The sequence below is a fragment of the Giraffa tippelskirchi genome, chromosome 3 (genome assembly GCF_054371585.1).
Source record: "Giraffa tippelskirchi isolate mGirTip1 chromosome 3, T2T-mGirTip1v1.2.pri, whole genome shotgun sequence".
In the NCBI taxonomy this organism is placed as follows: Eukaryota; Metazoa; Chordata; class Mammalia; order Artiodactyla; family Giraffidae; genus Giraffa; species Giraffa tippelskirchi.
In genome coordinates, this window is record NC_137277.1 from 55043405 (window position 1) to 55114604 (window position 71200).

Genomic DNA, 71200 nt, shown 5'->3' on the forward strand with positions numbered 1-71200 from the left:
GTGCGGGCTTTCTCCGGTTGTGCTGTGAGGGACCTTCTCTAGGTGTGGCGTGTGCGGGCTTTCTCTGGTTGTGCTGTGAGGGACCTTCTCTAGGTGTGGCGTGTGTGGGCTTTCTCTGGTTGTGGTGTGAGGGACCTACTCTAGGCGTGGCGTGTGTGGGCTTTCTCCAGTTGTGCTGTGAGGGACCTTCTCTAGGTGTGGTGTGTGTGGGCTTTCTCTGGTTGTGCTCTGAGGGACCTTCTCTAGTTGTGTGTGTGGGCTTTCTCTGGTTGTGCTGTGAGGGACCTTCTCTAGGTGTGGTGTGTGCAGGCTTTCTCTGGTTGTGCTGTGAGGGACCTTCTCTAGGTGTGGTGTGTGCAGGCTTTCTCTGGTTGTGCTGTGAGGGACCTTCTCTAGTTGTGTGTGCGGGCTTTATCTGGTTGTGTGAGGGACCTTCTCTAGGTGTGGTGTGTGTGGGCTTTCTCTGGTTGTGCTGTGAGGGACCTTCTCTAGTTGTGTGTGCGGGCTTTCTCTGGTTGTGGTGTGAGGGACCTTCTCTAGGCGTGGTGTGTGCGGGCTTTCTCTGGCTGTGCTGTGAGGGACCTTCTCTAGTTGTGTGTGCGGGCTTTCTCTGGTTGTGGTGTGAGGGACCTTCTCTAGGTGTGGCGTGTGCGGGCTTTCTCTGGTTGTGGTGTGAGGGACCTTCTCTAGGTGTGGCGCGTGCGGGCTTTCTCTGGTTGTGGTGTGAGGGACCTTCTCTAGGTGCGGCGCATGCAGGCTTTCTCTGATTTTGCTGTGAGGGACCTTCTCTAGTGGTGTGTGCCGGCTTTCTCTAGTTGTGCTGTGTATGGGAGCTTCTCTAGTTATGGTGCACTGGCCTCTTTAGTTGCAGTGTGCGGGCTTTGTTGCCCCTCAGCATGTGGAATCTTAGTTCCCCAACCAGGGATTGAACCAATGTTCCCTGCCTTGGAAGGCAGATTCTCACCCACTGGACCACAAGGGAAGTCCCCACTAACTTCTAAACTGCCTGAGCTCTCAGGTGTTCAACTCTGTATAAAAAGACCCTGACTTGATCCAGTTTCACACTGGATCTTTCCCCTCTACTTGTGAAAGCTTCAAGCTCTCCAGTTCCACTCACGTCACTGATATGATTGATCTCCTCTCTGCTGTCCTCATCATGAACACTGTGATGGTCAATTCATCACCTGTTGACTTCTTTTTTAGTTACTTTCAAACCTCAATTGGTTGGGTCATTCACTTCCTACTCTTAACTGTTTTGAAGGGATGACATCACGCTCTTCACAGGTGAAAAAAGTAGCCTGCTAGAGATGTAGATACTCTTTGGTTTAATTTTCAATTCTTATTTATATCTAAAAGCAGCTACTCCAAACTTTCTTCTTCAAACTGCTCCCCCTCCCCGTGGGGGCTCTTGCTGTTCACAAAGATGAGGACGGTGAATCGTGCCCCTCTCCTTGCTCCCTTCTCTTCTCAGCAGTGACTGTTATGGTTTGGTTTTCCTCCTTGGTGACTTGTTCTCAGCTTTTGCTTGCAAGGCCAACTGTATTAGTCTCGATCCAATCAGGAGAGAGAGAACACACAGTAATTCAACCAGAGAATTACTAACTATAGCAAGGGTTGAAGTCATGAGGGACTGGCTATTAGGAAATAGAACTCTTAAAAATACGGTAATAGCAGTTATGAGGGGCAGCCACAACCCTTGGGGCTGAGATAGAGCCCCCAACACCCCCACCCCTGGGGGTTGTGATCAGACCTTGTTGGGAGGGTTGCTGGAAATCCACCATCTTTCAAATCTTGACATATTTAATTATGCAGAATTTTAAAATTACATTTATTAATACTGCCAAATGTCTGATCTCACCAGAAAGGTCTTATAGTATTGGGAAGCTATCAGCTCACTACTACCAGATACAAGTTTTCCAAAATTGTAATTTTTGCTTGAAAGCTCAAATTTTTTTCATTGGCAATTAACACACACACACACACACACAATTATTCTTGAAGGAGAGGGTCACTTCATTCATTGTCAAGACAATGTCTGGCAATACCCATGTCTGCATGACCACTGGTTTTCTGTCAGTAATTATTTCAAGTAATACTGGTGTTCCATGAAAAATGGGGCAGTCCAGCTCACAATGCAACCAGTTGCACACGTGATTTTCCTTGGGATAACCCCGCTATACTATGGTCTGAAGCCTTTAAGGGTCATGATTTCATAATCAAGGACTGTTCTTAACTGTCTTCCTCCCCTCCCCCCGCCCCCCAACCAAGGACGCCGCTGGCTAGACTGGTGCTCAAGTGCAGCAGTTGGTGGCTTTTGCACCATCATTGCAAACATCAACATGGGAAAAGACAGATGACGTCTTAGGAGTTCTGACCTCACAGAACCCCTGAAAGTGTCTAAAGGACCTACCTACAGGGAGTTCACAGGCTGCACTTGGAGAACTGCTGAGGAAAGTTATAGTGGAAAGAAAACAGGTTTCGAAGTCTGAGCTGCGTGACAAAGGGTGAGTGCCTTCATTGGTAGAATGAGACCAACCCACCTTTAGATTTGTAATGAAAGGTCAAAGTAATGTTTGTAAAATGTGACATTCAGAAAGTATTGGTCCATCCTTAAGACTTTAATGTGACTCTACAGAAGCTAACTGATAAAGTAAACTCTGGGGAAATCCCTGGTGGCCCAGTGTTTAGGACTCGGTACCCTCAGTGTCCAGGACCCACGGCTTAGGTTGATCCCTGGTCAGAGAACTTAAATCCCACAAGTCACAGAGAGTGGCCAATAATAATAGTAATAAATTACAACTTCCTCGAGGGTCCAGTGGTTAAGACTCCATGCTTCCACTGCAGGGGTCATGGATTCGATCTCTGGTTGGGGAACTAAGATCCTTCATGCAGGTCCCCTAAAAATAAATACATAAAAATAAACTCCAACTCAACCTTCAGAAAGAAAACTCACTACTGAGTATTAGCATCGGATATTCTTCAACTGTGGTGTTGGAGAAGACTCTTGAGAGTCCCTTGGACTGCAAGGAGATCCAACCAGTCCATCCTAAAGGAGATCAGCCCTGGGTGTTCATTGGAAGGACTGATGTTGAAGCTGAAACTCCAATACTTTGGCCACCTCATGCGAAGAGTTGACTCATTGGTAAAGACCCTGATGCTGGGAAGGATTGGGGGCAGCAGGAGAAGGGGATGACAGAGGATGAGACTGTTGGATGGGGCCACTGACTCAGTCAAGTCAGTTCAGTCACTCAGTCATGTCTGACTCTGTGACCCTGTGGACTGCAGCACGCCAGGCTTCCCTGTCCATCACCAGCTCCCAGAGTTTACTCAAACTCATGTCATTGAGTTGGTGATGCCATCCAACCATCTCATCCTCTGGATACTCTCATATCCATACATGACTACTGGAAAAACCATAGCTTTGACTGGATAGACCTTTGTTGGCAAAGTAATGTCTCTGCTTTTTAATATGCTGTCTAGGTTGGTCATAGTTTTTTTTGTCCAAGGAGCAAGCGTCTTTTAATTTTATGGCTGCAGTCACCATCTGCAGTGATTTTGGAGCCCAAGAAAATAAAGTCTATGACTGTTTCCATTGTTTCCCCATCTATTTGCCATGAAGTGATGGGACCAGATGCCATGATCTTCGTTTTTTGAATGTTGACTTTTAAGCCAGCTTTTTCACTCTCCTCTTTCACTTTCATCAAGAGGCTCTTTAGTTCTTCTTCACTTTCTGCCATAAGGGTGGTGTCATCTGCATATCTGAGGTTATTGATATTTCTCCCGGCAATCTTGATTCCAGCTTGTGCTTCATCCAGCCTGGCATTTCACATGATGTACTCTCCATATAAGTTAAATAAGCAGGGTGACAATATACAGACTTGACATACTTCTTTCCCGATTTGGAATTGGTCCTTTTTTCCATGTCCAGTCCTAACTGTTCTTTCTTGACCTGCATACAGATTTCTCAGGAGGCAGATAAGGTGGTCTGGTATTACCATCTCTGGAAGAATTTTCCACAGTTTGTTGTGATCCACACAGTTAAAGGCTTTGGCATAGTCAATAAAGCAGAAATAGATGTTTCTCTGGTATTCTTTCTTTTTCTATGATCCAGTGGATGTTGGCAATCTGATCTCTGATTCCTCTGCCTTTTCTAAATCCAGCTTGAATATCTGGAAATTCACGGTTCATGTACTGTTGAAGCCTCGCTTGGAGAATTTTGAGCATTACTATGCTAGAGTGTGAGATGAGTGCAATTGTGCAGTAGTTTGAGCATTCTTTGGCATTGCCTTTCTTTGGGATTGGAATGAAAACTGACCTTTTCCAGTCCTGTGGCCACTACTGAGTTTTCCAAATTTGCTGGCATATTGAGTGCAGCACTTTGACAGCATCATCTTTTAGGATTTGAAATAGCTCAACTGGAATTCCATCCCCTCCACTAGCTTTGTTTATAGTGATGCTTCCAAGGGCTCACTTGACTTCACCTTCCAGGATGTCTGGCTCTAGGTAAGTGATCATACCATCGTGATTATCTGGGTCATGATGGTATTTTTTTGTATAGTTCTTCTGTGTATTCGTGCCATCTCTTCTTAATATCTTCTGCTTCTGTTAGGTCCATACCATTTGTGTCCTTTACTGTGTCCATCTTTGCATGAAATGTTCCCTTGGTATCTCTAATTTTCTTGAAGAGATCTCTAGTCTTTCCCACTCTATTGTTTGTTAGGTCCATCAATCAAGGTAAATTAGAAGTGGTCAAACAGGAGATGGCAATAGTGAACATTGACAAGTTAGGAATCAGTGAACTAAAATGGACTGGAATAGGTGAATTTAATTCAGATGACCATTATATCTACTACTGTGGGCAAGAATCCCTTAGAAGAAATGGAGTAGCCCTCATAGTCAACAAAAGAGTCTGAAATGTAGTACTTGGGTGCAGTCTCAAAAATGACAGAATGATCTCTGTTTGTTTCCAAGACAAGCCATTCAATATCACTTAATCCAAGTCTGTGCCCCAACCAGTAATGCTGAAGAAGCTGAAGTTGAACAGTTCTATGCAGACTTACAAGACCTTCTAGAACTAACACCCAAAAAAGATGTCTTTTTCATTGGAGGGGACTGGAATGCAAAAGTAAGAAGTCAAGAGATACCTGGAGTAACAGACAACTTTGGCCTTGGAGTACAGAATGAAGCAGGGTAAAGGCTAACAGAATTTTGCCAAGAGAACGCTCTGGTCACAGCAAACACCCTCTTCCAACAACACAAGAGAAAACTCTACACATGGACATCACCAGATGGTCAATACCAAAATCAGATTGATTATATTCTTTGCAGCCAAAGATGGAGAAGCTCTATACAGTCAGCAAAAACAAGACTGGGAGATGACTGTGGCTCAGATCATGAACTCCTTATTGCAAAATTTATACTTAAATTGAAGAAAGTAGGGAAAACCACTAGACCATTCAGGTATGACCTAAATCAAATCCCTTACAATTATACAGTGGAAGTGACAAATAGATTCAAGGGGTTAAATATGACAGACAGTGTGCCTGAAGAACTATGGACAGAGGTTCATGACATTGTACAGGAGGCAGTGATCAAGACCATCCCCAGGAAAAAAGTGCAAAAAAGGCAAAATGGTTGTCTGAGTAGGCCTTACAATAGCTGAGAAAAGAAAAGAAGCTACAGGCAAAGGGGAAAAGAAAAGATATACCCATTTGAATGCAGAGTTCCAAAGAATAGCAAGGAGAGATAAGAAAGCCTTCCTCAGTGATCAGTGCAAAGAAATAGAAGAAAACCAACTCAATGGACATGAGTTTGAGGAAGCTTTGGGAGATGTTGATGGACAGGGAAGACTGGCATGCTGCAGTCCATGGGGTTGCAAAGAGTTGGACATGAGTGACTGAACAATATTCTTCACGATTCATTGATTCATTTCACTTTTCAAGTTATATTTATATATCCTGCTTTAAAATGTTCATTCTAAAGATTCACTGCCTAAATGAGAGTGGGGTTGTAGCTAACACCCAGCTCTTTAAACAGTCTAGGCACCATGCTGGGAATGGATCAGCCAGGAGAATATCATCTCTTCCATGTCCCAGTGGACTCAAGGGAGAAATAAAGCTCTGGTCTGAATTGTGAAAGTGAGAGAGGAGAGTGAAAAAGTTGGCTTAAAGCTCAACGTTCAGAAAACTAAGATCATGGCATCTGGTCCCATCACTTCATGGGACATAGATGGGGAAACAATGGAAACAGTGTCAGACTTTATTTTTGGGGGCTCCAGAATCACTGATGATGGTGACTGCAGCCATGAAATTAAAAGACGTTTACTCCTTGGAAGGAAGGTTATGGCCAACCTAGATAGCATATATAAAAGCAGAGACATTACTTTGCTAACAAAAGTCCATCTAGTCAAGGCTATGGTTTTTCCAGTGGTCATGTATGGATGTGAGAGTTGGACGGTGAAGAAAGCTGAGCGCTGTAGAATTGATGCTTTTGAACTGTGGTGTTGGAGAAGACTCTTGAGAGTCCCTTGGAATGCAAGGAGATCCAATCAATCCATCCTAAAGGAGATCAATCCTGGGTGTTCATTGGAAGGACTGATATTGAAGCTGAAACTCCAATACTTTGGCCACCTCATGCGAAGAGTTGACTCATTGGAAAAGACCCTAATGCTGGGAAGGATTGGGGGCAGGAGGAGAAGGGGACAACAGAGGATGAGATGGTTGGATGGCATCACTGACTCGATGGACATGGGTTTGGGTAGACTCCGGGAGTTGGTAATGGACAGAGAGGCCTGGCGTGCTGCTATTCATGGGGTCACAAAGAGTCGAACACGACTGAGCGACTGAACTGAACTGAACTGAACTGAACTGTGAGTCTTTACTGGAATCTAAGCACCCAATCTTTGATCACTGTAGGGTCATAAAATGTTAAAGCCAGAAGCCACCTTTGGAATGATGAAGCCTAAACTCCATTTTACCCTAAAACAGCAGATTCAAAGGTGGTGAAATAACAGAGATGCTTGTGGTTAGAACATGGGCACTAGAGTCTGATGAACCAGGTACAGTTCTGTCTTGTTCTCTTTGTTGTCATTTTCCCATAAGACAAGTTATCTGACTTCTCTGAACCTCAGTTTCCTCATCACAGTAACCACCAATAGGAGTATGGTGAGGATTGAATGAGATAATAATGCATGTAAAGCATTTAGCACAAGCCCTGGCATATAGTAAATGCTTGATAAGACATTACTTGGCTAACAAAGGTCCGTCTAGTCAAAGCTATGGTTTTTCCAGTAGTCATGTATGGGTGTGAGAGTTGGACTATAAAGAAGGCTGAGTGCCAAAGAATTGATGCCTTTGAACTGTGGTGTTGGAGAAGACTCTTGAGAGTCCCTTGGGCTGCAAGGGGATCCAACCAGTCCATCCTAAAGGAAATCAGTCCTGAATATTCTTTGGAAGGACTGATGCTGAAGCTGAAACTCCAATCCTTTGGCCACCTGATGTGAAGAACTTACTCATCTGAAAAGACCCTGATGCTGGGAAAGATTTCAGGTGGGAGGAGAAGAGGACGACAGAGGATGAGATGGTTGGATGGCATCACTGACTCAATGGGCATGAGTTTGAGTAAACTCTGGGAGTTGCTGATGGACAGGGAAGCCTGGCGTGCTGCAGTCCATGGGCTCGCAAAGAGTTGGACACGACTGAGCTAATGAACTGAACTGATGAGACATTAGTTATCACTTATGTTTCCATTTTGTGACTTCCCCAAGGTCCTGCTCCAAATTTTTGGTAGAATTTTAATCCCCTTCTTTTTAATTTTTTTAATTTTATTTATTTTTATTTTTTTATTGTTATTTATTTATTTATTTTATTATTATTATTATTTTTTAGTTGGGGGCTAATTACTTTACAATATTGTAATAGTTTTTGCCATACATTGACATGAATCAGCCATGGGTTTACATGAGTTCCCCTTCCTGGACCCCCCACCCACCTCCCTCCCCATCCCATCCCTCTGGGTCATCCCATTGCCCTGGCCCTGAGCCCTTGTCTCATGCATGGAACATGGAATGGTGTTCTGTTTCACATATGATAATATACATGTTTCAATGCTAGTCTCCCAGAACGTCCCACCCTCACCTTCTCCCTCAGAGCCCATAAAATTGTTCTATGCATCTGTGTCTCTTATTCTGTCTCGCATATAGGGTTATCGTTACCATCTTTCAAATTCCATATATATGCATTAGTATACTGTATTGTTGTTTTTCTTTCTGGCTTACTTCACTCTGTATAATGGGCTCCAGTTTCATCCATCTCAGTAGAACCGATTCAAATGTATTTTTTTTTAATGGCTGAGTAATATTCCATTGTGTATATGTACCACAGCTTCCTTATCCATTCGTCTGCTGATGGACATCTAGGTTGCTTCCATGTCCTGGCTATTGTAAACAGTGCTGCGATGAACATTGGGGTACACGCGTCTCTTTCAATTCTGGTTTCCTCGGTGTATATGCCCAGCAGTGGGATTGCTGGGTCATATGGCAGTTCTATTCCCAGTTTTTTAAGGAATCTCCACACTGTTCTCCATAGTGGCTGTACTAGTTTGCATTCCCACCAACAGTGTAAGAGGGTTCCCTTTTCTCCACACCCTCTCCAGCATTTATTGCTTGTAGACTTTTGGATAGCAGCCATTCTGACTGGTGTGAAATGATACCTCATTGTGGTTTTGATTTGCATTTCTCTAATAATGAGTGATGTTGAGCATCTTTTCATGTGTTTGTTAGCCATCTGTATTTCTTCTTTGGAGAAATGTCTGTTTAGTTCTTTGGCCCATTTTTTGATTGGGTCGTTTATTTTTCTGGAATTCAGCTGCAGAAGTTGCTTGTATATTTTTGAGATTAATTGTTTGTTTGTTGCTTCGTTTGCTATTATTTTCTCCCATTCTGAAGGCTGTCTTTTCACCTTGCTTATAGTTTCCTTTGTTGTGCAAAAGCTTTTAATTTTAATTAGGTCCCATTTGTTTATTTTTGCTTTTATTTCCAACATTCTGGGAGGTGGGTCATGGAGGATCCTGCTGTGATTTATGTCGGAGAGTGTTTTGCCTATGTTTTCCTCTAGGAGTTTTATAGTTTGTAGTCTTACGTTTAGATCTTTAATCCATTTTGAGTTTATTTTTGTGTATGGTGTTAGGAAGTGTTCTAGTTTCATTCTTTTACAAGTGGTTGACCAGTTTTCCCAGCACCACTTGTTAAAGAGATTGTCTTTTCTCCATTGTATATTCTTGCCTCCTTTGTCGAAGATAAGGTGTCCATATGTGCGTGGGTTTATCTCTGGGCTTTCTATTTTGTTCCATTGATCTATATTTCTATCTTTGTGCCAGTACCATACTGTCTTGATGACTGTGGCTTTGTAGTAGAGCCTGAAGTCAGGCAGGTTGATTCCTCCAGTTCCATTCTTCTTCCTCAAGATTGCTTTGGCTATTCGAGGTTTCTTATATTTCCATACAAATTGTGAGATGATTTGTTCTAGTTCTGTGAAAAATACCATTGGTAGCTTGATAGGGATTGCATTGAATCTATAGATTGCTTTGGGTAGTATACTCATTTTCACTATATTAATTCTTCCAATCCATGAACATGGTATATTTCTCCATCTGTTTGTGTCCTCTTTGATTTCTTTCATCAGTGTTTTATAGTTTTCTATATATAGGTCTTTTGTTTCTTTAGGTAGATATATTCCTAAGTATTTTATTCTTTTTGTTGCAATGGTGAATGGTATTGTTTCCTTAATTTCTCTTTCTGTTTTCTCATTCTTGGAGTATAGGAATGCAAGGGATTTCTGTGTGTTAATTTTATATCCTGCAACTTTACTATATTCATTGATTAACTCTAGTAATTTTCTAGTAGAGTCTTTAGGGTTTTCTATGTAGAGGATCATGTCATCTGCAAACAGTGAGAGTTTTACTTCTTCTTTTCCTATCTGTATTCCTTTTATTTCTTTTTCAGCTCTGATTGCTGTGGCCAAAACTTCCAAAACTATGTTGAATAGTAGTGGTGAAAGTGGGCATCCTTGTCTTGTTCCTGACTTTAGGGGAAATGCTTTCAATTTTTCACCATTGAGGATAATGTTTGCTGTGGGTTTGTCATATATAGCTTTTATTATGTTGAGATATGTTCCTTCTATTCCTGCTTTCTGGAGGGTTTTTATCATAAATGGATGCTGAATTTTGTCAAAGGCTTTTTCTGCATCTATTGAGATAACCATATGGTTTTTTTCTTTCAATTTGTTAATGTGGTGTATTACATTGATTGATTTGCGGATGTTAAAAAAACCTTGCATTCCTGGGATAAAGCCCACTTGGTCATGATGTATGATCTTTTTAATATGATGTTGGATTCTGTTTGCTAGAATTTTATTAAGGATTTTTGCATCTATGTTCATCAGTGATATTGGCCTGTAGTTTTCCTTTTTTGTGACATCTTTGTCTGGTTTTGGAATTAGGGTGATGGTGGCCTCATAGAATGAGTTTGGAAGTTTACCATCTTCTGCAATTTTCTGGAAGAGTTTGAGTAGGATAGGTGTTAGCTCTTCTCTAAATTTTTGGTAGAATTCCGCTGTGAAGCCGTCTGGTCCTGGGCTTTTGTTTGCTGGAAGATTTCTGATTACAGTTTCGATTTCCGAGCTTGTGATGGGTCTGTTAAGATCTTCTATTTCTTCCTGGTTCAGTTTTGGAAAGTTATACTTTTCTAAGAATTTGTCCATTTCTTCCAAGTTGTCCATTTTATTGGCATATAGCTGTTGGTAGTAGTCTCTCATGATCCTTTGTATTTCTGTGGAGTCTGTTGTGATCTCTCCATTTTCATTTCTAATTTTGTTGATCTGATTCTTCTCCCGTTGTTTCTTGATGAGTCTGGCTAATGGCTTGTCACTTTTGTTTATCTTCTCGAAAAACCAGCTTTTAGTTTTGTTGATTTTTGCTATGGTCTCTTTTGTTTCTTTTGCATTTATTTCTTCCCTAATTTTTAAGATTTCTTTCCTTCTACTGACCCTGGGGTTTTTCATTTCTTCCTTCTCTAGTTGCTTTAGGTGTAGAGTTAGTTGATTTATTTGATTTTTTTCTTGTTTCTTGAGGTACGCCTGTATTGCTATGAACCTTCCCCTTAGTATTGCTTTTACAGTGTCCCATAGGTTTTGGGTTGTTGTGTTTCCATTTTCATTCGTTTCTATGCATAATTTGATTTCTTTTTTGATTTCTTCTGTGATTTGTTGGTTATTCAGAAGCGTGTTGTTTAGCCTCCATATGTTGGAATTTTGAATAGTTTTTTTCCTGTAATTGAGGTCTAATCTTACTGCATTGTGGTCAGAGAAGATGGCTGGGATGATTTCAATTTTTTTGAATTTACCAAGGCTAGATTTATGGCCCAGGATGTGATCTATCCTGGAGAAAGTTCCATGTGCACTTGAGAAAAAGGTAAAATTGATTGTTTGGGGGTGGAAAGTCCTGTAAATATCAATTAAATCTAATTTGTCTATTGTATCATTTAAAGTTTGTGTTTCCTTGTTAATTTTCTGTTTAGTTGATCTATCCATATGCGTGAGTGGAGTATTAAAGTCTCCCACTATTATTGTGTTATTGTTAATTTCCCCTTTCATACTTGTTAGTATTTGCCTTATATATTGTGGTGCTCCTATGTTGGGTGCATATATATTTATGATTGTTACGTCTTCTTCTTGGATTGATCCTTTGATCTTTATGTAGTGTCCTTCTTTGTCCCTTTTCACATCCTTTATTTTAAAGTCTATTTTATCTGAAATGAGTATTCCGACTCCTGCTTTCTTTTGGTCTCCGTTTGCATGAAATATGTTTTTCCATCCCTTCACTTTCAGCCTGTGTGTGTCCCTAGTTTTGAGGTGGGTCTCTTGTAGACAGCATATATAGGGGTCTTGTTTTTGTATCCATTCAGCAAGCTTTGTCTTTTGGTTGGGGCATTCAACCCATTTACATTTAAGGTAATTATTGATAAGTATGATCCCGTTGCCATTTACTTTGTTGTTTTGAGTTCGTGTTGAAACATCCTTTCTGTGTTTCCTGTTTAGAGAAGATCCTTTAGCATTTGCTGGAGAGCTGGTTTGGTGGTGCTGAATTCCCTCAGCTCTTGCTTGTCTGTAAAGCTTTTGAATTCTCCTTCATATCTGAATGAGATCCTTGCTGGGTACAGTAATCTGGGTTGTAGATTATTCTCTTTCATTACTTTAAGTATGTCCTGCCATTCCCTTCTAGCCTGAAGGGTTTCTATTGAAAGATCAGCTGTTATCCTTATGGGGATCCCCTTGTGTGTTATTTGTTGTTTTTCCCTTGCTGCTTTTAATATTTGTTCTTTGTGTTTGATCTTTGTTAATTTGATTAATATGTGTCTTGGGGTGTTTCACCTTGGGTTTATCCTGTTTGGAACTCTCTGGGTTTCTTGGACTTCGGTGACTATTTCTTTCCTCATTTCAGGGAAATTTTCAACTATTATCTCCTCGAGTATTTTTTCATGGCCTTTCCTTTTATCTTCTTCTTCTGGGACTCCTATGATTCGAATGTTGGGGCGTTTCATATTGTCCCAGAGGTCCCTGAGGTTTTCCTCATTTCTTTTGATTCTTTTTTCTTTTTTCCTCTCTGCTTCGTTTATTTCCATCATTCTATCTTCTACCTCACTTATCCTATCTTCTGCCTCCGTTATTCTACTGTTGGTTCCCTCCAGAGTGTCTTTTATCTCCTTTATTTCATTATTCATTCTATATTGACTCCTTTTTATTTCTTCTAAGTCCTTGATAAACATTTCTTGCATCTTCTCAATCCTTGTCTCCAGGCTATTTATCTGTAACTCCATTTTGCTTTCAAGATTTTGGATCATTTTTATTATCATTATGCTAAATTCTTTTTCAGATAGATTCCCTATCTCCTCCTCTTTTGTTTGGTTTGGTGGGCATTTCTCATTTTCCTTTACTTGCTGAGTATTTCTCTGCCTTTTCATCTTGTTTAGATTGCTGTGTTAGGCGTGGCCCTTCTGTATTCTGGTAGTATGAAGTTCCTCTTTATTGTGGAGGTTCCTCACTGTGGTTGGGGTTGGACAGGTGGCTTGTCAAGGCTTCCTGGTTGGGGGAGCTTGTGTCGGTGTTCTGGTGGGTGGAGCTGGATTTCTGCTCTCTAGAGTGCAATGGAGTGACCAGTATTAATTTTTGAGATGTCTATGGATTTGGTGTGCCTCTGGGCAGCCTGTATATTGATGCTCAGGGCTATGTTCCTGCGTTGCTGGAGAATTTGCGTGGTATGTCTTGCTCTGGAACTTATTGGCTCTTGGGTGGAGCTTGGTTTCAGTGTATATGTGGAGGCTATTGGATGGTCTCTTATTAATTAATGTTTCCCCTGGCTTTCAGTCTTATTCTTGCAGTAGCCTCAAGACTTCTCCTTCCATACAGCATCAATAATAAAACTTTTAGGTTAATGGTGAAAAGATTCTCCACAGTGAGGGATACCCAGAAAGGTTCACTGAGTTACATGGAGAGATGAGGTGGGGGGGGGGGCGTTGAGGTGACCAGGAGGGGAAGAGGGGAGTTCAAATGTGGAGAGAGCAATCTAGCCAGTAAGCACTTCCCTCTGTGCTTTCCACAGTTTGGAACCCTCAGAGTGGTTCACAGAGATACATAGAGAGGGGGGAGGACGGTAATAGAGGTGAGCATGAGTAGAAAGGGAGGAATCAAGAGGGGAAAGAGAGATCTTGGCAGTATCCTGTTCCTGAAGTGTTCTCCGGTACCCAGATCACCCTCAGAGATTCACAGAATTGGGTTGAGAAGAGAAGGAGGAGGGTGGGAGATAGAGGTTCCCTGGGGGAGAAGAAAGAGCATCAATAGGGGGAGAGAGTAATCAGGCCAGTGATCACACTCCTGAGTAAAAATGGGTCCTAAAGATTGGGTTCTTAAATGTACAAAATTGATATCAAATATGTAAAACAAAGATTAAAAATCTAGAGTAGAGGTTAGACTCTTATAAAACTTACAATATAAAAAAAAAGAAGAAAACAAACAGTGTAAAAAGAAAAAAAAACAGTAAAACAGTAAAAAAAGAAACATTAAAAAAAAGTAAAACAGGAAAAAAACAGTAAAAAAAGAAAACACAAAAGGTATAAGATATATGTATGTAGTTTGCTTCAAAAATAGTTTTTTTTTTTTGCAAGTTAATAGTGGGTTATGAAAATGAAAGTTAAAGGTGTAATAGAGGACTTGAAAAAGGAAAGAAGAGAAAAAAAATTTTTTTAATTAAAAAAAATTAAAAAAAAATAATAATAGTAAAAAAATATATATCCCGGACTTTCTCTGCAGCTGTTGTGAGCAGTGTGGGGTCTGCTCAGTTTCAGATAGATCCTTATTCCTGCTTATACTTTTCAAGATCTATAGGTCCTTTTCAATGCAGTCGGTATTAACTACAGGGATTTTAATCTGTTGGCCTGTCCCTTCCAAAGCGCTTCCCTCTGTTTATTTGGCTTCTGTTTGGAGATCTCTTCAGTATCTAATTTCCGCCCTGCAACAAAGCGGTGGAGGTGATCTCTTTAGGTTCGCTTGTTCAATCGTGCTGTGGGGAGGAAGGAACACTGCAAATCTGGCGTGTGTGTGGTGATCTCGCAGTGTCTCGGCCGCACTGGGTTCGCCCCCGCTCAGGGCATGTGTGCTTTCCCCGTCTACCCTGCTCAGGCTTCAGGTTACTCCGCCGGGGAGTGGGCAGGGGAGTGGGCCCTGAGATGCGTGCACTTCCCAGGTCTAAGCCGCTCAGGTTCAGGCTCCCGGTTACTCCACAAAGGCGCAGACTCGGTTTCACCCGCGGCTTGTGCCGTTCCCGGTCGGAGCTGCTCAGGCGGCCAGGAGTTTGGCGAGCGCGCTCCCCCCTGTTGGAGCGGTGCGGCTTATCACCTCCCTGGTCACCGCCTCAGTTTATGGGCGCGCCCGGCTCCGGTGTGCTTTGTGTCGGTTCTGGGGAGCTGGTCTCTGGCTGCGACCCTCCCGGCGGCTGTCGACCCTCCGGGATCTCGGGCAGTCTTTGCTTAGAAACTGGGAGGGAGCCTGTTTGCAGTTTGGTAGGGGGTGCCCTCTCTGGGGCCGAGTTTGCCCCTTTCCGGCTCTGGCTGGCCCTGCCTGCCTGCTGTGTCCGGCGGGGTGTGGGGCAGTCCGCAGCCGGCTAGCTTTCCTCTGGTATCGCTCAGTCCTTTGTTCTGTGAGCGGGCCGGCAGTGCCTTAGAGTTGGGCTTTTCGCGGGATAGTTCTCTCTCTCTGGCTGTCCCACAGTTTAGGTTACTATCTCACGTTAGCTCCCTCAGATTGCCCTCGGGGCACTCGGGCCCGGTCCTTACCCTAGGCAGTGCCGCCCGCTCCTCTCCGTTCAGCCCCCACTTGTTGGTGGCGGATGATGCGAGCGTCTGGGGTTCTTTGCTGGGAGTTGCTTTAGGCACGTAATCTGTGGATTTTATTTATTTTTTCCTCCCAGTTACGTTGCCCTCCGAGATAAGAAATCTTCCCCCACACCCGCCGGTGAGAGGGTTTCCTGGTACTTGGAAATTCCTCCTCTTTTACGACTCCCTCCCCGGGACGGGTCTCCGTCCCTAACTCTTTTGTCTCTCTTTTTATCTTTTATAATTTCTCCTACCTCTTTTGAAGATAATGCGCTGTCTTTGTGGAAGCCTGACGTCCTCTGCCAGCCTTAAGAAGTAGTTTTGTGAAGTTTGGTCAGCGTTCAGATGTTCTTTCGATAAATTTGTGGAGGAGAGAGTGGTCTCCCCGTCCTATTCCTCCGCCATCTTAGCCCCGCCTCCCCTTCTTTTTAATTTATTTTGACTTGTTAGAAACAGCTTGTGTCATATCTCATATCATGGTTGTCATTTTTAGATTTTCTTTAATTTCCTCCTTCAGGTAGGAGGAAGTCAGTCACTTAATTCTCATCAATGCTGTTTTTTTGAATAGAAGGCTTGGCAATGTCTATGATGAAATACAGAAGTACAGATTTGGTTCAAATTTCACAAACTTTTATGCTAGTGTCCATTATTTGTTTTCATACCTTATCAAGACTCTACATTGTATTTAATGGCACTGAGTAGCTTTAGCTGCATGCAACAAATTCTGGTAAATTCTCTTTTCTTTTTTATTCTATTAAAAATATTTTCTAATTTTCCTTGTTATGGTTTCTTAGATACGCCCATTATTTAAAAGTGGACATTTAATTTCCAAATACATGGGATTTTATTTAAAGTATCTTTAATATTAATTCCTCATGTTGATACTAACTTCTCATTTAAATGCTTTCTTTTCTGCAATCACCTTCTGGGGTTTTTTTTTTAGTCTAACTTCACTGAGGCTTTTGACAGTTAAGTCGAAGCTCTTTCTTGGTAAATGCCATAGTGGACTTGAAAATATGTGGGTTATTTTCAAATATCTTTTAATATAGATTTCTAACATAATTCCACAGTGCTAACAGACTCTGTATGATTTCAATACCTTTAGGCCATGACATTTTTGCCCTTTTTTGTGTGTCCCTGGATATGTTCTAGTGTCTCCTAGTTTACAGTCTATGGAAACTTGAATGGAATTTGTATCCTGCTATTGTGTGAAAATTTTCACTGTTTTACATCCTTCCTCTCTGCAAATGTTTTGCCACAAGCATGCCATACCTGTATAATTTTGTAGTATGTTTTTTGGTTTGTTTGTTTTTTATGTATAACCCATTCTTTTTATTGTGGTAAAATATACTTTACATAAAAGTTACAATCGTAACCATTTTAAAGTGTCAACAAAGGTCCGTCTAGTCAAGGCTATGGTTTTTCCAGTAGTCATGTATGGATGTGAGAGTTGGACGGTGAAGAAAGCTGAGCGCCAAAGAATTGATGCTTTTGAACTGTGGTGTTGGAGAAGACTCTTGAGAGTCCCTTGGACTGCAAGGAGATCCAACCAGTCCATCCTAAAGGAGATCAGTCCTGGGTGTTCATTGGAAGGACTGATGTTGAAGCTTAAACTCTAATACTTAGGCCACCTCATGTGAAGAGTTGAGTCATTGGAAAAGACCCCGATGCTGGGAAGGATTGGGGGCAGGAGGAGAAGGGGATGACAGAGGATAAGATGGCTAGATGGCATCACCGACTCAATGGACATGGGTTTGGGTAGACTCCGGGAGTTGGTAATGGACAGGGAGGCCTGGCGTGCTGAGATTCATGGGGTTGCAAAGAGTCGGACACGACTGAGTGACTGAACTGAACTGAACTGAACAGTTCAGATATTAAATATATTAAGAAGGCTGTGCAGCCATTGCCATCATCCATTTTCACAATTCTTTTCATCTAGTAAAACTGAAGCCAACTGAATCTGACTCTGTGCTCATTAAATAATAATTCCCCTGTTCCTAGTCCCTGGCAAACACCATTTTACTTTCTGTCTCTATGATTCTGACTACTCTTAAGTACTTTATACAAGGGGAATTATACAGAATTGGTCTTTTTGTGACTGGTTTATTTCACTTAGCATAATATCCTCAAGGTTCATTCCTGTTGTAGCATATATCAGAATTTCTTTCCTTTCCTTACCCTTAAGGTGTTAAGTAATTTTTCTGATCCTGAAAATAATATATAAAACTCAGAGTTCTTGGTCTTATTTGCCATCTGCCTTCCACATACTCCAGAAGAGTAGTAGTTTCTTTGTGTCTTCCTTAAGGAGGGCACAGAAGCTCCATTTAGGAACTTGACCTGGTGCCTGTCTGTTTGGGTCAAGGTAATTACTAGTGGTGCGATGCTCCCACAGTTCGAAATGTTTGACCTTTGACTTGACTTTAAGTTTGAAGTCAGTATCATACACCATCCTCACTGTATGCTCAGTACCTCCGTGAAGACAGTACAGAGTTCAGTAGAAGATGCCAGACTCCTTCCAAGGTCTAAACAAAAAGGATTTCAGCTATAATTATTTGCTGTATCCTTGCTACTTTGAATTCTCTTTTGCAACTTGCTGTTTGGCCAGCTGTAGTATGCTTTAAAGGGATATGGTATCAGTAGGAATGTTACTTGGAACAGAGGTAGGGGGAGAGGACCCTGCCTCTGACAGCCCAGCTAGAAAGGAAGCCACCAATAAACGTCCACCTCTCGGCCTCAGGCCTGACTCTTGTTGGCCAAGTCACCCCCTTTCCTCTCTGATCCTACACTGAGAAGAGGCCAAACCACTGGGGTGACTAACTCAACTCAGTTTGCCCGAGACCTCTCTAGTGTCAGCAACAAGAGCCCTGTGACCTGCCTAGCCTGGTGAGCTAGGATGGCTAATGAGCTTTCATAAATCCAAGTCACGGCAAATGCCCATGGGGCCCTGCATGCAAGGGCTCAGGTATTCCTGTGGGCAGGGGTCCTCCAAGACTCATTGGCTACATTCCCACAATCTGATGCAGCAGGTTTCACTGCCTGCGAGTGCATTTTTCTTCCACATTCACCAGGATTTTCCATCACTCAGAGTCAGATCCAGTAAGCTCAGCTTACTAATAACGGTGGCTGTGGCCAGTGATTGGTAGAAACTGCTTTGGCTTTTTCTACCTGAAATGTCCTCATGCTCTGGGCAGTGGTCCCCATCTCTGGGGAGACACTATAATCCCCTAGGGGACTGGACTTCTGAATTGTTCAAAACTCCAAGGTCATTCTGGTGCGCAGCTAGGGTTAAAGACCCACAGCACTAGGACACAGAACACCAGGCACTCTATTTCCCCTTTATCCAAAACAGTTTGTTTTTCAGGAAAACTCAGCTCTGCTCAGGGTCTCCAGCTCACCTTTCTGCAGCTGTGAACCGGCCTCCACTAAGGCCTAAGTCCTGGTTAAAGCAATTTTCTTAAACCAAAAAGATCAGCCCTACATTTTCTTTCTTTTTTTAAATTAATTTACTTTTGGCTGCATTGCTGTATGCAGGATTTCCCTAGCTGTGCAAAGTGGGGGCTACTCTAGATGCGGTGCACAGGTTTCTCATTATGGTGGCTTCTCTTATTGCGGCTTGTGAAATACAACTAATTTTTAAAAGTAGTCTAAGGCAGACTACTGGGGATGATAAACCCCTGGCTTCCAAAATGGCCATCGTGTTTGTTTGTTCTTAAGCAATTATTTGATGTTTTGAATTCTTAAAACCATTACTTCCTCTGAGAGTCCAATTAAGAGAATGTGCTAATGTGGTAGGTATATACAAGCTGTCTAGTTTTAGATAATCAAAGCAAATTGCACATTCTCTTGAAAGTGCCCCTAAGCCTGCTACAATTCCTTTAGCTGGCTTTCCCTCTCAGTTCAGTTCAATCAGTCATGTCTGACTCGTTGTGATCCCATGGACTGCAGCACGCCAGACCTCCCTGTCCATCACCAACTCCCAGAGCTTGCTCAAACTCATGTCCATCGAGTTGGGTGATGCCATCCAACCATCTCAGCCTATGTTGTCCCCTTCTCCACCTGCCTTCAGTCTTCCCAGGATCAGGGTCTTTTCAAATGAGTCAGTTCTTCGCATCAGGTGGCCAAAGTATTGGAGTTTCAGCTTCAACATCAGTCCTTCCAATGAATATTCAGGAATGATTTCCTTTAGGACGGACTGGTTGGATCTCCTTGCAGTCCAAGGGATTCTCAAGGGTCTTCTCCAACACCACAGTTCAAAAGCATCAATTCTTCAGTGCTTAGCTTTCTTTATAGTCCACCTCTCACATCCATATATGACTACTGGAAAAACCATAGCTTTGACTAGATGGACCTTTGTTGGCAAAGTAATGTCTCTGCTTTTTAATATACTGTCTAGGTTGGTCATCGCTTTTCTTCCAAGAAGCAAGTGTCTTTTAATTTCATGGCTGCAGTCACCATCTGAAGTTATTTTGGAGCCCAGGAAAATAAAATCTGTCACTGTTTCCATTGTTTCCTCATCTATTTGCCATGAAGTTATGGGACCAGATGTCATGATCTTCCTTCTTTGAATGTTGAGTTCTAAGCCAGCTTTTTCACTCTCCTCTTTCACTTTCATCAAGAAGCTCTTTAGTTCCTCTTCACTTTCTGCAATAAGGGTAGTGTCATCTGCATATCTGAGGTTATTGATATTTCTCCAGGCAATCTTGATTCCAGCTTGTGCTTCATCCAACCTGGAATTTCACATGATGTACTCTGCATATAAGTTAAATAAGGAGGGTGACAATATACAGCCTTGATGTACTCCTCTAGCATTTGCTTAATCCAGCACCATTTTGACTCTTAATTAATCAAAATAGGCCATTAATGGTATCACAGAATAGTTTTGAAATATGAGAGAAGAGGGTAAGACATAACATTTGAAAGAATGACATAGCCTTAGGACACAACATAAACTGATTAGAATCAAATGGGTCCAAGATGGCAGACTAATCAACTTGACTAGACCTTGATCTTCAATATATGCTCAGTGTAACACAGCATCAAGCTAAATGACACACCCACAGGTACTATGACAGTTCCAAGGCTGACCCTCAAAGATCAAAAAATGGGTGGTGGCCCAATTCCTGGTAATCTCTGCCCTTTTCCCCAAAATAGTTGGAATAATTTTTCCACTCATTAGCCTATGAAATTACTCAGCACATAAAAACTAACCACACCACATTTCGAGGCCACTCTTGTGTTCTGATATGGCCCACATTGTTTGGAGTGTGTTTCTCGCTAAATAAATCCACTTATTACCTATCACTTTGTCTCTCACTGAATTCTTTCTGTGATGAGATATCAAGAACCTGAGCTTTGGACTACCCAGGTGGTACAGTGGATGGGAATCTGCCTGCCAATGCAGAGGACATGAGTCCAGTCCCCGGTCTGGGATGATTCTACTTGCCACATGAGCAACTAAAGCTCATGAGCCACAATTACTGAAGTCCAGCTCACAGGATGCCCCTACTGTGAGCTGCCACTACTGAAGCCTGTGTGCCTACAGCCTGTACTCCAGTGACAAGAGAATCCACTGCCAGAGAAGCCTGCACACGGCAACAAGAGTAGCCCCTGTTCAATGCAACTAGAGAATGCTCGCATGCAGCAATGGATACCCTGCACAATCAAAACAAAAAAAGAACCTGAGTTTCATTAGGTCTTGAAACCAGGTGTATGGTCTCAACTGGAAAACTATGGCTTTTGGCCAGGTTCAAGTCCCAGCCACAGGGGTAAGAGTCCCAAACTGGGTTTTGGCTAGGTTTGAGTCCCGGCACATGGGTTTAAGTCCCAATCTGAGGTGAACGGTTTCCATTTCACTGCCTTAAAAATCTTCTGGAAACCACTGATCTTTTTACTGTCTCCATATATTTTGCCTTAGCCAGAATGTCATACCAGGGACATATCCAGAATGTCCCTGGTAGCTCAGCTGGTAAAGAATCTGCCTGCAATGCAGGAGACCCTGGTTCAATTCCTGGGGCAGGAAGATCTGTTGGAGAAGGGATAGGCTACCCACTCCAATATTCTTGGACTTCCCTGGTGGCTCAGCTGGTAACAAATACACCTGCAATGTGGGAGACCTGGGTTTGGTCCCTGGCTTGGGAAGATCCCGTGGAGAAGGGAATGGCTAATGACTCCAGTATTCTGGCCTGGAGAATTCCATGGACTGTATAGTCCATGGGGTCACAAAGAGTCAGACATGACTGAGTGACTTTCACTTTCAGAATGTCATATAGTTGGAATCATATAGTATTTAGCCTTTTCAGATTGACTTCTTTCACTTAATAATGTACATTTAAGTTTCCTCCATGTCTTGACTTGACAGCTCATTTCTTTTTAGTACTGAATAATATTCCATAGTCTGGATGCACCAAAATTTATTTACCCATTTACCTACTGAAGGACATCTTGACTGTTTCCAAGTTGTGGCAATTATAAATAAAGTTTCCATAAATATCTGCGTACAGGTTTTTGTGTGGACACCAATATTCAACTCCTTTGGGCAAATACCAATGAGCGTGATTGCTGAATTGTGTGTTGAGTATGTCTCTTCTGTAAGAGACTGTCAAACTTATTTCTAAAATAGCTGTTCCGTTTTTGTATTCCCATCAGCAATGACTGGGAGTTCCTGAGGGTGTTGTCAAAGTTTTAGATTTTGGCCTTTCTGATTGATGTAAACTAGTATCTCGTTGCTTTAATTTGCATTTTCTTGATAACATATCATGTGCAGCATCTTTTCATATACTTATTTGCCATCTATATATCTTCTTTGATAAAGTTCTTGTTCAGGTCTTTGGTCCACTTTTTTATTTGGGTTGTTTGTTTTCTTATTGTTGAGTTTCATGAGTTCTTTGTATATTTTGAAAAACAGTCTTTCATCAGGTACATGTTTTACCAGTATTTTCTCACATCCTGTGGCTCGTCTTCTTATTCTCTTGATCCTAATCCATTTTTAGGGTTAGAAGATAAAGGGGGAAAAAAATAGGAGACAAGAGTGGTGTTGGATTATCGAAATGGTGGACCAGGACAAAGTTTACAGCCCCAGTAGAAAACAGCATCAAAAACATCAGAAACAAAATGTTCTGAAAGAATCTGATATCAAAAAAGACATAAGAAATGTCCACCTCTGGCTCCCTCCCGCCTCCTCGCAGTCACTCAGCAGTGTCTGACTCTCTGCAGCCCCACTGGCTGTAACCCACCAGGCTCCTCTGTCCATGGACTCTCCCAGGCAAGAACACTGGAGAGGGGTGCCATTTCCTGCTGCAGGGGATTGAACCCACATCCCATGTGTCTCCTGCATTGGCAAGCAAATTCGTTACTGCCAGCGCCACCTGGGACAGCAAGGTAAAGGCTTCAGAAGAGAGGACGGGTACACCCTGAACTCAGGTCACCGGAAACAATACTAGCTAAAGAGGAGAAGGGGCTTAAAAAGATGAACAGAGCCTCAGTAACCTATGGGACAATATCAGGCAAGCTGACATGCATTTAACTGGAGAGAGGAAATGAGGCCAAAACCTGGAGAAACAGAACCTGAAAACACTGCCCAAATTTGGAAAAGAGAACAAGTTACAAATCCAAGAAGCCGAGTGAGAGAGCCAGTTCTCAGGCAGGTTGATGAGGAGTCCAGGGCCCTTGAGGAGAAAAGGGATAAACTTTTTTTTTCTACATTCCTTGTCTTAGTTACATTAAGACTTTTTTTTTAAAGCCCTTAGTTGTTAGTTGCAACAATCTATTTCTTCTAAGACAAACTTTCTTTAAGTCCAGAGCTAATGATTATACAACAAAACAATTCATCTTGCTCAAGGGCATGTTTTTCCTTATATTCTGTACTAATGATTATAAAACAACAATTTCATCTTGTTCTAGGACATATTTCTCCTTCTTAACAAGAACCTTCTGACTAATCCTGTTTTCTTAAAATGCATGTTGTGGGAGTGGGTCTGGCAAGACCTTACTATTGTCAGTAACCAACTGAAAAAAGTATATCAGGTCTTAATAAGACTAGTGAGTGGGGCACTCTCTGCCCATTTCTGATGTCTATGGCAGAAGCTTTCTCTCTTTTTCACTGTAATAAAACTTTTTCCAAACGAAGTTCTGAGTGCCTGAAGCTGCATCTCTGGTCCCGAAGCTAAAGTCTCTACTTCAGAGATCACGAATCTGACACCATTCACCAGAAGCTATCACTAGCAAACCCCAAGCAAGATATTTTTTAAAAAAGACACTTAGGCACATCATAGTTAAAATGCTGAAAATCACAGTTAAAGAGATAATCTCAAAACTCACCAGAAGAAGTAAAAACATTCAACAAACTGTGGAAAATTCTTAAAGAGGTTGGAATACCAGACCACCTTACCTGCCTCCTGCATACGCAGGTCAAAAAGCAACAGTTAGAACTGGACATGGAACAACAGAATGGTTCAAAATTGGGAAAGTAGTACACCAAGGTTGTATATTGTCGCCCTGCTTATTTAACTTATATGCAGAGTACATCATGTGAAATGCTGGGCTGGATGAATTATAAGCTGGAATCAAGATTGCTGGGAGAAATATTAATAACCTCAGATATACAGATGACACTATCCTATTGGCAGAAAATGAAGAGGAACTAAAGAACTTCTTGATGAAGGTGAAAGAGGACAGTGAAAAACCTGGCTTAAAATTCAACACTCAAAAAACTAAGATCATGGCATCCAGTCCCATCACTTCATGACAAATAGATGAGGAAAAAATGAAAACAGTGACAGACTTAATTTGAGGGAGCCCCCAAATCACTGTGGATAGTGACTGCAGCCATGAAAGACGCTTGCTCCTTGGAAGAAAAGCAATGACCAAACTAGACAGCATACTAAAAAGCAGAGAATTCATTTTGACGACAAAAGCCTGTCTAGTGAAAGCTATGGTTTTTCCAGTAGTCATGTACAGATGTGAGAGTTGGATTATGAAGAAGGCTGGGCACTGAAGAATGATGCTTTTGAACTGTGGTGTTGGAGAAGACTCTTGAGAGTCCCTTGGACTGCAAGGAGATCCAATCAGTCCATCCTAAAGGAGATCAGTCCTGAATATTCATTGGAAGGACTGATGCTGAAGATGAAACTCCAATGCTTTGGCCACCAGATGCAAAGAGCCGACTCATTGGAAAAGACCTTGATACTGGAAAAGATTGAGGGCAGGAGGAGAAGGGGGTGACAGAGAATGAGTTGGTTGGATGGCATCACTGACTCAATGGACATGAGCCTAAACAAACTCTGGGAGATAGTGAAGGACAGGGAAACCTGGTGTGCTGCAGTCCATGGGGTCACAAAGAGTCATACATGACTTAGCAACTGAACAACAACAGGGGAGCCCCAGTACAAATGAAAGTTGATGTCTCATCAGAAACAGTAGAGAGAACAGAATGACACCTTTAAAGTGTTGAAAGGAAAGTCACCAACACTTACATATTCTGTGAAATTACCCATTAAAAATGAAGATGAAAAAAGACACTTTCAGATAAATAAAAGATGAAAGAATTGCCAGCAGTTCTGCACTACAGGATATGCGGAAGTAAACTTGCCGTCAGAAGGATGAAGAGTACTGGAAATGGTAAATATATGGAGAATAGATCTATCTTTTATGTATAACTGTATTTTCCTTTGAGAGGTGACTGACTGCTTAAAGTAAATGTAATAATATAATACTGTTAAAAGATTAACTGAGGAATATTAAACTTGTGAAGAGTTCATTGGAGCAAACACTGATTTAAATCAGGCAGTGCCAAACTGAAAGTGGTTAGAGGGCACTCTACCAGCAGGAATGAAGGGAAAGGCTCTTACAGAGCAGACACAGGAGCAAAGCAAGGGGGTCATTTAACTGGTTTTAGCTTGGGCAATTGCATTATTTGGGAAAATCTAGTTAGCTGTTCATGACTGGTTGCTCTCAAGTGTTCTTAACCTTGAGGTATTTACAGAAATTGACTCTGGCTTAGGTTGTGGCTTGCTTACGCTGGCTGCCAAAGCATGGGAGTCACCCTAGTCTAATGATTCCTTCTTTAATGACTTTCACAGTAGTGTGGGGTTATAATCACGATGGTGTGATCACTCACCTAGAGCCAGACATCCTGGAATGTGAAGTCAAGTGGGCCTTAGAAAGCGTCACTACGAACAAAGTTAGTGGAGGTGATGGAATTCCAGTTGAGCTATTTCAAATCCTGAAAGATGATGCTGTGAAAGTGCTGCACTTGATATGCCAGCAAATCTGGAAAACTCAGCAGTGGCCACAGGACTGGAAAAGGTCAGTTTTCATTCCAATCCCAAAGAAAGGCAATGCCAAAGAATGCTCAAACTACCGCACAATTGCACTCATCTCACACGCTAGTAAAGTAATGCTCAAAATTCTCCAAGCCAGGTTTCAGCAATACGTGAACCGTGAACTTCCAGATGTTAAACCTGGTTTTAGAAAAGGCAGAGGAACCAGAGATTAAATTGCCAACATCCGATGGATCATGGAAAAAGCAAAAGAGTTCCAGAAAAACATCTGTTTCTGCTTTATTGACTATGCCAAAGCCTTTGACTGTGTGGATCACAATAAACTGTGGAAAACCCTGAAAGAGATGGGAATACCAGACCACCTGACCTGCCTCTTGAGGAACCTGTATGCAGATCAGGAAGGAACAGTTAGAACTGGACATGGAACAACAGACTGGTTCCAAATAGGAAAAGGAGTACGTCAAGGCTGTATATCGTCACCCTGCTTATTTAACTTACATGCAGAGTACATCATGAGAAACGCTGGGCTGAATGAAGCGCAAGCTGGAATCAAGATTGCCAGGAGAAATATCAATAACCTCAGATATGCAGATGACACCACCCTTAGGGCAGAAAGTGAAGAAGAACTAAAGAGCCTCTTGATGAAAGTGAAAGAGGAGAGTGAAAAAGTTGGCTTAAAGCTCAACGTTCAGAAAACTAAGACCATGGCATCTGGTCCCATCACTTCATGGGAAATAGATGGGGAAACAGTGGAAACAGTGTCAGACTTTATTTTTTTGGGCTCCAAAATCACTGCTGATGGTGATTGCAGCCATGAAATTAAAAGACGCTTATTCCTTGGAAGGAAGGTTATGGCCAACTTTGATAGCATATTTAAAAGCAGAGACATTACTTTGCCAACAAAGGTCCATCTAGTCAAGGCTATGGTTTTTCCAGTAGTCATGTATGGATGTGAGAGTTGGATGGTGAAGAAAGCTGAGCGCCGAAGAATTGATGCTTTTGTACTGTGGTGTTGGAGAAGACTCTTGAGAGTCCCTTGGACTGCAAGGAGATCCAACCAGTCCATCCTAAAGGAGATCAGTCCTGGGTGTTTATTGAAAGGACTGATGTTGAAGCTGAAACTCCAATACTTTGGCCACCTCATGCGAAGAGTTGACTCATTGGAAAAGACCCTGATGCTGGGAAGGATTGGGGGCAGGAGGAGAAGGGGATGACAGAGGATGAGATGGTTGGATGGCATCACCGACTCGATGGACATGAGTTTGGGTAAACTCCGGGAGTTGGTGATGGACAGGGAGGCCTGGCATGCTGCAATTCATGGGGTCACAAAGAGTCAGACACGACTGAGCGACTGAACTGAACTCAACTATTAGGTATATATATATGTAAAATGCATGTGTACTCGGTTGATAAGTCATGTGAGGCATGACATGACAACAATAGCAAAAGAAGTGGTAAGTAAAATTTTAATGTAATAAGACTGTCACATTTTATATATTTATTCATTTTAATATATTCATTATAAATAGACTGTGATAAATTAAGGATGCATATTAAAATCCTTAGAATAACCATGAGAAATATAATAAAAAGAAGGGATAGTTAGGGAGTTTGGGATGGACGTGTCCACACTGTTATATTTAAAATGGATAACCAACAAGGACCTACTGTATATAGCACACGGAACTCTCCTCAATGTTATGCAACAACCTAAATGGGAAAATAACTTGAGAAAGGATAGATACATGTGTAAGGGAATCACTCTGCTGTGTGCTGAAACTAACACAACATTGTTAACCAATTTACTTGAATGTAAAACAAGAAGTAAAAAAAAAAGTATAGGCAAAAGGCCAAAAGAGGAAATGAAACTGAAATGTACAGCATCTTTGATTAGTCCAAAACAAGACTAGAAAAGAGGAAAAATAGAAAAAACCCAAAGAAACAGCCAAATACAAGTACATTTGGTGCAAGTATTTTGGTACATTTCAAATCAATAAGCATGTTAAATTCAAATGGACTTAACACTCTAATTAAAAGGCTGAGATTGTCAGACTTGATGTAAAAGGAAGACCCAACTATGTTCAATCTACAAGACATACGTTAAATATAAAGACACAGAGAAACAGAAATTAACAAGTTAGAAATCTATACTACGCAGGTAGTAAGATACAAAAACTATTTGACTATACTGACATTGGACAAAGTGGAATTTTTTGTTTTGTTTTTTATTTTATTTTATTTTTTTGTTTTGTTTTTTAAATGATGTATCATCTATTTATTTATTTGGTTGCACTGGGTCTTAGTTGTGGCATGCAGGATCACTGCTGCATCATGAAGATCTTCTGTTGTGCATGGACGCGCCAGTTGTGGTGTGTGGACTCACTAGTTGTGGTGTGTGGACTCACTAGTTGTGGTGCATGGGCTTAGTTGCTCCACCACATGTGGGATCTAAATTTCCCGACCAGGGATTGAACCCACACCCCCAGCACAGAAGTCCCAACAAAGTAGACTGTAAGAGAAAGATTACTATGAGGCATAAAGCTGGACTTTCAAGGGGTTAACTATGAGGAAACATATAAAATCCTTAATGTGTACATACTCATATTAATTTCCCAGGGTTGCCATTACAAAGTACCACAAACTAGGAGACTTAGAACAAAAATTTATTCACTCACAGTTCTGGACGCTGAACGTCTGAAATCAAGGTATCAGAGGGCCATGCTTCCTGTGGAATCTGTAAGAGAGGCCCCTTTTTTGCCTCTTCCCAGCTTATGATGACTTTCCAGCGATCTTTGGTGTCTCTTGGCTTTCAGCTACAGCAGTTCAGTCTCTGCCTTCAGCGTCATCGGAGTTTGTCTTCACATGGCATTTTCCTACATCATGCCAAATTAGGGCCACTCAGCTGGAGGAAGCAGAAGCTGGAATAAAGATTGCTGGGAGAAATATCAATAACCTCAGATATGCAGATGATACCACCCTTATGACAGAAAGTGAAGAAGAACTAAAAAGCCTCTTGATGAAAGTGAAAGAGGAGAGTGAAAAAGTTGGCTTAAAGCTCAACATTCAGAAAACTAAGACCATGGCATCCAGACCCATCACTTCATGGGAAATAGATGGGGAAACAGTGGAAACAGTGTCAGACTTTATTTTTCTGGTCTCCAAAATCACTGCAGATGGTGATTGCAGCCATGAAATTAAAAGACGCTTACTCCTTGGAAGGAAGGTTATGGCCAACTTTGATAGCATATTTAAAAGCAGAAACATTACTTACCAAGAAAAGTCCATCTAGTCAAGGCTATGGTTTTGCCAGTAGTCATGTATGGATGTGAGAGTTGGACTGTGAAGAAAGCTGAGCGCTGAAGAATTGATGCTTTTGAGCTGTGGTGTTGGAGAAGACTCTTGAGAGTCCCTTGGACTGCAAGGAGATCCAACCAGTCCATCCTAAAGGAGATCAGTCCTGGGTATTCATTGGAAGGACTGACGCTGAAGCTGAAACTCCAATACTTTGGGCCACCTCATGTGAAGAGTTGACTCATTGGTAAAGTCCCTGATGCTGGGAAGGATTGGGGGCAGGAGGAGAAAGGGACGACAGAGGATGAGATGGTTGGATGGCATCACTGAATCGATGGACATGAGTTTGTGTAGACTCCGGGAGTTGGTGATGGACAGGGAGGCCTGGCATGCTGCGATTCATGGGGTCGCAGAGTCGGACACGACTGAGTAACTGAACTGAACTGAACTGAATGACCCCATCTTAATTGATTATATCTGCAAAACCCTATTTCCAAATAAGGTCATACTTATAGACACCAAGGGTTAGGACTTCAACATGTATTTTGTAATGATACAATTCAATGCATAACAGTGACTAATAACAAAGTTTCAGAATACATAGGAGGTGGGGCAAATACAAAGCAAGAAATAAACAGACAAGTTCATTATGACATTGAAGAAATTAACATACTGTCAGTCTCAACATATTTCAAAAGACAAACATCTTAAGTAATAGAGCTGACTAAAATGGAATTAAATTAGAAATTGATAACAAGATATCCAGGAAAGCGCTAGATATTGAGAAATGAAGCCACATCTTTGTAAGTAATTACAAAGAAATTACAATAACAAAGAAGAAATTACAAAGGAAATTAGAAAATATTTTGAATGAAATAACAATGAAAATACATATATCAAAACTGTGGAATATAACTAAAACAATGCATAGAGGGAGATTTATAAACATTTATATTAGAAAAGACAGTTTAACAATAATAATCTGATGTTCCAACTTCATAAACTTGAAAAAGAAGAGCAAACTAAACCGAAAGTAAATAGAAGGAAATAATAGCTATGAGAAGAAATCAATGAAAAAAACAGCAAATAGAAATAATTAAAGCCAAAAGCTGGTTCTTTGAAAAAATTAATAAATTAATAGATGGAGTAGCCAAGAAAAAAGAAAGAAAACACAGATTACTTATATCAGGAATGAAAGAGGGGTTACTGCCACAGATTCTACTGACATTAAAAGAGTTATATGGCAGAAATAAACACCTCTAAAAATTCTGCCTCTATAAAAGAAAACTAGCAAAAATTCTCAGGATAAACTTTTTTAGTTTCAGTTCAGTCGCTCAGTCATGTCCGACTCTTTGCGACCCCATGAATTGCAGCACGCCAGGCCTCTCTGTCCATCACCAACTCCTGGAGTCTACCCAAACCCATGTCCATCGAGTTGGTGATGCCATCCAACCATCTCATCCTCTGTCATCCCCTTCTCCTCCTGCCCCCAATCCTACCCAGCATTAGGGTCTTTTCCAATGAGTCAACCCTTCGCAAAACTTTTTCAGCACAGTATAAATTAGCAAAAAGCTTGCAACAATTCGGAAAAATGCTTACTCAAAGAAAGTGGCTGAATCTTGTTAAGAACAGAAAGTTTTGTGGGGTTTTAACTTGACTTTTTCCCAATATCCCCACCCTAGCTCCATGGTAGTCTAAAAAAGTAATGGTCTGCAAATAACTCCAAGCCCTTAGAAAACACTGGGACTGGTTTTAGGCACTTAAGGAAATTCATATCTAATCATTAGCTGATCACGAAGCTAAACAAGCAGAGTTTAGAGCAACACATGACAAAGAACACAGACTTTACAGAATTAATTAAGAAAAGTCACTAAACAAATAACAACAACAAATGGCCACAGCAACAAATCCTGGGAATGGGGGAATCTGGTGTCCACAGTGCCACACTATGTTATTTTAAATGTCCACGTCCAGTTTTGAGCAAAAAATGGATGACACATACAAAGAAGAAGACATGGCCCATATAAGGAAAAAAACACAGAAAATGTCCCTGAGTAAGCACAGATGTTGCACTTTCAGATAGATTCTTTAAATCAGTTATGCAAAATATGTTCCAAGAACATTAGGAAATCATGTCTAAAGAAATAAAGCATGAGAATGATGTCTCTTTATTGTATCAGTATGGAAACAGAAATTATTATTATTTCTTAAAAAGAACAAGATCGAAATTCTGGTTTTGGAAAGTACAATAACTGCAATGAAAAATTCACTAGAGGGACTCAACATCAGACTTGAGCAGGCAGAAGAAAGAATTCATGAATCTGGACATAGGTTAATTGAGACAATCCAGTCGGTGAAGTGGAAAAGAAAAAGAATAATGAATACAGGCTCAAAGACCTGTGAGACATCAACAAGCTCATCAACGTACACACGACAGAAATTCCTAAAGGAGAGGAGAGAGAAGGAGGGAGGAAAGAATACTGGAAGAAATAACAAAAGAATAAAACAGTTTACTTGAAAATATTTAACACAGTAATTGGGAAGTTGTTTAGTTGCTAAGTCATGCCCAACTCTTCTGTGACCCATGGACTGTAGCTCGCCAGGCTTATCTGTCCATGGAATTTTCCAGGCAGGAATACTCGAGTGGGTTGCCATTTCCTTTTCTAGGGGACCTTCCCAACCTAGGGATCCAACCTGCATCTCCTGCACTGGCAGGCGGGTTCTTTGTGGCTGAGCCACCAGGGAAACCCAGTAATGGAGATACTGAAGTGCAAAAAGATATATGACACAAAAATAGGTAGTGAATGGCAGATATAAACCCTATCTTCTGAGAAATTTAATGTAAATGATCAGATGCTCTAATTAAAAGGCAGAGATTGGCAGGATCACAAAAAGCTTGATCTGACCGTATACAGTCCACCACACTTTAGATTCAAAGACACAAATAGGTTGAAAATAAAAGGACAGAAAAAGAGAAACCACGCAATAGCAACCAATAACAAGATAGACCACATTTGGGTCTCAATAAATTTAAAGGATTGAAATAATACAAAGTATGTTCTCTCTCCATAATGGAATGTATTTAGGTAGGTCTTAGTAAACAGCCACTGCATGGAATTTGATAATAACACATGTCCCTCCTAATGTTATTCACTGACTAATCAGCTTTTCTAAATGTCTCTTCCTGGAAGGAGAGTTCTACAGCATTCTGGCATGAGTCAGGTCACCTCACCCACAAGAGCTAGGTCAGAGGGAATTTCATAATGTTTATTTCCTGGAAAATGTTCCCCATGGGGGACAACATTTTATAGTAGGACACGGTTGGTTTTTGGAATCACAGTCTGGATACCAATAATCATTACCTTAGACAAGTTATTTAGTTTCTCTAAGCCTCAGCTTTCTCATCTGTACCATAAGATATTTATACCTCAAGGATTTAGATGCTAAATAAATAAATCTTAATTTCCTACCCTCTTCAGTCTTCTTTCTTTTTCTAATGCAAATAACATCACAATATGCAAGAGAAGAAATGGGGTAAACAGTCCTGGAGAAATAGTTAAGAGAAGCCTGGAATTAGGATGTTGAATAAAGCAACCTTGAGCTAGTATTTCAGTCCTCTTTTGTATGAAGCACGTGCGTGACCCTCATCTATAAAATGGACATAATGACGTCCCTCCTGTAGTGCTAACAAGGATCATGGGAGATTATAAGGAGATCTATGACTCGCCTAGCACCCAGAGGTACCGATAAATGGTAGTGATCAGAATTAGAATCTGCCTTTCCCCCCTTTTTGCTGCCCACCCTATCCCCAAAGTAAACTCCAGTTCACTCCTTCCAAAGCACTACCTTTCTTTTTGCTCCCCATCTCCTCTCTTGAACACGCTGGTGGGCTGCTGTCTATGGTGTCGCACAGAGTCGGACACGACTGAAGCAACTTAGCATAGCATAGCCCCTACCGTACACACACTTGTCCCGCACCGAAGCTAGAGCAGGCAAGGAAACAAAGCTAAATTAAGCGGAAGAAAATAACTCTAAAGGAACAATTTTGAGAACAATGTCTCAAAATTATATTTGTGTGCGTGCACATGCGCACGTGAAAGTGGGTATGTATGAGACAGCAGATTTTTGTGAGACTGGAGTATCTCCAAACTCCAGGAAACTAGAAGGCGGGGCGGAGCGTGGAGGGGAAAGCGTGTTACATCGCCAGGCGGGGAAAGAAATCGCCAAGTTGAAGCCTCAGTGTGTGACCAGGGTGTCCAGCCTGGGGAGATAGTGTTGCCCAAACGCCAGGCCCAGAACCAGGGCAAAGAAAGGAAGGATGAAATAAATAAAAATTTAAAAAGGCAGTGAGTCGCGGGCCATCCGGGAAGCCCTTACTGTAGGTTTTTTCACAGGTCCGTCCGATAAGCCCGCCTGGCTCGCGGGGGCGGCGGGCGCGGCTGGCGGCCGGCCGGCTCCTGGAGGGCAGGGACCCGCGCAGGCGCGTCCGCCCGGGGACCCCGGAGCGTCCGGGGTCCGGGGTTCACTCCCCGCGGCGCGCCCGCTTCCCCCTCCGCCGCGCGGCCGCGGGAACCGCCCGGGGTCCGGCGCCCCACGCCCACCCCGCGGCAGTCACCAGTGCCCCGAGCGCGGCGGCCGGGACCTCGGGGACCCCCGGGCATCCCCCGCCCCGCGCCCGCGCCCGCGCCCCGCCCCCCCACGTGACTTCCTGGAAGCCCTGGGTCCCGCCCCGCCGCTCGGTTTCGTTTCCTCGGCGGCCTCGGGGCCACTGCGCCGCCGCCTGCCCGCGCATCCCGTCGGGCGCCCCCGACGCGCCATGGCGGAGCTGTGCCCGCTGGCCGAGGAGCTGTCGTGCTCCATCTGCCTGGAGCCCTTCAAGGGCCCGGTCACCACGCCGTGCGGCCACAACTTCTGCGGCGCGTGCCTGGACGAGACGTGGGCCGTCCAGGGCGCGCCGTACCTGTGCCCGCAGTGCCGCACCGGCTTCCCCGCGCGGCCGCAGCTGCGCAAGAACACGGTGCTGTGCGCGGTGGTGGAGCAGTTCCTGCAGGCCGAGCAGGCCCGGCCCGCGCTCGCCGACGACGGCTGGACGCCGCCCACCCGCGCCGCCGCCCCCAGCGCGGCCGGCCAGGTGGCCTGCGACCACTGCCTGCAGGCCACCGCCGTCAAGACGTGCCTGGTGTGCATGGCCTCCTTCTGCCAGGAGCACCTGCGGCCGCACCTGGACAGCCCTGCCTTCCAGGACCACCCGCTGCAGCCGCCCGTCCGCGACCTGATGCGCCGCAAGTGCGCCCGGCACAACCGCCTGCGGGACTTCTTCTGCCCCGAGCACAGCGAGTGTATCTGCCACGTCTGCGTGGTGGACCACAAGACCTGTTCGCCTGCGCCCCTCAACCAGGCCAGCACCGACTTGGAGGTAGGGGGCAGCGGGCGGGGGCGCCGAGAGGCAGCCTGGGCAGGTCGGGCGGCGCAGAGGGCCCCGCTGTGGGCAGTGTGGCCCACCAGGCGGATCCCGTGGGTGCGGTGGATGGGCTTTGCTGTGCCTGAGATGGGGGCAGGGGCACAGCCAGTGTCCAGGTAGAAGGGGCCTTGAGAACATACAGCCCTCGTATTCGTGGCCCACTCCACTCACCCATTTTACAGAGGGAACTACTGAAGACACAGGCAATATGTTGATTGCATTAAGCCTAGCAGTTGTCTGGGGCTTCCCTTGTGGCTCAGACAGTAGAGAATCAGCCTGCCATGCTGGAGACTCAGCTTCTATCCCTAGGTCGGGAAGATCCCTTGGAGAAGGGAATGGCAACCCACTCCAGTTTTCTTGCCTGGAGAATTCCATGGACAGAGGAGCCTGGCGGGCTACAGTCCCTGACGTCTTAAAGAGTGGGCACGACTGAGTGACTACACTTTCACTTTAGCAGTGGTCTGACATGTTTAGTAGAGGGTTTGAACATCAAATATGAGCACTGGAGGTTACCCTCTGTTCTCTTAAGTTCCCCTAGCACCCAGGTGGTGGGTATAATTAGTTGTTTGCTGCTGCTGCTGCTAAGTCGCTTCAGTCGTGTCCGACTCTGTGCGACCCCACAGACGGCAGCCCACCAGGCTCCGCCGTCCCTAGGATTCTCCAGGCAATACTGGAGTGGGTTTCCATTTCCTTCTTCAGTGCATGAAAGGGAAAAGTGAAAAGTGAAAGTGAAGTCGCTCAGTCATGTCTGACTTTTAGCGACCCCATGGACTGTGGCCTACCAGGCTCCTCCATCCATGGGATTTTCCAGGCAAGAGTACTGGAGTGGGGTGCCATTACCTTCTCCGAATCAGTTTACAGCTGAGGAAATAGGAAATGGACATTCAGAGAAGTTCATTTCACTTGAGTTAACCCAAGTGGCCAAGTGGTCATTGAGCCTTGGCCAGCTGGTCCGACACCATCGTTGCTGTTTCTCCCAGTGGACCAGCCTCAAAGCCAAGTCCCAAAGTTTAGAGCACAGGACATTTCTGAGGTCATGTGAGATAAAGTCTCTGTGAGCCAGAGAATTCTGGTGATCAGGACTGACCACTATAAGGGGAAGGGTGGGCAGGGTCCCAGGAAGCCCTGGACAGGAGGCCCAGCCACAAGCTTGCTGTGCCCTTTCTCCTGCCTGAGCCACTTTAAAGCACAAGGTTGGTCCTCATCAGTAATGTGAGGAGGGGGCATCAGGTGGATTCCTAAGGGCCCTTCTTGGTCTGAGATGATTTCAGTGGTTCGCGGGTCATGATTTCCTGTCTGGAATGGAAGAGAGGCTGAACAGGCGTAGTCCCACTGCCTTTCCTTGCATCAGTCTAACTCCAGGGTGAGGCCTGGCTGCTTTTCCCTCCCCCAGCACTGTCAGGGAAAACTGGAGCTGTCCTTGTGATGTCTAAAGAGACGTGAAACCTGGGGAGGTTGCAGTGGCTCCAGGGCTTGGATGCAGGTGTTGCTCTGGTTGGGGCAGGGCCCCTTCCTGTCTGGTCTGCCTGTCCAGTCTGAGCTGGGTTTCCATGGCCTGCTTCCCTGAGTCCCTCAGGCCTTGCCTAACATTGACCTGGGAGGTGCAACCATGTCAGGCCCAGCTCACCTGGGTCTGCACCTGTTACAGGAAAGAACCTGCCTGGCCTTCAGAGCCTGGAGGCCTGCTCTGCTTACATCAGCTGTGGTTCAGGGCAAGTCATTGCATTTCTCTTGAGTGTCAGCGTCTTCATCCCTAAAATGGGATTAATAGCATTCCATCTGCACATCCAAGGGTGGCCTGGAGGCTCCAGAGGGCTGAGCTGTTTGGGAAGTGCTTCTTAGGCAGACCCCAGGGCCCGGCTGGTTGACTCCGACTCTGACCAGAGCTGAATGTCAAGACCTGGGTTTGAATTCTGGCTCTGCTTCCTGGCTGGGAACCCATCAAAGGGCCCAATGCTATGCTATGCTAAGTCGCTTCAGTCGTGTCCGACTCTGTGCGACCCCATAGACGGCAGCTCACCAGGCTCCGCCGTCCCTAGGATTCTCCAGGCAAGAATACTGGAGTGGGTTGCCATTTCTTTCTCCAGTGCATGAAAGGGAAAAGTCAAAGTGAAGTCGCTCAGTCGTGTCTGACTCTTAGCGACCCCATGGACTGTAGCCTACCAGGCTCCTCCGTCCATGGGATTTTCCAGGCAAGAGTACTGGAGTGGGGTGCCATTGCCTTCTCCGAAGGGCCCAATAATGGTGCCTATCTGAGGAGGCTGTTGGGAGGATTAATGAGGTGATCCGTAAATGGTGGGTTTTGTTTGTTTTAAACACAGCTGTCAATCCATCTGCAGTGCGGGAGACTCAGGTTCAATCCCGGGGTTGGGAAGATCCCCTGGAGAAGGGAATGGCTACCCACTCCAGTATTCTGGCCTAGAGAATTCCAAGGACAGAGGAGCCTGGCAAGCTACAGTCCATGGGGTTGCAAAGAATTGGACACGACTGAGCAACTAACACTTGACTTCTCAGCTTTTAGGTTGTGCATTTTTTTTTTTTCAGTTGACAGAGATCAGAGTTGCTTTTTTAAAAAAAACTATTTATTTATGTTAACTTTTGGCTATGACGGTCTTAGTTGCAGTACACACTCTCTAGTTGGGGTGCACGGGATTAGTTGTTCCTTGGCATATGGGATCTTAGTTCCCTCAGCAGGGATTGAACCTGTGTCTCTTGCATTGGAAGGTGGATTCTTAGCCACTGGACCACAAGGGAATTCCCCATGCATGGCATTTTTACAGCTCACTGGTGCTCCGTAGAGCTGCTGCTATCATTTCTGTTACTCAGAAATGCCCCGAGGAGAGTTTGCTGCATGGAGGATGTTAGACTGCCCAGATTTTCTCCTTCTCAGGATGCGTGGGCCTGAGGACTTGGGCAGCCTAGCTCTGGTCAGAAGGCCTAGCAGTTCTTATCCAGGAGGCAGAAGGCAGGGAGGGGCAGAAGGACCCTTCGTAGTCTGGTCTGGAGCCACAGCTTCCACTCGGCCTCCGGAGCCCGGAGCTGGAGTCTGCGCCCAGATTATCTGTATGCCATACACACTCGGCTGTTTAATCCTTTTAACAAGCCTTGCCTGCCCCCATCTCCTGGCCTGCTGAGTCCTTTAACCCGGCGGTCCCCCACCTTTTTGGCAGGCAGCAGGGACTGGTTTCGTGAAAGATGGGGAGAGGTGGTTCAGGCAGTGTGGGGAGCGGCAGATGAAGCCTCTCTTGCTCGCCTACTACTCACCTCCTGCTCTGCGGCCCGGTTCGTGGCAGGACTTGGACCAGTACCAGTCTACAGCCCAGGGTTGGAGACTCCTGCTTTAACCCGTCTCCTTTCCCAGCCCTGCTGCTGGTCAGTACTGGTGGCAGAGCCAGCCCAGCTGGGATTGGTCACTGGTGTAGGGTGGACTCAGGACCCTGGTGCATACATGGAGACCGAAGTCCCCAGTCTGTGAAGGCATGCTCAGAACTTTGAAAAGTTCCCTGTCCTTGATTAGCTGCTCTCAAAGGCCTTGGGTGGCTTTCCTTTGGTCTGTAGCCATGTGGGCCCCTGTCTGCCATCAGGGACTGTTGTATGCATTTGATCAGTATGTGTAAACTCTTTCAAGATATGGTGAGGGACAGGGAGGCCTGGTGTGTTGCAGTCCATGGGGTTGTAAAGAGTCGGACACGATTGGGAGACTGAACAACTACAACCACTGAGAGTGGGTCCTGGAAACAGTTGGCAGCCCCCAGGAGTCCTGAGGTCTCTTCCGGGTCTGAGACCTGTGAGGCTGGATGTGCCCAGGGCTGGCCTTCTGCCTTTGGCCGCAGTTTATCTTGGCTACTGCTAGAGGCTGGGTCAGAGGTGATTGTCACAGAAGTCACATCTGAAACACCATCAGTGACTTGGGCTTTCAGTGCTGAGTTAGTGTGGCCTTGGTTTGTGCTTCCAGCCTTTCCATGTGACTGTCACTGGGTTATTCAAATCCAGAGTGAAGGTCAGTGACCTGGGAGAGCCAGAGGAGAGGAAGGGAAGGCCAGAGTATTGTTGAGCCAGCGAGTTAAGGGACGTGCATTTTTTTCCCCTAGAAATTTCCTGTATACTCAGTTTGGACATAAGTCTGTCATTGTAATACCAGGATCTTGTAACACCAGTTAACAGCGATGTGGCCTAGGTAAGCCCCGTAATTATTCTGCTTCAGTGACGTCATCTGTAAAGGGCGGATAATCCCCTACCTCCTAGTGTTGTTTTTAGCTTTACAAAGTTAATATGTGGAAAGCACTAGAACAGTGTCTGACTTGGAGTAAGTTCATGATCAGCACTAGCTGCTGTTATTACGGTGGAGGTGGTGGTGATTTTCCTACCCAGTTCTACGCCGCAGCATTTCGCCTGAGTTGGGTGAAAGTCGGCTGGTGATTATGAAAATTTACGAAAATACTCAAAGGCATCGGGTGGCATTAGCTGCCTTGGTGCCTAGTTTACTTTTGCATCTGAACATGACCTGGGGCCTAGCGATTCTGAATCACCCCAGTTCAGTTTCAGGGACTGAGCTGGTCTGCCGGTTGGAGCCCTTGGAGGGCTCGGTCTGTGGGGCTTATCAGGTGAGCATTGGACTTTGGTTTTTGTCCCCCTGCCTCTCTGAGGCGCACAGAGGCTCTCCCGGCTGTGTTCTGGAACTGGCAGATGGCCCTGGGAGAACAACCCCGGATGCCAGGCTTATCTGTTTGGGTTTCCTCCTCCTGGATCTTTTTTTTTTTTAATTTATTTATTTATCTATTTTTTACTTTACAATATTGTATTAGTTTTGCCATACATTGACATGAATCCACCACAGGTGTACATGTGTTCCCCATCCTGAACCCCCGTCCCACCTCCCTCCCCATCCCATCCCTCTGGGTCATGCCAGTGCACCAGCCCTGAGCACCTGTATCATGCATCGAACCTGGACTGGCAATCCATTTCACATATGATAATATACATGTTTCAATGCCATTCTCCCAAATCATCCCACCCTCGCCCTCTCCCACAGAGTCCAAAAGACTGTTCTATACATCTGTGTCTCTTTTGCTGTCTCACATACAGGATTATCTTTACCAATTTACTAAATTCCATATATATGTGTTAGTATACTGTATTGGTGTTTTTCTCTCTGGCTTACTTCACTCTGTATCATAGGCTCCAGTTTCATCCACCTCATTAGAACTGATTTGAATGTATTCTTTTTAATGGCTGAGTAATATTCCATTGTGTATATGTGCCACAGCTTTCTTATCCATTCGTCTGCTGATGGACATCTAGGTTGCTTCCATGTCCTGGCTATTATAAACAGTGCTGTGATGAACATTGGGGTACAATTGTCTCTTTCATTTCTGGTTTCCTCGGTGTGTATGCCCAGCAGTGGGATTGCTGGGTCATATGGCAGTTCTATGTCCAGTTTTTTGCCTCCTCCTGGATCTTAACTGTGTGATCCTCCCCCCCATTGGTTTTCAGTAGGTTCCCCCCCAACTCTCCGCCCAGTATTTTGTCTGCTTGATGGTTGTTTGTAGGGTGAGGTTTGGTGTGAACAACTCCATTTGCCACTCATGGAAGCAGCTGTCACAGCTCATTCTGTCTGGGTGAGCTTGGCCACCTTGCTTGCCTCTCTGCCTCAGTTTCATCATCTGTAAAATGGGTGCTAGTGAAGAGGCTTGTAATAATCCAAGCTGACACTTACTAAGGACGTTTGTCCTTGCTAAGATCCAGGCGCTAGGCTGAGGACCCACACTGCTTCAGTTAATCATCCTACTAGCCCCTCAGGGTAGGAACGCCTGTATCTGTTTCTTGACCAGAGAAGCTGGTGAGAGACAGTTCGACAGCTGGAAACTGAGTCTAGTCTGTCTGGCTCCAAGTCCTTTACTTACAACTTCTTCACTGTGCTGTCCCACTGAAAGGATGGAGGCAGTAAATATGAGAATGCTTCAGAGAGCTGTGAGCAGGCGAGACTTGGGGTGGTGGAGATAGTGTGGGGGAGACTTGAGGCTGGCCCCTGGTGTTGGCTGCTTCTAGGGGGCTGGACAAGGTCTGTTCTTACCCGGTTCATTTTCTCTGCAGAACAAGTTGAGGCAAAAACTGACTGTCATGTACGGCCAGATCAATGGGGCAACAAGAGCGCTGGAGGATGTGAGAGCCAGGCAGCAGGACGTGCAGGTGAGTGATGGGGCTCCCCGCCCTTACCCAGCCCCGGGGCCTGCCTCTGCCGCCGCCTCCGGGGAGGAGGGCCCAGCTCTGGCATTCACAGGGCTCCTGTTGGGTCCACTCACAGTGTCAAAATTCAACAAAACATGCAGAAATCTACATGCCCAGAGAGATCCTTCATAGACTAAGAGTCCAACCTGGTGGGAGGAATCACTGAAAATTAAGGTTAAAACATAGTAACATAAAAAGTAGTTACGATTTAAGTGGGAGAGAAATAGGAAGCAAAAGCTGCATCTATTTAGTTAGTTAGTTTTTGGCTGCACTGCATGCCGCATGGAGGAACTTTTGTTCCCCAGCCAGGGATTGAACCCACATCCCCTGCATTTGAAGCACAGAGTCTTAACCACCAGACCACCAGGGAAGTTCCTGCATCTATTTGTTTGTAAAAAGTGTGTTTGTCTTCTAGGACTATCGTAACAAATTACCACAAACTTGGATTACAACAACAGAAATGTGGTCTCTCACCGTTCAGTTCTCTGGTTGTTTGCAGGGGGAGGCTTGGTTTGAATGACCCCATCTGCCACTTACTGAAGCTGCTATCTCAGCTCCTTCCGTCTTTGTGAACTTGACCCCTGAGCTGTCTTCTCTGACTCAGTTTCTTCATCTGTAAAATGGGTTCCAGGAGGCCAGCAGTCCAAATCCAAAATGTCGACAGGGCCACACTCCTTCCAAAGTTTCCCAGGAAGAGTTGGTCCCCGCCTCTGCAGCTTCTGGTGGCATCAGGCATCACTGCAGTCTCTGCCCCCATCTTCACGTTGCCTCCTCCCTCTGTGTCTGCTCTTTGTCACTAATAAGGACACTTGCTAATGGATTTAGAACCACCTGGGTAAGCCAGGATCATCTTAGCTCAAGATTTCTACCTTAGTTACATCTGCAGAGACTCCTTTTCTCAGTAAGGTCACATTTCCAGGTTCTGGAACACTGACGTAACTTTTTGGGAGCCACCATTAAACCCATTACAGGAAGTGTAGGAAAAAGACTGGAAGGAAATATAGTCAAGGAATAGTAGTGCAAGTGTTGGAGTGGTAGAATTCCAGAGGTTTTTTTTCTCCTCCAGGTTTGTAATTTTTATAAAATTACTGTGCTTTTATATTGAGAGAAGGTTTGATTTTTAAGCATAGTTTCTGGAGCGGCTGCATCCAGTTTCATTGCCACAGCTGTGGTTAAATTAGATGAGATCTGGGTTAGAATACTAGCCTGTGATACTGTGGTCATGTTGACAGATCTCTGAGCCTTAGTTTTTCCATGTACTTCCAGAACCTCTTTCCGAAGGTGAGTTTGAGACTTAAGTGAAAGAATGCACATGAGAATACCTGTATTGACTGGCGGGCAGGCTAAGTTCTTGTAGCAAAGATACCCCTCAGAGTCAGAGGCTTAAATAAGATAGCTGTGTATGTTCCTCACTGTGACAGCTCAGGGCTAGACCTGAGTAACCCAGGCAGGCTATGGGACGGAATGTGGCCTGTGATCCATCAAGGTTCAGGACCTTGCCTTCTTACTGCCCTTCCTTGTCTCTGATTGCCACTGGGTCACCATTAGATTTTGCTCTAGCCTGTGAGAAGGGGGGACAAGGGAGGAGAGTGTTGTATTTGTCACTTTTGTTCCCGTTGCGTAGGCAGCAGCATAGTCATGTGACCGGCTGCAGGGGATGCCGGGAGATGTAGTCTGTGGCTGGGCAGCTGTGTGCCTGTCTGAACCCAGGGGTGTGTTCTTACTGACAGGGGAGAAGGAGGATGAATACTCGGGGACATTGCTAGTCACATTGGAAGTGACAGGGTCAGGAACTGGTTTAAGAAATAATTGAATTCTCAGGAATTCCTGGTGGTCCAGTGATTAGGACTCTGAGCTTCCACTGTAGGAGGCTTGGGTTCAAATCCCTGTTAGGAAAACTAAGATCCTGAATGTCGCATGGTGTGTCCAAAAAAAAAAATTGAATTCCAGTCTCCCTGGCCCTCTGGTGTGTGTTTCTCTTTGTCACGTTTGATTCTGAGCTGTTGAGGTTACCCAACCTGAAAAGGGAAACTGCAGCTCCTAGAGCTGTGCTGTCCAGTAGAACTATAAAGTGAACCTTATATATAACTTTAATTTGAATAATGCATGAGACTAGTTTTATTAATATATTTTATTTAACTCAGTATATCCAAAATACTGTTTTAATCAATATAAGGTATTAATGAGATACTTCATATTCTTTTTATTTTACACCATCTCACATCTTAACGTGGACTGGCCATAGTTCAAGTGCACTGCAGCTACATGTAGCAAGTGGCTGTAGTATTGGGTAGCGCAGTTCTAGAGGAAATCGTCTAGGGCAGCTTCATACCCTTTAAAAAAATTACTCATGAACTGCTTTCTAGCTTAAGAAATAAAATATTGCCAAGGAGAATATAGTCCTGGCTTTGTTTCTCCCTTTTTGTATCCCTCTTCCTCTCTTCCAGAAGTCGCGAAGTGTCCATAGGGTCGCAAAGAGTTGGACACGACTGAAGTGACTGAGCACGCACACACGTGCCATTCTGTTTGTTTCTAAGTCTTATGTAAGGCACATCTTACTGTGTGTCTTCTATAAGTTGTTTTTCCCTTATCATAGTTTAATGTTCCATCCCAGTGAATAATTTTCAGTCTTCTACTGACTGACATTCAGGTTGTTCCCTTGATTTTGCTGTTCAAACAGTGTTGCTTAGAGCATTCTTGTGTGTCTCAGGAGCAGAGACTTTTTCTAGAGTACATTCTTTGGACTCAGTTTCTGGGTTCTAAGGTGGTGGTGGTGGTGTTCAGTTGCTCAGTCATGTCCAACTCTTCATGACTCCATGGACTGCAGCACGCCAGGTCTCCCTGTCTTTCACTGTCTCCCAGAGTCTGCTCAGACTCATGTCCACTGAGTTGATGATGCCATCCAAGCATCTGTTGCTTGCTTCTCCTCCTGCCCTCAGTCTTCCCCAGCATCAGAGTCTTTTCAAGGGAGTCAGCTCTTTGCATCAGGAGGCCAAAGTATTGGAGCTTCAGCTTCAGTAGCAGTCCTTCCAATGAATATTTAGGGTTGATTTCCTCTAGGATTTAGGTCATAAGTTATGAACACCTTGAAATTCACTGATCTTGCCAGATTGCTCTTGGTCGCACCCGTCTGAATTCCCATGATGTATAGGTAAGAGTTTGTGGTGCCTTACGTGTCAGGCCTAGCCTTTTTGCCAGTCTGATGGATGCCCTCTTGTTCTGGCCTCTCAGGAGGCTGCACACAGGAAGGTGGAACAGCTGAGACAAGAATACCTGGAAATGAAGGCTCTCATTGATGCCTCAGAGGCCAGTTCCACAAGGAAGATCAAGGAAGAGGAGAAGAGGGTCACCAGCAAGTTCGACAGCATTTACCAGATCATCCTCAAGAAGAGAAATGAGATCCAGACCCTGAAGGAGGAAGTTGAACTGGCCCTGACTAAGGGGGACGAGTTTGAGTTTCTGGAGGTGGGTCATGATGAGAATGTTGTTGAATCCTCTTTCTGCCTAGCATTACAGTGTTGAGCAGGACTCTCAAGGAGTTGGGGCGGTAAGCGGTTTTGGGAAGCATCCCTGAGACACACAGGCTGTATTAGTTTTCTGCATTTTGTGACCACTTACCGCAGACTGCGTGGCTTAGAAGAAGAGCTGTCCGTTACCTCACACCCTGTGTGGCTTAGGCTGTGGTCTCACCAGGCTGTATGTTCCTTATGGAGCTCAGGATTGTCTTCTAAGCTGACGTGTTTTTTTTTTTTTCCCCACTGTGTAATTTTTCTTTATTAAAAGAGATTTGTTTCTCTGAAATGATAGATCTACTATTTGAATTCATAGTTGGGATGAGATTCAATCAAAATAGTCAGCAGTTCGTATCTGTTCAGCGTCTTTTCCACTTTTATTCTTCTGGATTGCCCCAGAGTTCTTCCTGTTATTCACATCTGTCAGAATCTCAGTGACAACGTTACTAATTTCTTTTCACCTTAAGCTCTCTTCAGCCAGTATCTGGTCAAATCACTTGGAATAAGCAAGGTCATTGTTGATATCCGATCCTAATTGAACTCCATCTTTGTATACAGCTTAAACTGTTCATTCAAAGGGCTTTATACTCCCAGAAATCCACAAACTTTAGGGAAGTTTTAGCTCAAGAACCATTTTTCCGTGTTTTCTGCTCTTTGATGTATCTCCTTTGCCTGTTTGACAATCACAGACATACTACCTGTGTCCGTTGGACATTTCCCCCGAGGCATGTATTTCTCCCTTAGAAAAGAGTCTAATTCTCTTTTGTTGGGTTCTGGTATGTTTACTACATGTGGGCTCTAATAACTCATAAATAGGAAGTCTGACTCTCCTGTTTAAGAAAGGAGGATATTCTGTCATTGTTGTTGTTTAGTCACTAAGTCGTGTCTGACTCTTCGGCAACCCCATGGACAGTTGCCCGCCAGGCTCTTCCCTCCATGGGCCTTCCCAGAGAAGAATGCTGGCAGGTTGCCGCTTCTTTCTCCAGGGAAGCTCACATGCTTGTTGGCAGAATTCAGTCCCTCGTGGTACAGGCTTGAGGTCCCTGTGTCCTTGATGACCATCAGCTGGGGCCGGTTGAGGTTCCTAGAGGCTGCCACGATTCCTCAGCATGTGGTCCTGTTTCGACTGGGCAGCTGATTTCCTAAAAATCAGCAGAGAATTTTTCCTTCCGGGAAGGCCCAGTTTCTGTTTTAAGGACTTTTACCTGGTTCGGTCGGAGAAGGCAATGGCACCCCACTCCAGTACTCTTGCCTGGAAAATCCCATGGACGGAGGAGCCTCGTAGGCTATAGTCCCTGGGGTCGCTAAGAGTCGGACACGACTGAGCGACTTCACTTTCGCTTTTCCCTTTCATGCACTGGAGAAGGAAATGGCAACCCACTCCAGTATTCTTGCCTGGAGAATCCCAGGGACGGCGGAGCCTGGTGGGCTGCCGTCTGTGGGGTCGCACAGAGTCAGACACGACTGAAGCGACTTAGCAGCAGCAGCAGCAACCTGGTTTGGTGAGGCCCACCCAGAAGAATCATCTTTCTGATGAACTCAAAATCAACAGATTTGGGATCTTACATCTGCAGTACTCCTTCAGGGTTTCCATGCAGTGTAACCTAGTGACTGGAGTGATACCCTTTCATACTCACCGTCCTGCCCTTAACCTGGGGGAGAGGACGTGTAATGTGTGTGACCAGGGCAGTCAGGAGGCTCGGGGACCACCGTGGGATGCTGCCTGCATTAGACCTCCACCTTCTTCCCCTCATCCCGCCTCTGCATGGTCCCCGGAAGTATCTTTCTACAGCATGGACACCCTTTCTGACTTTGTGTTCCTCAGCGTGGCCCATAGGGCCCTCGGTGACCTGCCTGCCTTTGCCAGCAGCCTTATCTCTTGTGAGCCACCACCAGCCCGTACCTGGGGCTCTGACCACAGCAGGGTGCTCCTCAGAGGCCCTGAGCGTGGGCAGGGAACTCCGAGACTGGCCTCTGCCTCGTAAACCCTGTCATTTGCCCAGGGCAGCCCCAGTTACCCCATCTTCCTGGGACCCCGCTATTCTCCCACTGCTGGTGATCCGGAGTGTGTGACCTGCCTCTGCCCTCTGCCACGACGACCTCAGTCTAGACGTGCTTGTTTTCTTGTCTGTTTTGAAGGCTGTCAGTGCTTTTCAAGAGGGGCCCTTCACCCTCCTAGCGTGTCCGGTACACAGCAGAGTGCTGGGCATGCGACAGGTGTCTCCAAGAGCCCTGCTGACTGGGTGGCATGCTGCTTTGACACCTCAAAGGCCCAGATTCCATGTTCAGGTCCTGGGGAGGCACAAGAGTGCCCAGGAACCTTCTTTGCTGTGTGCAGAGTCTTCTAGCCATGCCTAGGCGGGGTGGCATTTTCTTCCCACTTGCTCACTCCCGTTTGTTGACCAGCTGCCTCAAGCTCTCCCAGAAGGATTCTGAGTCCACATCTGGGCCTCTTGATATCATATGCTCTGATTTGGTCTCTAAGCCTGGCAGACCTTCTGTAAGATTCTTCTCCTGCATTGGATATGTGGCTGAATCCTGCAGCCCTCCAGGCCTTCCTGTTCTGTTTTCAGAACATGCATTCAGAGCTGGTCTTTGAGGGGCGATGATGGTGGAAAGGGCATTATCCATGGGTTAGGAGGCCTGCGTCCCAGCTTTGTCCTTGCTACTAAATGGCAGAGGTCCTGGCAGGACACCTGTCATTTCTTGACTGCAGCTTTTCCCTTTGTAAGGTGAGGGCTATTCCACCTCCAGATGGCTGTGTCTTAAAGTGGCACTTCAACCCCCAGCCACTTTTGAGAGGCTGATTAGACTTATTGCCCACGGGCACAGGGAAGCTCCTTTCAGGGTTCATGAGGCCTGAGCCTGGGCCCTAGCTTCACCAGAGCTGCCTGAACTAACCCCCTGGCTTGTTGCAGAAAGCGACAAAGCTGCAGGGAATCACCACGAAGCCAGTCTTCGTCCCCAAGGTGGAGCTGAACCACGAGCTGATTAAGGAGGTCTATCAGGGCACCTCTGACCTGAAGAATGAGCTGAAGCGGTGCCTCAGACAGCCCCAGGACAAGAAGCCCGAGGAGCTCACCGTCTCAGGTAACCATCGGCAACCTCCCAGGCTTTCCACTGGGGTTCTGGAAACGGGATGGGTCCCCTCTGCGGTTCGGGAAGGGAAATCCTGCTCTGGACCATTGGGGCTTGAGGTTCAGATGTTACAAGACCACTGCCCTCATCTAGGAGGTGGTGGGGGGTCTTCACCTCACCCTGAGACTATAGCCATCCTTCCTCAAATGTCTTTTGTGGCCAGGTGTTATGACGGGCCTTTCTAGATAGGCTTTTATCTGGTCTAAGTCTGAGGCTGGCTCAGATGGGCTGAATGGATACTGGGTTGTCAGTGTTATTTGGTAAGGAAGTGGCTAGTTTAGGGGTCAGAGAAACGTGAAATTCTTTCCTGATAGCCCCTACCCTGGGGCCTCCCTGGTGGCTCAGTGGTAAAGAATCCACCTGTCAAGCAGGAGACATGGGTTTGATCCCTGGATTGGGAAGATCCCCTGGAGAACGAAATGGCAACGCACTTCAGTACTCTTGCCTGGAGGATCCCATAGACAGAGGAGCCCGGTAGGCTACAGTCCATGGGGTTGCAAAGAGTCCGACACGACTGAGTGACTAAACAACACCCACCCCCTGCCCTTGTGCTTATATCCAACCCATTGTCAGATTTTGCTTCTTAAATATCTCCGGACTCAGCTCGTGTCACTGCAGCCACCACTGCCTGCTCTCTGTTGAATCACCTGGGGCAACTTCCTGACGAGCTCCTCTGTCGCCACTGCTGTTGCAGCTGGAGAGACCGTCTCAGGATGACAGGCTGCTCTCCTGGCACCCTCTCCCCTGCCTCCTCTTTGGAGAATTTCCTTTGTTTAGATTTCAGACCACACTCTTGACTCTGGCTGTTAAGCCCCTGCCTGATCAGGCCCCGTCCACCTCTCCTGAAGTGCCCCCCTCCCCCCAATACATCCCTGTACGCTCAAGTCTTCAAATACGTTAACCTCTCTGCCACAGGGTCTTTGTACTTGCCCCCGCCCCCCCTCCCCGCCTAGAGGGCTCGGACTCCGCCAGGTGACTCCTGTCTTCCCTTGGAGATTAGTTGAAACGTTAACATTTCTCAGCAAACCTTCCCTGTTGCCACTCCGGCTCTTCAGACAAGGTCCCAGGGTCCTTATCCTTCCTTGGGGCCCTTTTTGCACCTATCATTTAAAAAAAAATTATATATTTATGTAGCTGCATTGGGTCTTAGTTGCCTCATGCGGGCTCTTGCATTGAGGCGCATGGACCCTCTAGTTGTGGCTTGTAGGCCCTGGAGTGCCCGGGCTCACAGGCTTAGTTGCCGTAAGGCCTGTGGGATCTTAATTCCCCAACCAGGGGTTGAACCCACGTCCCTTGCTTTGCAGGGTGGATTCTTAACCACTGGACCACCTGGGAAGTTCCTTCACACCTGTCATTTTACTCTTCCTTGCCATTGCCCTCTGTCTCCCTGCCAGATTGTGATCCGTGAGAGCAGGGGCTGGGTGTGTTTTTCATCCAGTAGTGTCGCCAGCGCCTGGCACAGAGCCCAGCACATGCTGGGTCTTTGGTACATAATCCAGGGAACAGGCCTGAGTCCCAGCCTGGTCGGCTGAGTGACCCTGCCAAAGAGCCTCTGCAACCGCTGTGCCGCGGCCATGGCCAAGGGGAAAGTTAATTTGGTGCATTAGCCCTGCACGTTTGTTTTCCTGCTACATCCGTGCTCGCTGGTCTGGGGACAGAGTGGTGACTCCCGGGAGAAAGGAACCTCCTGGACACAGCAGGCACCTTGGTCTCGCACCCCTGATTGAGGAGTCTTCCCCGCGGTTCCGGCGAGCAAGCACAGCTCGCAGACGGGTCAGCAGTCGTGGAGCGGGGTGCTGGCAGAGAAAAGACTCCACCCCAGCTACATTTTAAGGCAGAGAAGAGAGGGAACACGCCAAACTTGTGTTTCTGTTGCCTTGTTTCTAGTCCTTGTAAGTGATCAGCAGGGAAGGCCGGTGGGAATCACCTTTGTAAGCTCCCCATAGCTCGCTGCCCTTCCACCCTGAGGCTGGCTCTTCGGCTCGGTGTGGAAGAGCCGCCTAAACTAACCTCTCCTTCTTTGGCCCAGGGGACGCTGGAGGACACTGCCCACCACACACACCAAAATCCCACCGGCCTGTGAAGAAGGTCCCGAGTAAGTAGTCCCACCTCTGTCCCCGTGGACAGTGGCAGCCGTGGGCATCAGCGCTCAGGCTGAGGCACAGGAGGGTGTCACGGCTCCTCCTGGGGGGCCCGGCCCACCCCGGGTTCTGGGGGTCCTGGAAGCCTCTGGGGGCAAGTACCAACCGACCCTGATGAGGGGAGGTTGCAGGGCTCAGGCAGGAGCTCCCGGGATACATGGGAGGACCAGCCATCAGTGCTGGATGTTCTCACTGCTTGGCACGGCAAGGTGACCAAAGCTGGTTTGTCTTGAGAAATACTTACGTGACGCCAAGTTCTGGCCTGGGGGGCAGCACCCCGAGCAGAGGCTGTCTCTCTTCAGTCCCGGGTGTGATGTGAGTCAGCCCGCACAGAGCCTGTCAGCCTTTTCTCCATTATTACCCTCTCTGCTTTTACCCCTCAAGCCCTTTCAGGAAAAATTTTCCTAATCACCCCATAGATGAAGTTTAATACCCCACATATGGTGTGGTGTGTCTATTTACATATGGTGCTTTGATCCATAAAAAGAACAAGATTTTTCCTTCCGTACCTCTCCCTGAGCCCCTAAAGATCAATTTTTGTCCTCCACTTTGGGGGTAATGGGCTGATGACTCAGATGGCACCTAATCTGCCTGCCATGCAGGAGACCCGGGTTTGACTCCTGGATTGGGGAGATCCCTGGGAGAAGGGAATGGTAACCCACTCCAGTATTGTTTCCTGGAGAATTCCATGAACAGAGGAGCCTGGCGGGCCACAGTCCATGGGGTCACAAAGAGTTGGACGTGACTGAGTGACCGTCGTTTTCATTTTCACTTGGGGATGTTGGAACCCTTGTGGAGATGGAGGCTGGGTGAAGAATGGTCCTCAGGTCCTCATCTGTCAAATGCAGACCATAATGGCGTTGACTTCATGGGATTGTTGTGTGAGGTTTACCTGGGACACTGATGGTGAAAGCTCTTTAAAGGCCGGGGGTATGTCCCTGATGCTGAAGCTGAAAGGCCAGTACCCTGGCTGCATGAAGTGAAGAGCCGACTCACTAGAAAAGACCCTGATGCTGGGAAAGATGAGGGCAGGAGGAGAAGGAGGCAGCAGAGGATGAGTTGGTTAGAAAGCATCACAGACTCAATGGACATGAATCTGAGCAAACTCCGAGAGACAGGGAAGGACAGCCTGGTGTGCTGCAGTCCAGGGGGTCACATAGTGGGACAGAGCTGAGCGACTGGACAACAGCAATACATGTCATCAAACTGTCGACCGAAAAAGTCAGTGAGGATGGAGGAGGGCTGCCCGCTGCCATGGGGTGGTGAGGGGCTGAGAGAACTCTGCACTAGTTTTTGTTGTTTGCTTGTTGTTAGTATTTAGTGCTTGTCTTTGGCGGACAAGTGTGTGGTTTCTGAGTGGAGTGTAGTCAAGGGCTAGGATGCCTGGGGCATGGGGAGCAGGGAGCCATCGGGAGCCTGAACATGTGCATGGGCACCAGTGTGAAGAGGAGGTGGAAGAGGAGGTGACCCGAACTGTAAACCTGTGTCCTTCTCAGGGCACGGGCCCAGAAAGCCTCCTTCCCACTGCCCCCCTCCACAAGCCCGCTCTGTGTGCGTGAGCCGAGGATGCTGGCATCAGGCTGGCTCGTGGGTGGACTCGTCACAGTGCGGGTGAGGCTCCCGTGGTCACTGGGAGCCCTGTGCCCACAGCCGAGGTCACAGCCTGGAGTCCTCCCAAGATGCTGGTCCAGTGGGAGTCGGGAGGAAGAAGCAGGTGGGGAGATGGGGAGAATGAAAATGACCCCTGAGAAGCAGGGCTCTGGAGTGAGAGGAAGGGGCAGCCAGGTGGGGCTGTGGGCGGGTCCGGTGGGGCTGTTCTGGAATGTGCAGGGTCCTCAGCTTTGCAGGGGTAAGATCCAGGACTCCCCTTTTCATTTCAGTCGTGGTGGTGAAGAGCAGACCCGAAATCTTCTGGCCCTCCAAACTTGAGCACGTGTCAGAATCCAGTGGCTTGTAACCCAGACTGTTAGTTTCAGCTGGTCTGAGGGGTCCTGGGAATTTGCATTCCTTACAGCTGCCCAGGTGATGCTGATGCTGCTGGCTTGGGGCATGTGCTTTGAGGATGGTTCTTTTAGCTAAACTCAGTTCCCATAGATATACACTCCAGATACTTTATAAAGACTATTGTGATATCTAGCAATCCTGTTTTTTTTTTTTTTTGGCTGGCTTTCTACGTGGATTTTTGTGTGTGTGTGTTTTTGCATTTTTTCTTTTGTGGAGATATGATTTACCTACAGTAAAATGTCCAGATCTTAAAAGTACAGTTAGATTAATTTTGACAAAGGTATACATCTGTGTTACCATTACACAAATCAGGATAAAGATTTCCCTTTCACCAGGAAATCCATTCATGCTCCTTATTAGCCCCTCCCCACCAAGACCATGATGTAGGACCATAGATTAATTTGCCTGTTGACCCCCTTATATTTTTCAAATTAAAACATACTAGCTTTATTTGTATGGGCTACCTTCATGTAGCGATTATTATTATGGTGTTTGAAAGTGTTGTTGTATTGTGCTTTGAAACATCTTAATTCTGAAAATTTTGTTTTTCAGAAGAAGAAAAGAAGCCCAGGAAACCTGGTAAGTTATGAATTTCTGTATCCTTTAGTTCCTTGAGTGCCTGAGTGCAGAACTAAACGCCAGCAGGGAAAGCTGAGCTGTGGGCTGGTGTGTGTGTTGGGGGGAGGGTCTGCGATGGGCCTGTGCTCCATGACTCTGATTTGTGCTGGCCGCCGGGTCTGGGCTTAGGGGTGAGGATAAGTGGACGTGCATGAGACCAGGACAATGCCTGTTGCCCTGTCTGGACTCCGTGTCGCCCTGGCGGTCCAGGTTTGTGTTTGTGGAGGCAGCTCTTGAGAAATAGCGTGGGAGGGACTCCAGGCCATCAGGTCACTCTGTCGTTTCCCCAACTCATATCTCGCTTCCCTTATCCCAGCCTCTGCCTCACCCAGCAAGCCTGTCACCTTTGGATCCTCGGAACACTTAGTGAATCTCAAACAAACTGTCCAGGAGGGTGAGTTCTGGCGGGCTGTGGACAGTGGGATGCCTGCTCTGAATTTGTTTAGCAACTAGTTTTCTGCTCCTCCTCCAGGTGCAGCCAAAGCCCCTACCGTGCCACCGACCTCAGCATCTCTCAACGCCAAGGTGCTGGAGAACTTCCTAACCAAGTCCAGGCCGGAGCTCCTGGAGTGTGAGTAGCTACTGCCTTGCTTGTCCTTCCTCTGTCTGGCGTGGTCAGCCTGTCCCCTGGAAGGTCCACTGTGCTCTGCTCTGTCGTGCCCTAACTGCTCCCCTGTGGCTTCCAGCCTGGAAGTGGTGGGAGTTCCTTCCTCCAGGCCAGGCCTCTGGGCCACTCATAGCTTCAACCACGGAGCACCCGCTGCTGGTTCTCACTTCCTTGCAGCAGCCAAAACCTCTCTCTGCAAAGTGTGCTCTGGCCCTCCTTTCCCCACAGCCGTAGTGGGCGTGGTTCTGGAGCAGTGGGCGTGGTTCACCATTGCTGGAGTTGTGGGCGTGGTGCTGGCACAGTGGGCGTGGCTCACCCATAAGGCTCAGGGCCAGGGGCAAAGTGTCTTTCCCTGAGCCACTGAGCCAGGGAGTGGAAGAGAACCCTGGTCTCTAGCTTCCCAAGTTCCCAAGCTCGGGATATTCCCTGTCTGCCCTGCTCTCTATTATTGGTCCAGGGTCCTTGGTGAGTGGAAGGGCAGGGAGGGCTGTGTCCTAGGGAGGAGGTGGAGGCCAGGCTTGTGTCCTAATCAAGGGTTCTAGTCAGGTCATTGCAGTGCTTGGCAGACCTCAGTTGGCTGCCTGCTGCCACCAGTTAAAGTCGAGACCCTTTGGCTCACCACTCGTGGCTCCAGGGGTCCCTCTCCCTTGCTGCGGGCTCTGTGTTCCCGGCTGCCCGGCCTTCCCTGGTCCCAGCACATGTCAGCCATCCTCATGACTCCATGTTTGCCTGCACTGTCTCCTCTGTCCAGCATAGCCTTTCTCCCTCCTCTGCTCTCCTGTTTAATTCTTCTCATCTCCCTTTCGCTTGGCTCAGATTCCAGTCCACCCGTGAAGTAAGTGTTCCTCTGTGCTCTCCCCTCCCTTGGTCTGTTGCCCCCATGGCTGTGTCCCTCTAGCAGAGTGCCTGCCCGTTAGTGGAGCGTGGAGTCTTCACTGTTGTCGTTACTAATGGGGTTGCCTTAGTTCTGGGAGTGTGAACTCCACGAGGCCAGGCACTACGTCTGGTTCATGGCTGTGCATCCTGTATAGAACCTGGCATAAGCCAGGGGCTCAGTGAATGGTTTTGGGTGGAATAGACAGACAGATGGGTGACTAATAGACACACAGATGGCTTGATTGGTGGTTAGAGAGATGGACAAATGTCTGATGAGCTGGACAGAATGAACGGACTGGATGGATATATGGATGGAAGGGTGGTTGAATGGATGGGTAGAAAAAATGAGTAAATATTACCAGCTAGGGAAAGGATTAAAGATGAGAGTGCTTGGAGCTCCTTGTGATTGACTCCTTGATGCTTCCTTAGATGTTGTTAAAGTTGTCCTGGACTACAACACCGCCCACAACAAGGTGGCCTTGTCCGAGAACTACACCGTCGCTTCTGTGGCTGACACGTCCCTGAACTACCGGTCGCATCCCCAGAGGTTCACATACTGCTCGCAGGTCTTGGGGCTGCACTGCTACAAGAAAGGGATTCACTACTGGGAGGTGGAGCTGCAGAAGAACAACTTCTGCGGGGTGGGTGTCTGCTATGGCAGCATGGAGCGGCAGGGCCCCGAGAGCAGGCTTGGCCGCAACAGCGCATCCTGGTGTGTGGAGTGGTTCAACACCAAGATCTCTGCCTGGCACAACAACGTGGAGAAAACCCTGCCCCCCACCAAGGCCACGCGGGTGGGGGTGCTTCTCAACTGTGATCACGGCTTCGTCCTCTTCTTCGCCGTGGCTGACAAGGTCCACTTGTTGTATAAGTACAAGGTGGACTTCGCTGAGGCCGTGTACCCGGCCTTCTGGCTGTTCTCTACAGGTGCCACGCTCTCCATCTGCTCCTCCAAGTAGGCCGGCCACGGATGCTCGGCCAGACTGCCCATGTGCTTCCCTAGGTCCCCCAGGGCCAAAGGGATGGGAGGGGAGCTGGTGAGGGCGGGAGGCTGGGCAAATGGGATGAGGGGTCAGAGTTGGCCAGGGACAGGGGTGGGGTGTTTGCCTTGTGGGTGAGGAAGCCTCCCACTTCCTGGTGCCTCTCCGGCCGGATGCCCCCCCTCGGTTCTGGTAGATCTCCAGGCAGCTGGGTGGCTGGGCAGGTCTCCGGGGAGTCAAAGTCACTAGTGCCCCTTTTCTGCTGGACATAATCTGTAGCCACTGTGGGTTCTTCCTCAGGCTTCTGGTGCCTGCTTCTTGACTCTCCGAAGTAGCCTGCAAATCTTGGAATTCTGATGACTCTTCATAGAGCTATTCAGCTCTGTAGATTTAAAAAAAAAAAAAAGCCAAAGTCAGTGAATTTCATTCCCCTCCACTGCCTCCAAGTGGGAGTTGGGATGAATGCTCAGACTTCCGGTTATTTTCTGTGCTGGAGGGAAGCGACCCACAACAGGTCTCCACCCAGACCAGAGTTCCCAAAGAAGTATGTCCTTTTCCCCCTCCATATCCCTTCCTGTCCTGCACCTCATCACCCCATTCATGGTTTTAAAATGTTGAGTCCCAATAGGAACCCTTTCGGTCTAAGATTTCAAACCATAATCTGAATTAGCCTATGTTGACTTTGTGATTCAGGGTCAGCATGATCCGGTCCCCATGTGGCCAGAAGCCCCTTCCACTCCCATGTATTATGAAAGGCATTTCCACAGATGCCTTTGGCTTTGACTGCGGCCCCAGAACCTTCTGGTAGCGCAGGCTGTGGGGCAGCGGTCCCCCCTAGGCAAGAGGGCATTAGTAGTTGGCAGTTTTGCTCTCATCAAAGCATCATGCCTTCTGACTGATCGCTCTCCTCAGTGGTAGCCTCCATCCTCCAGGATCGTGAGATCCTGCCCTGGCTGGTGGAGACCCACCGTGGTGAGCAGAGCTGAACGGTTAGCTAAGCTTGCTGTCACGCAGACAGGCCCGGTGTGGCTGCCTCCAGGACCACCCTGGTCACCTGCTGGGGTGCCTGCCTATGGCCAGAAGGGCCTGCTAGCAGATCCACGGTAAACAGCAACATTCCTGTTCAACCCAGCACTGGTCCTCTTGTGAGTCAGAGAGGCTCGAGCCCTTTCTACTCTCTTCCTTGCTTGAGCCAAATGCAGATGTAGGAATTGACTAGGAGATGGGTCAGAAAGACTGAAGCCAGGGAGGAACCAGCTGCCAGGCTCAAGTACAAGGGGCTGTTTTTCCTGCAGTGTTTCTGTGCAGGGGAAGTAGCCTTAGCCCACTGAGGGCTGGAGGGAGTGGATTGCTGGAATTTCCTGAGCTCCTTATATCCTGACATTGTCAGGATGTAAGTTTTCATCCCCAAAGTGGGAGAAATGTAATGGCTTGTGATGAAATGAGTCCTGCTCTGGGCTTTCCCAACAGGGGAGCTGAAGTCAGGCTCCTTATGCCTTATGGTATGAAAAGGACGATGCCACTGAAACAAGCACCCTAGGCCTTCCCGGACAGATGTTTATGTTACGTCAGCTCATCTCTGGTCTTGTCCTGGGTCCCCAGGGATTCTAGTCAGGCCTAGAGCACTTGATGTTCCCGACAGAAGTGTTGGTCTGTGTCACCTCCCAACACGAAGTTTCACTTCCTTGGGAGATAACTCATCTTGGGAGATAACTATCGCAGGGAAGATCCCCTGCGATAGCTGAAATGGGGGTGCTTGAAGATTTTCTACCTTTGCTACTAGGAAGAAAAGTTCTTTGGTGATTCTTCTCTGCTTTTGGAGATGGTTCAAAGCACCTTCGTTGACCTCCTGAAACAAAAGCCTTGTTCAGAACCAGTTCATACTTGGGGAACAGCTGGGTTGAGAGGAGAGTGTCCAAGATTAAACCACAGGTCCTACTTGGGCTCTCCTCTAGAAATGAGGGCAGCCGAGGGGATGCTTCCCTGACAGTACATCGTCCAGCTCAGGAAGGGGGAGCCTGAGCCCCTCTTGTGATGAGAAGCAAGCAGGTAACCCAAGCTGAGGCTTGTGCGGGTGACTTGGAGACGTGAATTGAGGAGCACACCCTCGCTGTCTCGAATCATACTGTGTCCAGTGGTGAGACTTCATGTCCCCTCTTGCCTTGCAGGGCTGGTACCCAGTGCTGAAGTCCTAGACTTGGGGGAACTTTGCATTCATTTGACTCCCTGTTTTGCAGAGGAAGTCAGATGGGCAGGTGTTGGATGAATCCACTCACTGCTCCTGCCATCCCATGTTGGAGGAGGTACCTTGTAGATGCTGCCCGGTACTCTGGGGGAGGGTCAGAACTTCCCAGATGAACATACAAATAGTCTCCCAACCTAGGTAGCAGGGACTGTCTCTGCCACTCTGGCATGATAAATCAAAGATTGGGGTCAAGTTTTTGTTGTTCAAAGACTGGTTGATTGGTTTGCCTGTTTTAATTATTCTGAGATGGGTCTGTGATCTATAAAATGATACCGATAACATTATTTCTTACTCTGTCTAACCCTGCATTGATTTTAATTAGGAGTATTTAAGCCTGTGTTCTTGAGCTTGTATTTTTATGCGTTGATTCTTTAGGACATAATCAGTGTTGTAGACACTATTCCTTTGAAAGGCATGAGAAATACCAGGACCAAGGCTGGCTTACGTGCCTTAGAAGCTTTGAATGCAATAAAGTGGCATTGGGTGTCCTTGCACACATTGCAGTGTGTGTAGAAAGTGTTCCTTAACTGTCATGCAGGAGTCAGCAAATGAGGTGCCCAAGGGCCTCTGGGTGCCCGCCACTCAGCTGCCTGCTAGACTTCAGCAGAGCTGGAGCCTACTTGAGGCTGCTTAGGTGGGGCAGCCCCTCAGAAAGCTTGCCATGAATTCTCAGCCAAATGTCCTTCTGGGCTTTGCTTCAGGATGATCTGAGGATGAGGGTAGGGAGGCAGGGGAGGGACATGAGTGAAAAGGTAAATAAACCACAATTGAGTAATCAAGGAAACAAGTGGTGGAAATATGAGTGTTTACTATATTATTCCTTCTACTGTTGTCTCTGTTTGAAAATTCCTATAATAAAAACTTAAAAATTATGAAACAAAACTAGCCAGCAATGGGCCCGGATTTTATCCTTGTTTGAAGAGGGGAGGGAGTTGTGGGAGGTGAGGATTTGAGGTTGTTGTATAATAACTTGACTGGTTGTTGTCTCTTGTTCCTGGTGGGGAGATTCTAAATCCTTGGAATTGCCCTCAGTAATGGGAGTGTCCTTGTTATTCACCAGCCCCTTGGATCACATCTGAGCTTATGCTAAGAGGTGAGATGACCCAGGATTGGGGCTAGTCATCAGAGAGACCAGCCATGAGATTATAAATAAAATAACGTGTACACAGCAAAGGAAACGATAAACAAAACAGAAAGACACCTATGGGATGGGAGAAAATTTTTGCAAATGATGCAACAGACAAGGGCTTAATTACCAAAACAGACCAACACCTCATACAAGAGCAGCAACAACAAAAAACAATCCAATCTAAAAAGAGCAAAAGACCTAAATAATTCTCCAAAGAAGCATACAGATGGTCAATATGCATATGAAAAGATGCTCAACATCACTAATTATTAGAGAAATGCAAATCAAAACCTCAGTGAGGTGCCATCTCACACCAGTCAGAATGACCATCTTTAAAAAGTCTATAAATAACAAATGCTGGAGAGGGTGTGGAGAAAAGGGAACCTTCCTACACTGCTAGTGGGAATGTAAGTTGGTGCAGTCACAATGGAAAACAGTGTGGTGGTTCCTAGGAAAACTAAAAATATTATAGAATTACCGTATGATCCAGCAATCTCACTCCTAGGCATATATCTGGACAAAACTATAATTTAAAAAGATACATGTACCCCTGTGTTCATAGCAGCACTACTCACAATAGCCAAGACATGGAAACAACCTAAAAGTTCATTGACAGAGGAATGGATAAGAATATGTGGTACAATGGGATACTACTCAGCCGTTAAAAAATGAAAAAATGTGATTTGCAGAAACATGCATTCAACTAGAGATGATCACACTAAGTGAAGTCAGAAAGACAAATACCATATGACATAACTTGTATGTGGTATCTAAAATACAGCACAAATGAACCTATCTGCAAAACAGACTCACAGACATAGAGAACAGGCTTGTGGTTGCCGAGCGATGTGGGGAAGGGAGGGACTGGGAGTTTGGCATTAATGAAAGTGAAAGTGAAGTCGCTCAGTCATATCCGACTCTTTGCCACCCCATGGACTGTAGCCTACCAGGCTCCTCTGTCCATGGGATTTTCCAGGCAAGAATACTGGAGTGGGTTACCATTTCCTTCTCCAGGGGATCTTCCCAACCCAGGGATCGAACCTGGGTCTCCTGCATTGTAGGCAGACGCTTTTACCATCTAAGCCACCAGGGAAATAACTGGCATTAGTAGATGCAAACTATTATAGATAGAACGGATGGACAACAAGGTCCTACTATATAGCACGGAGAACTATATCCAACATCCTGGGATAAACCTTAATGGAGAAGAATATAAGACGAATGTTCATATGTTGTATAACTGAGTCACTTTGTTTGCAGCAGAGATAGGCATAACACTGTAGATCAACTGTGCTTCAATAAATTAAAAAAAAAAATCATGTGCACGCTGCTGTTGGGTGGAGGGCTCTGTGTCCATTGCTCAAGTTGGTTGATAAATGTTTAGGTCTTTGATACTCTTTAAAAAAATTTATTTGGCTGTGCTGGGTCTTAGTTATGGCATGTGAGCTCTTACCTTAGTACCTTAGTTGCGGCATGTGGGATCTAGTACCCTGACCAGGGATTGAACTCAGGCCCCCTGCATTGGGAGCATGAAATCTTAGCCCTTGGATCACCAGGGAAATCCCATTTATATTCTTATTGATTTGTGTCTTCTTGTATTAATCACTGGGAGATGGGTGTTAAAATTAATCACTGGGAGAAGGTCTAAAACTTTGAATGTATCTATCTTTCATTGAATTCTATCAGTCTTCATTCTGTGTAATTTGAAGTTGCCTTGTGCTTAGTCACTCAGTCGTGTCTGACTCTTGCAACCCCAGGCGCCTGTCAGGCTCCTCTGTCCATGGGATTCTCCAGGCAAGAATACTGGAGTGAGTTGCCATTTCCTTCTCCAGGGGATCTTCCAGACCCAGGAATCGAACCTGGGTCTGCCTGAAGCTGCCTTACTAAGTGTATAAATACTTAGGATTTTTATGTCCTTTTGGTGATTTGACCTCTTTATGAACTAACCCTTTTTATCACTGCTACTATTTTTTGCTCTGAAAAACCACTTTTTGTGATATTAATATAGACAGTCTAATTTTCTTTTGACTAATGTTAGTGTGACATATCTTTTCTCATCCTTTTGGTTTTAGCCTGTGTCATTATATTTAAAGTGTATTTCTTATAGAGAGCATGTATTTGGGTCTTGCAGATCTGATAGTCTGCTTTTAATTGGTATGCTTAGACTATTTACATTTAACGTAATTGAGCACGTAGAATGGGAAATAATGCTGTAGTCATCTCTGGGAAAAAGATCTGTCATAATCCTCCGAGTCACTTGTTTCTCCTTGAGAACAAATGAAACCATGTGACTCCTACTGGGACTTGAATCCACAGTCTTTTAACTGAGGTCACACCTGGTCTCAGGGCTTAATGAATCTGAGGTTCTTGATGATTTATCACAGAAGGAATTCAGTGAGAGACAACGTGATCGGTAAGAAGTGGATTTATTTAGAGAGAAAAACACACCACAGACAGTGTGTGGGCCATCTTAGAAGGTGAGAGAGAGCCTTGAAGTATGGCATGGTTAGTTTTTATGGGCTGGGTAATTTCATAGGCTAATGAGTGGGAGGATTATTCCAACTCTTTTGAGGAATGGGTGGAGATTTGTAGGAATTGGGCCACCACCCACTTTTTGGTCTTTGATGGCTGGCCTCGAAACTGACAAGGTGCTGATGAGTGTATCACTTAACACATGCTAATATATTATGATGAACATATGATGAGGCTCAAGGTTGACTAAAAGTGATATGTTCTGCCAACTAGAACCTAGTTGGTTCTAACCAGTTTTCAGCACATACTCAATGGCTATGTCATTCTTTTAAAGGTTAGGCCATGCCCCCTTCCTTCCTGTTTCACTTACATACTGGTTTCAGCTTGCCAACACCTGTAATAATTTAGTATTGTTCTTTGAAAATACTGTTGTTGTTTTGAGTATAAGGGAATGTTTATATATATATATATAATTACTCAGTTTGCAACTTTACATTCATCTTTGTGTAAAAGATTCAGATACACATACAAATGGCATTTGACTTTCAATACTGATATCCAATGAATAATATTAGATTATTAATCACCCTCTGATGCCACTGGGACTATCAGATACAATAACCCTGGAAGTTACAAAAAGAGTAATGTCACCTGTTTAGAGCACAAAAACTAAATTCTTAAAATGCCATGCCAAATCAATGTTTCTTTTAACAGAAACTACATTAAAAAAAAAAAAAGCTCAAAAATTTATTCCCACTTTATAAAACAGTCATTGCTTATCTGTAAGAAATGACATCTCTTTATACAACACTTAAAAAAAAGGCTGAATGCAATCTGTGATGTGTTTCCTTTTTGGAAAGTTATTTTTTAAAAACTATTAAGTCTAAATGGTGTAGGAAGTGCCAACTATCTTTAGTCAGAAATAGATGCCAGTGATGTCATCTCAAAACAATTCTATGAAGTATAAACAAAAAAGCTGCATTTATTTTCCTGTTGTGGGTTGCTGCACAATTTTGTGCTATTCTGTGAGCAGCCCTTTGCTCTATTAATAGGAGCCCCACCTGCTAGGTGGAGTGGTTTCTGTTTTGTATTTCTAACCCTAATGATCCATAATGACTCATGATTCTTTACATCTAGCTGTTTAATATGCCTCAAGTCAGATTTGCTTAGCAAATTCTAACAATGGCACACAGTGACCTTTCCTTTGTCACCTTTCTGGAAGGTAGCCAATTATCAGAAACTACAGTGGTACTGGGTACTCTTGAACACTTTTAGGAAATAGTAGTTGCTACCATGAGGAAAAAGAAAGAGTAATAGAAGCGATAATTCCTAATTTCATGGCAAGATGGAGACTTAAGAGAAGCTGAAAAGTAGAGGTTGGAATTCTATTCCACAGTCATCTTTTCTCTCATGTATTTTTAATCTTTCCCTTTCCCCTATGCTGCATAGCAACCCACTCCAGTATTCTTGCCTGGAGAATCCCATGGGCAGAGGGGCCTGGTGGGCTATAGTCCATAGGGTTGCAAAGAGTTGGACACAACTGAAGCAACTTAGCACGCATGCATGCTGCCAATTACGCCATTACATTTCTTTCTTAAAAAAAAAAAAATTATTTCTTTATTTTTGACTGTGCTGTGTCTTCATGTCTTCATTGCTTTGCATAGGCTTTCTCTAGTTGCTGTGAGCGGTGGCTGCTCCTCATTGCAGTGCATGAGCTTCGCACGCAGTGGGTTCTCTTGTTACGGAGCTTAATAGCTTCGGTTTGTAGGCTCTAGAGCACAAGCTCAATAGCTGTGGCACATGGGCTTAGTTGCTCCTTGGCATGCAGAATCTTCTTGGTTTAGAGATCTAACTTGTGCCCCTACATTGGCAGGCAGATTCTTATCCACTGCACCACCAGGGAAGTCCTCTGCCACTACACTTTTTAACAAAGCACCAATATTTAATGAAAAATCACACTAACTTGCTAAATCTGTTGTAGCCCAAGTGTTGCAGGAAGGCGGACCCCTTCCAGGGCACGAAAGTGGGCTCTTATCTAACACTCAGAAATGAATTGTCTGAGGAGACACACATGCTGACAAAGCAAGAGACTTTATTGGGAAGAGGTGCCTGGGTGGAGAGCAGGAGGGTAAGGGAACCCAGGGGAACAGCTCTGCCACGTGGCTCGAAGTCTTGGGTTTTATGGTGATGGGATTAGTTTCCAGGTTGTCTCTGACCAATCATTCTGACTCAGAGTCCTTCCTGGAGGCGCACTCATTGCTCAGCCAAGATGGATGCCAGAGAGAAGGATTCTGGGAGGTGGTCGGACATGTGGTGTCTCCTTTTGACCGTTCCCAAACTCTTCCCAGAGGTGGTGGCTTATTAGTTTGGTGTTCCTTACCAGGACCTCCTGTCAAAAAACGACTCACACAAATGGTTACTCTGGTGCCTGGCCAGGGTGGGCGGTTTCAGTCAGTATGCTTCCCCTGACACAAGGGTGCATCTTCAGCTGCTCTGTGTAGGACAGCTGCTCCTCTGTTACTGAACACAAGTTCATGTGCCTGATGCACAGTGATGTTACTAAGTCCATGCTTGCTCTGCTTACTGCACAACAGGCCAGTAAATCATGAGGTGAAGTGTTGAGTCAAGCAATACAACTGAATTTGGAAAGTTGGCAGACCAAGAAGAAGGAGGACTAGTGTTCCCCCCAGAAACTATTTTATTGGGGTCTGGATGCCAGTTTCTTTTATACAACAGAAAGGAAGAGGAGATGAGAAAGTAAAGTAAAATGACAATTAGTATTGCAGTGTATCGCCTGACTTGATCAGCATCAGGGAGGGGATGTGTTAATTTCTTCTTTTCTATAGCTATTCACAGGTGGACAGGGTCAGATTATCTCTCTTTGAGATAAACAAAGTCACTTTAATTTAACATTCAGAAAGGCAGATTTCCTGGGGCAGGCCATCATGTGTGATTGTAATAACAAAAGCAATGAGAAAAAACTCAGAGAAACAGATCCAGCACGGAGTCAGATTTCACTCTTCCTGTGACAGTGAAGCCAAATAAACTGAAGTATCAGAGTCTGGAGCAGAGAGAAGTTTATGGCAGTGTCAAGAAAGGAGAATGGGTGGCTTGTGCTTAAAAACCTTGAAGTCCCTGATGATTTGGGAGAAGGATTTCTTATAGGCAATTTGGGGTAAGGGCTGCAGGGTGTGTGACTTTCTTCTGATTGGTTGATGGTGAGGTAACAGGCTGGTGCTCCGGGGATCTAGTGATCATCGAGAAGTTACTGTCCTCCACCTTGGTAGAGACCTTTGTTTCTGCAAAAGAATTCAAAGATACTGTTACATGTATTCTTCAGGAGGAATCAGGACCCTGCCTCGAGGCTGTACTGTTGTTTCTTGACTGCTCCTCCTCTGTTTCTGTATTCCTTCCTTCCCCAATTAGCAACCATTTGAATCTGCCCTTTGGAACTCAGGGAAGGTCAAGGAGGCTGAATGAAATCTATTGCCTACCAGTAAGAAAAGTGGACACAGAAAGGACTTGCACCCAGGAGGGCCCCACAGAGTCCTGCTGTGTCACCTCCATATGACCTGTCCTGTCCCCACCTTCCCCCAGGTACGGCTTTGGTTCACTAGTGCTTCCTCACCTAGAACCTGGCCTACCACCCCCTTGAAACAATGCTCCTGTTGCTACAGTGGCGTCATGGACAGGTGTCTTATTCCATGAGCATTTTTTGAGTTCCTGTTATGTGCCAGGCATTGTTCTCATGCGGGGGACACAATTAAAAAAAAAAAAGCCCCAAACTCCTGCTTTCATGGATCCTACACTCTGGCAGAGAGTACAGACAATACACAGATAAGTATTAGTTAAGGAAAAACTACTATAAAGAAAGTAAGGTAAGGGGATAGCAAAGCTCTATACAGTCAGCAAAAACAATACCTGGAGGTGACTGTGGCTCAGATCATGAACTCCTTATTGCCAAATTCAGACTTAAATTGAACAAAGTAGGGAAAACTGCTAGGCCATTCAGTCAGTCAGTTCACTCACTCAGTTGTGTCCGACTCTTTGTGACCCCATGTACTGCAGCATGCCAGGCCTCCCTGTCCATCATCAACTCCCGGAGTTGACTCAAACTCATGTCCATTGAGTTGGTGATGCCATCCAACTATCTCATCCTCTGTCGTCCCCTTCTCCTCCCACCTTCAATCTTTCCCAGCATTAGGGTCTTTTCCAATGAGTCAGTTCTTTGCATTAGATGGCCACAGTATTGGAGCTTCAGCTTCAGTGTCAGTCCTTCCAATGAATATTCAGGACTGATTTCCTTTAGGATTGACCATTTGGATCTCCTTGCAGTCCAAGGGACTTTCAAGAGTCTTCTCCAACACCACAGTTCAAAAGCATCCACTCTTTGGTGCTCAGCTTTCTTTATAGTCCAACTCTCATATCCATACATGACTACTGGAGAAACCATAGCCTTGACTAGACAGACCTTTGTTGGCAAAGTAATATCTCTGCTTTTTAATATGCTGTCTAGGTTGGTCATAACTTTTCTTCCAAGGAGTAAGTGTCTTTTAATTTCATGGCCGCAGTCACCATCTGCAGTGATTTTGGAGCCCCAAAAAATAAAGTCTGACACTGTTTCCCCATCTATTTCCCATGAAGTGATGGGACCAGATGCCATGACCTTAGTTTTCTGAACATTGAGCTTTAAGCCAACTTTTTCACTCTCCTCTTTCACTTTCATCAAGAGGCTCTTTAGTTCTTCACTTTCTGCCATAAGGGTGGTGTCATCTGCGTATCTGAGATTATTGATATTTCTCCCGGCAATCTTGATTCCAGCTTGTGTTTCTTCCAGCCTAGTGTTTCTCATGATGTACTCTGCATATAAGTTAAATAAGCAGGGTGACAATCCTGGAATGTGTCCTTGGTCTGATAAATTATCAGCACTCAGATCCAGGGAAGTGCTATAATTAACTTCTGTTCCATATGCCCGAGGGAAAAACAACTGGTGATCATTAATCTTTAGCCCATACATCTGTAAAATGGCCAGGGGGCATTTATTCAATCTGAGGATCAAGAGAAGCCATAAAAATGTTAAGCTGACTTTTAAACTGATTGGTTAGAAATGACCTATTTTAAGGAAAGGAGCCAACCAAAAATGTACAGATTAATATGGGTAAAGATATAAACTGTTGTTAAGTCCCACCTTTGGGGGACTCTCTACCCCATCTCAGTGTCTATACTGAGAGTTTTGTACTTTCCTTCTCTTTAATAAATCCTATTTGCTTGCTACCTTGAGTGTTTGTGTGTTCTTAAAGTTCATCCTTCGGCTTCATGAACAAGAACTTGGATTCCCATTTCATCAACATTGTACAAGAGGCAGTGATCAAAACCATTCCCCAAGAAAGAGAATTGCAAAAAGGCAAAATGGTTGACTGAGGAGGCCTTACAAATAGCTGAGAAAAAAAGAGAAGCTAAAGGCAAATGAGAAAAGGAAAGATATACCTATCTGAATGCAAAGTACCAAAGAGTAGCAAGGAGAGATAAAAAAAAAAAAAGCCTTAAAAAAATAATGCAAAGAAATAGAGGAAAATAATAGAATGAGAAAGACTAGAGATGTCTTCAAGAAAATTAGAGATACCAAGGGAACATTTCATGCAAAGATGGGCACAGTAAAGGACAGAAACAGTATGGACCTAACAGAAGCAGAAGCTATTAAGAAGAAATGGTAAGAATACACAGAGCTATACAAAAAACGGTCTTAATGAATTGGACCCCCATGATGATGTGGTTACTCACCTAGAGCCAGACATTCTAGAGTGTGAAGTCGAGTGGGCCTTAGGAAGCATTACTACAAACAAAGGTAGTAGAAGTGATGGAATTCCAGCTGAGCTATTGCAAATCCTAAAAGATGATGCTGTTAAAGTGCTGCACTCAATATGCCAGCAAATTTGGAAAACTCAGCAGCGGCGACGGGACTGGAAAAGGTCAGTTTCATTCCAGTTCCAAAGAAGGCCAATGCCAAAGAATGTTCAAACAACTGCACTCGTTTCACATGCTAGCAAGGTAATGCTTAAAATCCTGCAAGCTAGGCTTCAGCAGTATGTGAGTTGGGGAACATCCAGATGTACAAACTGGGTTTAGAAAAGGCCGAGGAACCAGAGATCAAATTGCCAACATCCATCCATAGAAAAAGCAAGGGAATGCCAGAAAAACATCTACTTCTGCTTCATTGACTATGCTAAAGCCTTTGTGTGGATCACAACAAATTGTGGAAAATTCTTAAAGAGATGGGACTGCAGAACTACCTTACCTGCCTCCTGAGAAACCTGTATGCTGGTCAAGAAATAACAGAACTGACATGGAACAACAAACTGGTTGAAAATTGGGAAAGGAGTACATCAAGGCTGTATATTGTCGCCCTGCTTATTTAACTTCTATGCAGACTACATCATGGGAAATGCTGGGCTGGATGAAGCAGAAGCTGGAATCAAGATTGCAGGGAGAAATACCAGTAACCTCAGATACGCAGATGACACCACCCTTATGGCAGAAAGTGAAGAGGAACTAAAGAGCCTCTTGATGAAGGTGAAAGAGGAGAGTGAAAAAGCTGGTTTAAAACTCATTGTTCAAAAAATGAAGATCATGGCATCTGGTCCCATCACTTCTTGGCAAATGGATGGGGGAAAAATGGAAACAGTGTCAGATTTTATTTTCTTGGGCTCCAAAATCACCTTGGCTGGTGACTGCAGTGATGAAATTAAAAGATGCTTACTCCTTGGAAGAAAAGTTATGACAAACCTAGACAGCATATTAAAAACCAGAGACATCCTTTTGGCAACAAAGGTCTGTACAGTCAAAACTGTGGTTTTTCCAGTAGTCATGTATCGATGTGAGAATTGGACCATATAGAAGGCTGAGTGCTGAAGAACTGATGCTTTTGAACTGTGGTGTTGGAGAAGACTTTTGAGAGTCCCTTGGACTGCAAGGAGATCACATCAGTAAATCCTGAAGGAAATCAACCCTGAATATTCACTGGAAGGACTGATGCTGATGTTGAATCTCCAATACTTTGACCACCTGATGCCAAGAGCCGACTCATTGGAAAAGACCCTGATGCTGGGAAAGATTGAAGGCAGGAGGAGAAGGGGACGACAGAGGATGAGATGGTTGGATAGCATCATTGACTCAATGGACATGAGTTTGAGCAAGCTCTGGGAGATGGTGAAGGACAGGGAAGCCTAGCGTGCTGCAGTCCGTGGGGTCGCAGCGAGTCAGACATGACTGAGAAACTGAACAGCAACAACAGATTCCTGGGCTCCATCTGTGAGTTTCTGACTTGAGAATTTATACTTCTAGCAAGTTCACTGGTGTTGCTGCTGCTGCTGATCTGGGAACCGTACTTTGAGAATCATTGATCTAAAAGAACACCTCAGGGGGCCTCAGCACAGACATCCACCTGGGCTTTTGTATGTCATATTTGTCCCCCTTGAGGTCTCCACTGATAAGACTGCAAGAGGTTCTGCTCTGCAAGATTTATATGGTGGAATCACCCCTTGGTATCGATAGAGGTTTCCCCTGTATCTGAAAGTAGTTGTTTGTTGTTGCTCAGTCGCTCAGTCGTGTCCAACTCTTTGTGACCCCACGGACTGCAGCACGCCAGGCCTCCCTGTCCTTCACTGTCTCTCGGAGTTGCTCAAATTCATGTCCACTGAATCAGTGATGCCATCCAACCATCTCATCCTCTGTCATCCCCTTCTCCTTCTGCCCTCAATCTTTCCCAGCATCAGGGTCTTTTCCAATGAGTCAGCTCTTCGCATCAGGTGGCCAAAGTATTGGAGCTTCAGCTTCAGCATCAGTCCTTCCAATGAATATTCAGGACTGATTTCCTTTAGGGTGGACTAGTTTGATCTCCTTGCTGTCCAAGGGACTCTTAAGAGTCTTCTCTAGCAGCACAGTTCAAGAGCATCCATTCTTCAACGCTCAGCCTTCTTTATGGCCCAACATTTACATTTGTGAAAGTAGAGCACACCTATTATGGCATAAAGTAAAGAGCATCCCCAGCTTTCCATTAGTTCCAGTTAAGATACAGACTCACAGGCTTAGATTTGGCAACCTTTATGGTTGCCATTGGGGAACGATGCGGGAAAGGGATAGTTACAGAGTTTGGGATGAACATGTATACACTGCTATACTTACAATGGATAACCAATAAGGACTTACTGTATAGCACAAGGAACTCTGCTCAACGTTATGTGACAGCCTGGTTGAGTGTGGGGGGGAGGGGGATGGGGGAGTTTAGGGAAGAATGGATACATATATATGTATTGCTGAGTCCCTTTGCTGTCCACCTGAAACTATTAAATATTGTTAATTGGTTCTACTCTAATATAAAATGAAAAGTTAAAATAATAGCTCCAGTTAGATCACTTTGCTTTTACAGAAGTCCTGCTGCTGCTACTGCTAAGTCGCTTCAGTCGTGTCCGACTCTGTGCGACCCCATAGACGGCAGCCCACCAGGCTCCACCATCCCTGGGATTCTCCAGGCAAGAATACTGGAGTGGGTTGCCATTTCCTTCTCCAGTGCATGAAAGGGAAAAGTGAAAGTGAAGTTGCTCAGTCGTGTCCGACTCTTAGCGACCCCATGGACTATAGCCTACCAGGCTCCTCCGTCCATGGGATTTTCCAGGCAAGAGTACTGGAGTGGGGTGCCATTGCCTTCTGCGACAAAAGTCCTACATTAGTACATTAATATGGCAATGACTTTTTTTTCATAAGAACAAAAATTCTCTTCAGATGTCTCCAAGTTGTTGAAAACAGGACTAAGGTAGGTGTTTTGTAAAATCAAAATAGTGTAACGTGAACTTCCAGAAATTGAGAGATACCTGTAATCTCATCTCCTTGCCTTTCATTATACTTCACTTCTTCCCTTTCCTGGTATTTGTCACTTTGTCCATTGTTGATTGTACTTAATCACTCTCCCCTAAAGTAGAGTGTTCTCCTCAAAGTCCACAGTTTTTGCTATTTAAACCTGAGTATTCTGATTTCCAAGAATTCACCCTGGTTCTTCATCATCATCATTGCTGATATTTATTTCTACTTACTGTCTTCTTATGTTCCTTGTAATGCACCACATTTGATAAACATATCAGGATGTTGCTTTTGGAGGCAATGAGCAGAAAATCCAACTTTTAAAAAATAAGGAAGATGGCAGAGGAGTAGGTGGACGTGGAGTACATCTCTCTCCACGGATACATCAGGAATACACCTTCAGACATAGAAGTGCATGTAGAACACCAGCTAAGAGCAGACAGGAGTACCTGGCCAGTGGAAAATAATATATAGAACCACACAAAACTCTACAGGACGAAGGAACTGGGGGAAAAACAGGAGTGTTAATAGGACTGGACCTGTCCTCTGCCGGTGGGGGAACTGAAGCAGGGGTCTGATCCCCACATCGGGGCAGTTGTCTTGAGTCAGAGGAGAAACATTTAAGGCTGAGAGTGAAACAGCTGATCTGCGGCAGCCTAAATGAAATGAGAATCAGTCCTTGCCACAGCCATACATACCCTGGACAGGGACGCAGGTCCCATGGAAGGCGCAGCGGCTGGGAGCTGGAGTTTAGGGGTTTAGAGCAATCACAGGGTGAGGACTGCTGTTGACTGTGAGACGGATGGAGGGGATGTGAGGGAGGAGATTGTGGTGGGAAATGCCTGTGGGGGAAAGCCAGGGAGCCATGGAAGCAAGGTGATACTGCTGAGTCACACGCAGGGGGTGGAGCCATCACCATAGCCTCTCCCCAGATGCCAGCATCCGCAGCTGAACAATAGAGAGACTGGTCCATCGATCGCCTGATGCACTGAACTACAGAGAAGGACGCCACCCAGGGTGCCCCTTTAGTGCCTGACGTGCCTATCTACAGAGTCGGACCCCGGCCAGGGGGGCCCTTCTGTGTGCCTGAAGCGTGGAACAACAGAGAAGGACCCCAGGCAAGGGAGCCTCTAGGTAACTCTAACGGGTGGAGCAACGGAGAAAGACCTGCCAAAGAGGTCTCTGATCCCCAGCTATGAGAGGCTTGAAAAAAGGCTCTGATAGGGCCACAGCTCCTGCAGGGGAGGCAGTCCGTGTCCCTGCACACTTGGCACTGCCAGGGTCCCCGCAAACCAAGCAGCTGCGCCACCTTCACACTCAACTCTCACTGCTCTGCCACAGGCAAAAAATGTCTTGTGTCTACACGCACAGGGTTGCTTCAGTCGTGTCTGACTCTTTGCGACTGTGTAGACTGTGGCCTGCGGGGCTTCTCTGTCAGGGGGGTTCTCCAGGCAAGAACACTGGAGCGTATTGGCCAATACTGGTTGCCATACCCTTCCAGAGCACTATATTCCCTTCTTCCCTAGCTGCCAGCTTCCCCGAGTACCTGGTGCTGCCAGAACCCCTGAGACCCAAGCAGCTGCACCACCTCCACACCTGGCCCTCACAGAGGCAAACCCAGTCCTCCAGGGCAGCCCTCAGGAGCAAACCCCAGTGGACGACCCACATGCAGAGGTGGAAATAAAACCACAACTGAAATCCAAGGGCAGTGTGTCTGAGGAAGAAGACCCAAAACCTTCCCACTAGCTGTACAAGCTGCAGATTAAATCCACATGATCAACTAGTCAGACTGTGTCTATGGAATATATAAAAGGACACTGAGAACTCCCACAAAAGAAAACGCACTAGTTCTCATAGCTGTGGACATTGGAGGCAAGAACACAGAGGAGAAGGACCAGATTGGAATCTGAGCCGCCCCCAGAGCAGGTCCAGAGATCAGCACAGCGT

The 71200-nt window shown here is 45.6% G+C and overlaps 1 protein-coding gene, 1 long non-coding RNA gene and 1 other non-coding gene across 4 annotated transcripts; 1 reads left to right on the forward strand and 2 right to left on the reverse strand.

The window, feature by feature from the left end:
* Nucleotides 1-21814: 21814 nt before the first annotated feature.
* On the reverse strand, nt 21815-33668 carry LOC145542888 (uncharacterized). Its single transcript, XR_014080211.1, has 4 exons — nt 33367-33668; nt 28970-29251; nt 28374-28616; nt 21815-22395 (listed from the first exon to the last, which is right to left on the reverse strand). It is a non-coding gene; the product is annotated as an uncharacterized LOC145542888 (long non-coding RNA).
* A 73-nt stretch (nt 33669-33741) lies between these two features.
* On the forward strand, nt 33742-57681 carry TRIM25 (tripartite motif containing 25). 2 transcript variants are annotated; one of them, XM_081582643.1, is made up of 9 exons: nt 33742-34405; nt 40544-40639; nt 43910-44143; nt 47109-47280; nt 49358-49423; nt 52026-52052; nt 52408-52485; nt 52564-52662; nt 54004-57681. In XM_081582643.1, exons 1-9 carry the CDS (start codon nt 33806-33808, stop codon nt 54531-54533), a joined length of 1902 nt encoding a protein of 633 aa, XP_081438769.1. In that variant the 5' UTR covers nt 33742-33805; the 3' UTR covers nt 54534-57681. The 2 variants fall into 2 exon arrangements, with proteins under 2 accessions (XP_081438769.1, XP_081438770.1); XM_081582644.1 differs by lacking the exon at nt 49358-49423.
* A 1267-nt stretch (nt 57682-58948) lies between these two features.
* TRNAC-ACA (transfer RNA cysteine (anticodon ACA)) lies at nt 58949-59021 on the reverse strand. The gene has a single exon. It is a non-coding gene; the product is annotated as a tRNA-Cys (tRNA).
* Nucleotides 59022-71200: the final 12179 nt, after the last annotated feature.

Coding starts and splice junctions, on each gene's coding strand:
- TRIM25 (XM_081582643.1), top strand. CDS start 33,806: ATGGCGGAGCTGTGCCCGCTGGCCGAGGAGCTGTCGTGCTCCATCTGC. Junction 44,144..47,108: donor ACGAGTTTGAGTTTCTGGAG/GTGGGTCATGAT, acceptor GGCTTGTTGCAG/AAAGCGACAAAGCTGCAGGG. Junction 47,281..49,357: donor CGAGGAGCTCACCGTCTCAG/GTAACCATCGGC, acceptor TCTTTGGCCCAG/GGGACGCTGGAGGACACTGC.